General features: G+C 36.0%; 1 protein-coding gene across 1 annotated transcript; it reads left to right on the plus strand.

Annotated features, from left to right (window-relative positions):
• Nucleotides 1–13,876: 13,876 nt before the first annotated feature.
• On the plus strand, nt 13,877–49,786 carry EGLN3 (egl-9 family hypoxia inducible factor 3). Its single transcript, XM_051977272.1, has 5 exons — nt 13,877–14,586; nt 43,522–43,641; nt 44,780–44,916; nt 46,128–46,201; nt 47,247–49,786. Exons 1-5 carry the CDS (start codon nt 14,230–14,232, stop codon nt 47,276–47,278), a joined length of 720 nt encoding a protein of 239 aa, XP_051833232.1. The 5' UTR covers nt 13,877–14,229; the 3' UTR covers nt 47,279–49,786.
• Nucleotides 49,787–72,089: the final 22,303 nt, after the last annotated feature.

Genomic DNA, 72,089 nt, shown 5'->3' on the forward strand with positions numbered 1-72,089 from the left:
GGTTCTGGAAGAGATAGTGAGGCTGATGACTTTGTGCAATTCTGCCTCACTGAAATTCAAGTCATGAGCAAATCAAGACATCACCTGTGATGTCACTGGTCCTTTTCCAAAAGGAAGGAACAACAATAATCAACTAGGAAAATTCAAACTTCTCAGGTTGGCATTTAAGTCCTCCTAAAACTTAAAGCAATATACTAAAGCTATCATTATTATTAAATACATTTGCAAGTTTGTTACACATTTTTACCGTTTATACATTGTATGTTCCAAACAAACTACTCTGTCCAAGTTTCCTATGCGTTCTTCATATCTTAATGATGTATTACGGCTTCCAGGGGAGATAGCAATGATTTTGAGGTCCCCTGACCTTAGGGTACTAATAATAAGTCAGTGATTCTAAATCTTCTGGTTTTGCTATCTGCCTCAGGGAATTCCCACACCCAATCTAAGAATAATAATCTATCTGATTCTGACTAGACCATTCCTCAATTCTTTGCTAATTTTCAGAGAGATTCTGTGGAGAAACTCCTGATTCAATAGTGATAATCTGTTGGTCAGTGAGAACCAAATTGCAGAGATCACTCCTTGGTCCTAATTCTGGGCCATAAAATTAGCATATCTATAACATGAAGAATTAGATAAATGTGTCTCCTTGCTTCTGTTTCTTTGCTAAATTCTCTTGAAATTTAGTCTGCTTGTAATGTCATTTACAATTACAATAAACTTTGCCTCTTGACCAGGAAATGGGTTCAAGACTGCAAATTCTTTTGAGACACTTCACCATACCAGTCTATGAGCCCAAATTTTTGGGGTCCTTTTCCCAACCTCAACACTTGTCATTTGCATAAGTTTTTTTCTATGCCTGGAATCCACTCCCTCCTTTCATCTGCCTTGTGGAATGCCTAGCTTCTTTAAAATTCAACATGAAGATTTCCCTGACCTCTCCCCTATCATTGTTAATGCCTATTACTGGCCCTCTGAAATTACCTTGAAATTAATTTGTATAGATTTTGTATTTATTGATATATGTAAAATTTCCCTGGGAACTTTTACATGTATTAGGGGAAACAATACAAATACTTTTTAATGTGTACTGTTTCTCCAAGTCCTTTGAAAGCAGGGGCTGTTCTCTTTTTGCATTTGTATCCCTAGTACAATGCATGGGATATGATAGAATCTTAATGTGAGAAATGGATAGACATTTGTTTTTCACAGTTATAAAAATTAAATTTGAAAAAGAAACTTAAATTAGAAAACTGAAACCTCCAAGGACATCAAGGAAGAATCAAGGCTGGAAGTTATTTTCCCCCAAAAGAAATGTAAACTCCTTGGGGGCAGGGACTGACTTTTGTAATGAAGGGTAGTAGCTTGAGATTTGAAAAGAATCATTTGTTCTCTGCCCTTAACCCTCTTCTGTTAGCTTATCCCTTCTAGAAGGTAAGCTCCTTGGGAGCAGGGACTTGCTATGTAATGAGGGGTGGAGATTCATATGCTGTAACATCTGTAACATCCAATTAATGGGGAATTAGGGAAAGGTCTTATACTTCAGGATAGGAAATAAAATGCTGTCTTTGGAATCCCAAAGATATGTCTACTCACCTAAGGCACCCATTCTTGCAAGATGTAAAATAAATCTTTCCTGCATTCATCGGTGAGTCAATGGAGTGATTGCTAAGATATTGTGTTTATAAAAGTTAAGAATAAACATTTCTTGATTGCTTTATTGTTTTAGCAGATCTGAATTTTTGTCCTCATGTTATCACTAATTGTTGACTGTGGGAAAAATCTTTGGATTTCAGTTATCTAACTGATAAAAATAAAATTTGCTGGACAGGATACTATCTAAGATCTCTTTCAATTCTAAAATTTTAGTATTCCTGCATGACAGAATATGTGGGGAAAGAATTCAGGATCATTCTTTTTGTTAGTTAATTAAATTTTGGGAAATTATTATGTGTTCAAAGATATAGTCTTATCATGATTATTTTAAGAGGAGCTATGTTTCAGCTGTTATTAATTTGAGAAAATAGAGTCAGGAAACTTGGGGTGAATATTCCCAAGTGACAGTCAACAATTCTGTGAACTGTGAACCTCTTATATATAGAAGAGGCCTAGTGAATTCCTATTCCTTTTGTGACTGCTGTGAAGGAACCTCAAAACATTCCATAAATTGTCCTTATGAATATTATTATTATAAGTTGTCCTTATGAATATTATTATTGCAATAACTAAAATGAATGAATGATAACTAAAACAAATGCATTTTAAAAGTCAGTTTTTAGCTCTATTGCTCTGACAATTGGAACCACTCAGAACAAATACTAGGCTCCAGCTTGTCTGTGCTTTGTTGTAAACAGATTTTTTTTTTTTGCCAGCCATGGCATCTCTTGTCTCCTTTGCCAAATGCAGTACTGGCATTTCAGGCTTGGTTTACAATCACAAAATATCAGAATTGGAAGGGACCTCAGATTAACTTCAAAAAGTTTGCCCACGTCTCTATTTTTGTCCTTTGAACTGGAGTGAATGGTATTGGGTGAATAATCTTAATTGATCTTCAGTACCACAGACTAATAATTTGGGAGGGTGCATCTAACACAATTTTCAGATGTTTCAATGTTCATCTAATAACATCCAACACAGTGTTCAGATATAGCAGTTTTGTTTGTTGTATCCATGCATTTATATCTGTCATGTGCTATCAACGCCTACCCTTCACCCCTCACCCTACCCAAGCCCTTTATCCTGGAACATAATTTGAGTCTGGAACTCATAGGCTCATACCTCGGAAGCATCCTCTGGAAAAGAGAAGGCTACCAGAACTTCTGTTCATTTCCCATCAGGCTTCACTCCTTTGAACTTCTCAATCACACTCGGTACTTGGTATCTTCTACTTCTTTTCAGTTTCTTTTTAAATGCATAATCTACTCCATTAGAATGTAAGCTTCTTGAGGACAGAGACTATCTCTTTGCTTGGATTTGCATTCTAGGTGTTGTGCCCAGTGTTTTAGTACATTGCCTCTGAATATTTAATTAATGCTTGTTGACTGATTGACTCACTGTTAGTGGATAGATAGAAAGTCTTCCAGAAGCAGCATGGTACTAAGGGAAGAAAAAATATACTGGCTCTGAATTCAGAAGACCTGAGGTTCAAACTCTCCCTCTGACTTAGAGCATTTCATGTATCTCTCTGGCCTGTTTCCTCATCAATAAATTAAATAGGATAAATCACATAACCTCTATGTGGACGTGTGCTAGATCCCCTTTCCCAAATTAACTAATCAGAGACATCTTCAGGTACAAAGAGAAAGCATTTATTTAATTCTTGCAGGGAGAGACCCAGACACACACATGGGAACTATCCCAACTCCCGCCATGTGCTCAGCCAGAAGTAGAACAGCCAGTTAAACAGGAAAAGACTCAAGCCTTTTCAATGGATAGACTAAAAGGAAGTAACTATCCTTGACCAATGGTCACCAATGTTGTCTGCTTCCTGTGGGTCATGTCACTTTCTGCAGCTTCACTAACTTCCTGCATCCCAGGGTTCAAGACTGGGACTAGGGATCATGTGACCTCCTGAAACCTGAGCCCTAAGACCTCATCTTTCTGCTCTGGGTATAGGGATTATATGATTTAGGCCTATTCTCAATACTGAGAAAAATTCATCCAATTAGTCCTGTTCACTTCTAAGATTCTTTCAATTCCAAATTTCTGATTCTCTAAGAGTTTTTTATTTTACCCTTTTTTACCCTTTTTTTTAATCTGAATTTTACCCTTTAAAAAATAAAAACAAAACTCTTGCTTTGGGGGAGGGGAGAATGAATGAATAAATTAAAAAATAATGAAAAAGCATTAATTATGCATTTACTTTGTCCTACACATTTTGCTATAAGCTGGGTATATAAATAGAAAGCTCGAGATAGATTCTCCCCTCAAGAAGCTTATATTCTATTTTTTTCATTATAGCTTTTTATTTATAAAACATATGCATAGGTAATTTTTCAACAATGACCTTTGCAAAACTTTCTTTCTGTTCCAACTTTTCTCCTCCTTCCCCCCCCCACCCACTCCCCTAGATGGCAGGTAGTCCAATACATGTTAAATGTGTTAAAGTATATATCAAATACAATATAAGTATACATATTTCTACAGTTATCTTGCTGCACAAGAAAAATCAGATTTAAAAGAAAAAAAAATAACCTGAGAAGGAAAATAAAAATGCAGGCAGACAATAACAGAAAGAGTGGAAATGCTATGCCGTGATATAGCATATATAAGAAGCTTATATTCTAATAGGGAAAGAGTATACCTATATTGGAATGATAGCTGTGTCTATATCTACTTAAAGAAACACAAGTTCAGGACTCTTAGTTAAAAACTCCTAATTTAGTTCAACTCCTTTGTTTTATGGAAGAAGAAACCTAGATTTGGAGAGATCATATGACTTACTTACATCACACTATTAATTAATAGTTAAAACTAGGTCTTAGACCTATAGTCACAGAAGATCACAGTTGATAGGACCCTCAAAAGACATCAGAATCTACTCTTGTTGAAATAAGTTATAATGTATAATACCATCTTATCTCGCCCTCTCCACCTCTGACACATCCCAAAATTAGGATTTTAGGGCTCTTACATTGCTTTTTCCATTGTAGAGGGCTTAGATAAGTGAAGAATTGGTCCATGAAAATTGGTTCCTACCTTCATTCCCAGACCAGTTTTATAAATCATAAAAGGGGGAAGGTAACAGAGATGAGTCTATTTTTCTACCCTTTATAAAATTTGAAGGAGTCCTGATGGAATTGGAAGGTCATTTTTATATTGTCTTACATAAGATTAGCTATACCCCTGGTGACCTTCTAAAAAAAGGTAAACCTGCTAACCCTGAAAACAGGAAAGACACAACTAAGGCTAAAAGCAGTTTTGTAGAGTGTGCCTTTATCAGAGAACAGTGTTGAGCTGGGGAGACTTTACATCTTAATAAGCCAGAATGATGAAGTCTTTTATGATAGGTGTGGTTAGCAGAGGAATTAATAAAAATTAATCCCTAAGGCAAAAAGGGAGAAGGCACTGATAGGGATCAGTTTAGCTCCTTTGTCCCACCCTCTGGGGAGGTCACCCAGTCTGAGATCCAAGTAATGTCAAACCCCTGAGACCCACCCTTTGTAAAGATCTCTAGCAGTCTCCCTTTGCCATACCCTGTCAGGAATCCCAGTCATCTCCTTTTCCCTATAAAATCTTATGGGCCATTCCATGGCTGCTGCCTTCCTTTGGGTCAGTCTGCCAGGATACTCTGCCTCCTGGCATCTTTCTCCTTCCCCTTCTCCATGCCACGTGGTATCTCTCCTAACTGTACTATGCTTCCTGATCCCACTTCTCCTTATAGCTAGCTAACTCTTTTGGGGTGCTACATTCCTATCAGAAAAAACCCCTTCTATGTTCTCCCAACTCTATTTTATATTCATTCTTAGTGTCTATTGTATCCCTTCATTTTGTCTGTAGTTTTTTCCCTAAATAAACCTACCTTTTGCCAAAGAGAATGGCCAATGGGAATTCTTCACAAGACCGAGGCCCAACTTTTGGTACCTGTCATCTACTGGTAAACTATGTGTAAACTACATCAAGAAGTGCTAGAAGAAGGAAGAAAAAGAGAAGAAGGGGGAAGAAGAGGAGGGAAAGGAACAAGAGAAGGCAGCCATAGCTTTATGGCAGCAGGGAAAAAAGGCAAGTGGATTTAAGAGAGAACTATCTCATAACAATTGAGAGTTGAGCTTTAGGAAATGATCCACCCAACATAGACACTTCATCTAAGGAAAAGTAGCATGAGAACACCAAGACAAGAAAAAGGGCTTGAGGCATTCATTGTACTGGAAGCATACATTTCTTTGGTCACATGTATATTTGTATTTGTATATGCCCTATTACTTAGTGTACTCTAAACTGATGCCCATTTTCTCCATATGTGGGAATATGCACTTCAGATTCATAAGTGAGAGAGATGAATAGTTATTGTTACTATTGCCATCTCCTAAGATATCTTGGAGTTTACTGACAAGAGAGATGTTGAATAGTTATTGTTACTATTGCCATCTCCTAAGATATCTTGGAGTTTACTGACAAGAGAGATGTTGAATAGTTATTGTTACTATTGCCATCTCCTAAGATATCTTGGGGTTTACTGACAAGATTTCTTTCTTAAAGACTAGGCCTTACTAGGAAGGGGGGGTAAAGGGAAAAGAAGGGAGAAAAGCATAAACAGGGGTTAACAAGATGGCAAGTAATACAGAATTGGTCATTTTAACCATAAATGTGAACGGGGTAAACTCCCCCATAAAGAGGAAGCGGTTAGCAGAATGGATTAAAAGCCAGAATCCTACAATATGTTGTTTACAGGAAACACACCTGAAGCAGGAAGATACATGCAAGTTAAAGGTAAAAGGTTGGAGCAAAATCTACTATGCTTCAGGTGAAGTCAAAAAAGCAGGGGTAGCCATCCTGATCTCAGATCAAGCTAAAGCAAAAATTGATCTAATTAAAAGAGATACGGAAGGACACTATATCTTGCTAAAGGATAGCATGGATAATGAAGCAATATCAATATTAAACATATATGCACCAAGTGGTGTAGCATCTAAATTCTTAAAAGAGAAATTAAGAGAGCTGCAAGAAGAAATAGACAGCAAAACTATAATAGTGGGAGATCTCAACCTTGCACTCTCAGAATTAGATAAATCAAACCACAAAATAAATAAGAAAGAAGTCAAAGAGGTAAATAGAATACTAGAAAAATTAGATATGATAGATCTCTGGAGAAAATGTAATGGAGACAGAAAGGAGTACACTTTCTTTTCAGCAGTTCATGGAACCTATACAAAAATTGACCATATATTAGGACATAAAAACCTCAAACTCAAATGCAGTAAAGCAGAAATAGTAAATGCATCCTTTTCAGACCACGATACAATGAAAATTAGATTCAACAAAAAGCCAGGGGAAAGTAGACTAAAAAATAATTGGAAACTAAATAATCTCATACTAAAGAATGATTGGGTGAAACAGCAAATAGACATAATAACTTCACCCAAGAAAACAATAATAATAAGACATCATACCAATATGTATGGGATGCAGCCAAAGTGGTAATAAGGGGAAATTTCATATCTCTAGAGGCCTATTTGTATAAAATAGAGAAAGAGAAGGTCAATGAATTGGGCTTGCAACTAAAAATGCTCGAAAAGGAACAAATTTAAAACCCCCAGTCAAACACTAAACTTGAAATTCTAAAAATAAAAGGAGAGATCAATAAAATTGAAAGTAAAAAAACTATTGAATTAATTAATAAAACTAAGAATTGGTTCTATGAAAAAAACCAACAAAATAGACAAACCCTTAGTAAACCTGATTACAAAAAGGAAAGAGGAAAATCAAATTGTTAATCTTAAAAATGAAAAGGGAGAACTCACCACTAACAAAGAGGAAATTAGAGCAATAATTAGGAGTTACTTTGCCTAACTTTATGCCAATAAATTCGACAACTTAAATGAAATAGAAGAATACCTCCAAAAATATGGCTTGCCCAAACTAACAGAGGAAGAAGTATATATCCTAAACAGTCCCATCTCAGAAAAAGAAATAGAACCAACTATCAACCAACTCCCTAAGAAAAAATCCCCAGGACCAGATGGATTTACATGTGAATTCTACCAAACATTTAAAGAACAATTAACTCCAATGCTAAATAAACTAATTGAAAAAATAGGGATTGAAGGAGTCCTACCAAACTCCTTTTATGACACAGACAGGTAGGTTGAAAACAGAGAAAGAAAATTATAGACCAATCTCCCTAATGAATATTGATGCTAAAATCTTAAATAAAATATTAGCAAAAAGATTACAGAAAATCATCCCCAGGATAATACCCTATGACCAAGTAGGATTTACACCAGGAATGCAGGGCTGGTTCAATATTAGGAAAACTATTAGCATAATTGACTATATCAATAACCAACCAAACAAAAACCATATGATCATCTCAATAGATGCAGAAAAAGCATTTGATAAAATCCAACATCCATTCCGAATAAAAACACTTGAGAGCATAGGAATAAATGGACTTTTCCTTAAAATAATCAGGAGCATATATTTAAAACCATCAGTAAGCATCATATGCAATGGGGAAAAACTGGAACCTTTCCCAGTAAGATCTGGAGTGAAGCAAGGTTGCCCACTATCACCATTATTATTCAATATTGTATTAGAAACACTAGCCTCTGCAATAAGAGTTGAGAAAGATATTAAAGGAATCAGAGTAGGCAATGAGGAAACCAAACTATCACTCTTTGCAGATGATATGATGGTATACCTAGAGAACCCCAGAGATTCTACTAAAAAGCTATTAGAAATAATTCATAACTTTAGCAAAGTAGCAGGATGCAAAATAAATCCCCATAAATCCTCAGCATTTTTATACATCACCAACAAAATCCAACAGCAAGAGAAACAAAGAGAAATTCCATTCAAAATAACTGTTGATAGCATAAAATATTTGGGAATCTACCTACCAAAGGAAAATCAGGAATTATATGAGCAAAATTATAAAAAAAGTTTCCACACAAATAAAGTCAGACTTAAATAATTGGAAAAATATTTAGTGCTCTTGGATAGGCCAAGCAAATATAATAAAGATGACAATATTCCCTAAACTATTTGTTTAGTGCTATAATCAGACTTCCAAGAAAATATTTTAATGATCTAGAAAAAATAACAACAAAATTCATATGGAACAATAAAAAGTCGAGAATCTCAAGGGAATTAATGAAAAAAAAAATCAAATGAAGGTGGCCTAGCTGTACCTGATCTAAAATTATATTATAAAGCAGCAGTCACCAAAACCATTTGGTATTGTCTAAGAAATAGATTAGTTGATCAGTGGAAAAGGTTAGGTTCACAAGACAGAATAGTCAACTATAGCAATCTAGTGTTTGACAAACCCAAAGATCCTAACTTTTGGAATAAGAATTCATTATTTGATAAAAACTGCTCGGATAACTGGAAATTAGTATGGCAGAAATTAGGCATGGACCCACACTTAACACCATATACCAAGATAAGATCAAAATGGGTCCACGACTTAAGCATAAAGAACGAGATTATAAATAAATTAGAGGAACATAGGATAGTTTATCTCTCAGACTTGTGGAGGAGAAAGAAATTTGTGACCAAAGATGAACTAGAGACCATTACTGATCACAAAATAGAAAATTTTGATTATATCAAATTAAAAAGCCTTTGTACAAACAAAACTAATGCAAACAAGATTAGAAGGGAAGCAACAAACTGGGAAAACATCTTCATAGTTAAAGGTTCTGATAAAGTCCTCATTTCCAAAATATAAAGAGAATTGACTCTAATTTATTATAAATCAAGCCATTCTCCAATTGATAAATGGTCAAAGGATATGAACAGACAATTTTCAGATGATGAAATTGAAACTATTACCAGTCATATGAAAGAGTGTTCCAAATCATTATTGATCAGAGAAATGCAAATTAAGACAACTCTGAGATACCACTACACACCTGTCAGATTGTCTAAGATGATAGGAAAAAATAATGATGAATGTTGGAGGTGATGCATTGTTGGTGGAGTTGTGAATGAATCCAACCATTCTGGAGAGCAATCTGGGATTATGCCCAAAAAGTTATCAAACTGTGCATACCCTTTGATCCAGCAGTGTTACTTCTGGGCTTATATCCCAAAGAAATACTAAAGAAGGTAAAGGGACCTGTATGTGCCAAAATGTTTGTGGCAGCCCTGTTTGTAGTGGCTAGAAACTGGAAATTGAATGGATGCCCATCAATTAGAGAATGGCTGGGTAAATTGTGGTATATGAATGTTATGGAATATTATTGTTCTGTAAGAAATGACCAGCAGGATGAATACAGAGAGGCTTGGAGAGACTTACATGAACTGATGCTAAGTGAAATGAGCAGAACCAGGAGATCATTATACACTTCAACAACGATATTATATGAGAATGTATTCTGATGGAAGTGGATTTCTTTGACAAAGAGACCTAACTCAGTTTCAATTGATAAATGATGGACAGAAGCAGATACAAAGAAAGGACACTGGGAAATGAATGTGAACTATTTGCATTTTTGCTTTTCTTCATGGGTTATTTTTACCTTCTGAATCCAATTCTCCCTGTGCAACAAGAGAACTGTTCGGTTCTGCAAACATATATTGTATCTAGGATATACTGCAACATATCTAATATATATAAGACTGCTTGCCATCTAGGGGAGGGGGTGGAGAGAGGGAGGGGAAAAATCGGAACAGAAGCGAGTGCAAGGGATAATGTTGTAAAAAAAAATTACCCTGGCATGGATTCTGTCAATATAAAGTTATTATAAAATAAAATAAAATTAATTTAAAAAAAAAGATTAGGCCTTAAACCAAAACTAAAATTTAATGGCCAAATAAGGGATATAAGCAAAAGAGGAAGCTTTTCTTCTATTGGACATGATCTTGGTCTAGTTCCTAAAACTGATTGATGTCCTTTGGAATCTACCAAATTTATTATTTTAAGGAAATAGATTGAATAGGATCATGTGTCATAGATTTTAAAGTAGGAAGGTCAAGTCCAGCTATCTCATTTAACCGATGGGAAAACTGGGACATTAAGAGGTTAAATAATTTGCCCAAGGTCATATAGCTAACAGATGTTGGAGAAATGATTCAAAACCAGATCTTTATTCTAGTCCAGTACTCTATCTTGAAAGAAGTATGCTTTGGGATCGATCTTGGGCCTAAGAGGAATTAGGGAGGAGTCCATCTGTGCTAATACCTTACCTTTGTACTGCTATCTTCTCTTTGTTTCCTTTCAGAGCCAACCTTCTTGGGGCATTTTATCTTGCTTTTTAATCATTTATGAAACTAGTATCATTAACTAGTGCTGGGCAGGAAAAGTTAGGAAGACTACAGAGAGTTTGTCAGTTAACAAGTACAAAACTCCCACTCAGAATACTATCTAGGCAATTTAAAACCTTTTAAAGTTGCTCAATCATATGTTGGAAAGACTGGCTTGTACTTCTGATGAGAAAGAACTTTTGAGGTTAGTTCTGTTTTGTGTTGCAGCTTTTAGCTTGGAGCTCAAGTTTTTAAACTTAGTTTAGGCTCTGTGGAACTGAAGAAAGATTGGAGCTAAGAACTTGCTAAGAAACCATTGTTAGTGTTTTAATTAACTCATTTTAATAACTCAAGCATATAACATTCCCAAGTAAACTAGAAACATTAAAAAGTAAGTGGAAACTATTTAATAAAATAAATAAAAATAAAACATAGATAAGGTTACATTTTATAACTAATCCAATATGCAGCTTTCAGGGATTCTTATGTATGGAATAGTAGTCCTTTTTTTGTTTGTTTGACATGGGGACCTATGCCACTAAAGAATTCAGTAATTTGCTCAAAGTTACACAGCTGGTATATGACAGAAACAGCACTTGTACCCATGTCTTCCTGGCTCCTCACCCAGCTTTTTATTCAATAGGCCCCCATGTCCCCTTTCCATTTAAAGATTGTATCAGTGATCATCCCCTTCACACCCAACTTCTAGGTTTCTGTTGTATGTTTTCTTTTACTTCCACCAATGGATCCCCCCAACTCCCCCTTTCTCCACATTCCTTTTAAAGCAGGTACAGAGAATGTTATTATTATTATTTTTTTTTTTTGATTTTCAAATTTCAGTCTGTGACCTCATTCCATTTCTTCCATCATTTTTCAACAATAAAAAGAGAGCAAGGGTAAGGGAAGGAATAATAATATGATTAAAAATTATATATAATATGTTAAAATTTATATATGTGTATATATAACTGACATTTATATAATGCTTTATAATTTTAAAAGAACTATACTCTATATTATATCTTAGATATCATTTATGCATATAGAGTAGCACATGTGTGTATATATAGAAATTTTTTTTCTTACAACTTTGTGAAAGCTTTTATCAATCCCAAATTACAAATGAGGAAACAGATTTTGAGATTAAGTGTTATGCCAAAAGCCATATGCTAGCTAGCCAGATCTTCCTGACTCTTATTATCCTTGATAGCTAGCTAGCATTTATGGAATGCTTTAAAGTTTGCAGAGCACTTTATAAATATTATCTCATTTTTTATCTTCACAACAATCCTTGGATGTAGGTACTATTATTATCCCCCTTTTACAGATAAACAAACTGAGACAGATAGAAGTTAATTGTCTTGCCCAAGATCTGAGCTAGTGGCTGAGTCTGGATTTTAATTAAGGTCTTTCTAACTCCAGGTTCAGCCCTCTATCTTCTAAGTGTACCTTTAAAGTCTACATTTTTTGGTTAAATTCAAATGGAAAAGAAGACAACCGGTGCCTACTTTATAGAGATAATGTAGTAAAGTGATTATGTAAGTTATGATGTCTTCCTCTAATGTAGAGAAGGAAAGGAAATGTATAATCCATTAAATTGGATTGTTTAATCTATAGATAATGAAATTTTACTTGTTGGTTAAGCCCATACCTAGGGTATAGTTCACCTTGCTATTAAGATATAGCCATAATAACAACAAAGCAGGGGTTGGGACATAATTACAGTGACACATATCATGCCAAGGTAAACATTTTTCCTAACTCAAACCCTCTTGCCTCACAGCATATCTTACAAATAATGGGAAGTCAATAAATATTTTGTTGATTAATTAATTATTGAAGAGACTGATGAGTTTTCTTTCTTTTTCTCTCCTTCCTTTCTTTGCTTTCTTTAAAAAAACTGTTTTTTAAAAATTATCTAGCATTTATCTTGTCTTCTTTCCACCTCCCCCACCCAATGAAAGAAAAAAAAAGTAAAACCCTATAGCAAGTAAAGCAAAAACCCGAACTGTATGCCCCTCTTGTGTGTGTGTCTGTGTTTGTTTGTGTGTGTGTGTGTGTATGTGTGTGTGTGTGTGTGTGTGTGTGTGTGTGTGTGTGTGAGAGAGAGAGAGAGAGAGAGAGAGAGAAAAAGAGAGAGAATCTGTACCCTGAGTACTACATCTCTGTCAGGAGTTCAGTAACTTGCTTGGGGAATATTGGTTGATCAATGAATTCATGAATCTATTTTCTAATAAAAGATATGATTTAATAGTAGCTCACATTTATACAGTGCTTTAAAATTTGCAAAGCACTTTACAAATATCTCATTTGATCTTTACAACAGCTCTGGGATGTGGATGCTATTATAGTCCCTAATTTTACAGATGAGGAAACTGATAAATTTAAGTGACTAGCGGCTACTAAGTGTTTACAACTGGTTTCAGATCAGGTCAAACCACTCGGTCCACTGGGCTACCTACTTAATTAGTTTTTTTTTTTAATTCTCGAAGGCTTTACTAGGGAATTTAATACAGTCGCAGAATTTGGTATAAGAACAGCTTGGATTAAACTGCTCAAGTTTATGAAAAAAATTTATGGAAAAACAAAAAAAGATCAGTAGCATCCTGACACTTGGCTTCCCCTTGCCAAAGAGTACAGACATGCAATCGATCAGTTCTACTCCTAAACCTAAAAAAAAGAAAAGAAAGAAAGAGAGGGAAAATGAAAAATAAGGCAAACAATAAACTTGAGCTCTGCCTAAAGAAATCAATCCGTCCCGCTCTTTCATCAAACGACTAGAGAGACGGTGTGTTCAACCACGCTGCCCGCTGCGCATTCTTTAGCCAGGGGCGGGGCTTCCTGACGTCCCGGGGAGTGTTGCCCAGTTAGAGGCGGGGCCTGGTGACGTCCAGCGGAGTTTAGGTGGCCCGGTAAGGGGCGGGGCGGGGCGGGGTGGGATGGGAACGGATACTCAGCCCCCGAGTCTCGCTCTTGGCCACAGCCACTTACGCTCGAGCTCCAAAGCCGGGATTCTTCCAAATCTACGCTGGCCCACTCCGGTACGGAGTCCATGAGCCCCGCGCAAACTCTGCTGGAGTGCGGACTGTGCTTTTGTTAAGTGTACTCCACTCCAAGAGTTGTGGGCTATTTACTCAGGGTCCCAGCTGCAGCTGCTGGTGCAGTGCCGCCTCCCCGTCCTCCCCCAAGCTCTGACTTCTAGGAGCCCTGGCACCCCGGGGGCCTCCCACAGAGTGTCTGTCTCCCAAAGTCGTGCACACGCTGCCTCCAGCCACGCACACTGGGGCTCCCGCGACTCCTCTCCGCTCGGGAGTCGCGATGCCCTTGGGACACATCATGCACCTAGATCTGGAGAAGATCGCCCTCGAGTACATCGTCCCCTGCCTGCATGAAATCGGCTTCTGCTACCTGGACAATTTCCTGGGCGAGGTAGTAGGCGACTGCGTCCTGGAGCGCGTGAAGCAACTGCACTGTAATGGGAACCTGCAGGACGGACAGCTGGCTGGACCCCGCTCCGGAATCTCCAAGAGGCATTTGCGGGGAGATCAGATAACCTGGATCGGGGGCAACGAGGAAGGCTGCGAAGCCATCAACTTCCTCCTGTCCCTGATCGACCGGCTGGTTTTGTACTGCGGAAGCCGCCTGGGCAAATATTATGTCAAAGAAAGGTCCAAGGTAAGGGCGCTGTTACTTTCAATTGGGGATTGGGAAGAGCGGCGCCCTGACGGATCTCAAAGTTAAGCACCCCACATTCACTGTTTGCAAGAAACTTTCCTTCCCCTCCAAAAAAATTTGATACAAAGAAGACTAGTTTGGTTTAAAACCAAAAAAAAAAAAAAAAAAAAAAAAAAAGCGTTTGGGTTAAAACAAAAAATAATAATAATAAAATTGTTTGGGTTAAAACTTTGGAAGAATGCCCTTAACGTGGCACTTAATTTTAAATGAATTAACCCTACTAATAGTTCGGTCAATGGGAATAACGCTGGACTTGGGAACCTAATCCTGGCTTCTGCCACTTAACACTTACGTGATCTTGAGCAAGTCCTTTTCCCTTCTCCGAGTCTCAATTTCCTTACATGTAAAATGAAGGTGTTTTGCTAGGTGCACTGCCTTATAATGAATGCCTTTGGTTGCTGGTAAAAGACTAATCAATTTTTTTTATTTGTGTATGTTGGTGATAATTGGATAATGAGAACCAGGGGATGGGGTAGAAAAGATTGTTAGCCCCGGGAACGTCTTGATTTCGGAATGAGCATAACTTTTTGTTATTGTTGTTTAGTAGTCCCATAACCTCATACCTGTTGCTCAGGCGTTCCTCCAAATATTGTCTTTGAAGACCTACAATTATGATTTTTTTAAGGCTTTAGTTTGTTGAGTTGGACTCAATTCTAGTGCAATGTGTAGGCTCTTTTTCTCCCTCTGAGTCTGTGCATTTGGCCCATTGACCCAAAGGCACACGAGCTAATTTGTTGGTTGTCAAGATTCTATCCCACTACTCTTAGCCAGGCCCTTTTGTAGTAGTAAATAGATGGTGAAATCCACCCCAACAACTAACCTGATCATGAGAAAGTAGACAAGAACTTTTGGAAGGAAAAGAGGTTTTGGTTCACTTATTCCTCAAGAGATTCCCTTGAAGATAATTTCTTAGAAATGTTTACAGAATATATAGACAGCATCTCTGAAAAGGTGGGAAGTTGCCTTAACTCTTGTACCTACACTATTCATCGACAGACTCTAAGGTATTTGCATGCTGTCTTTCGATGTTTATTGGTCTAGCCAATGTTTCCGGAAGCAGCTCCAAGTGATTCTCCATTTTCTTTTATCCTAAATGAGGCTGAGGAGTAGATGAGCATAAGTAACATTTAAAAACCTGAATTGTACAGAGGAAAGCAAACTGGCTATCAGGTACAAGGAGAACAGTCACCTATGTACCATTTAAGGAGGTGTAATAGAGTATTTCATAATTTAAGATTGATCCTGTGATAAAACAAGCCTCTGCTGTTCCATTTGGCCCATGAGCACTGTTAAGACAAAGAATAAAAGACCAGTGCAAAGATATGGAATTGAATCCTTGGAGAAGTGAAGGGAGGTGGGAGAAAGAGACAAGTTAATTAAGCACCTACCATATGCCATTGTGCCAAGTGCTTTACAAATATTATCTCATTATGGGGGAGGGTCTGGATAGAGTATATACTTTCTGTATCTCTGAGAAAATTAAAGACATGTCTAGGAGTTCTTTAAAGACAAAAATAATCCCTAAACATTTGTTTTAACTTGGAGGAGAGTTCTTGAAGTCCACCAGTTTATGAAATATTTGGTAAGCCATTTTAATGAAGGTATTAGACTCTATATTTGAAGGAAGCTAAAGATACCTAAAGTTCTTTCAAACCAAGGTTGCACAGTTTGAAATGAATGTTTGTTTCCACTACCCCTCCCCCCCTAAAAACAAATTAGCTTTGAGATGGTAAGAATAAGTAATTATGAAGAGACCCTTCATCACAAAGAAATCTCACCAGGTTCTAGCTTCCTATGAGTAGCAGCCTGGGCCACTTATAAATTTAGATTTAGAAAGGAGTTGTAATTCATCTCTGACAAGCCCTTCAAGTTCTTATGGTTACAAGCATTTTTAAAGTATCTGCTATGGTACTAAACATTAAGCTAAGCACTGGGGGTATACCAAGAACTGTCCCTTCTACCCCTCAAAAGAGCCAAGCTCTGGTCATGATTCAAATCAAGTACACTTATTCCTGGACGGCTCTGTTTTCCAAGGCCTCTCTTTCAACCCTACAAATTTAAGGGTAAGATTTTATTGAAAAAAGTGTGAAATGTAACCAGAGCAAGAAAAAGCATATGGTTATAGCAAGATTTGATGGTTTTATCCCATTTGGGTGTGACATTTTTCCATTATTGGAATAACTTTATTAAGTATAACCCATCCAAAAAGTAAGGATTGTATAGTCTTTACTGGGTGGTTCACTAAAATACTGATTTTAACTATCTTTCACTATTGCCTAGGTTCCCCAACCCACTATGCTTTCATTCCCAGCTCCCTCACCTCATTGCTTTGCAACATAATACAAGCAGATGTTTATTGAATGAATACTTTTTGAAATTGAAGCAAGGAAATTTGATAGATGTTCGTTCTAATAAGTGGGATTTTGGAGGTGTCTCACAAGGAAACCTATCTTTATCTAGAGTCTCATCTATTTTCCTAATACATAGTTCTTCATTCTCTAATTGATAGAAAAACTAAGACAAAATATTCCCAAACCAATTAAAACATATTTTTGCCTCAAGTAAAATAAGCTCTATCAGGAGGTCTGACAGAGATGAGGTCATATAAAGAAACCTCTTTAGCTTTTGTGGGGAATGGAGGTGGCTGTCCAGCTTCTCATCAAAATTAGCAAATTTTGGTTGAAAGAAATCTATTTTCTTTCTAGGAATTTTCATTAATTTTGCCTATGAGTTTTCCTTTCCTGTCTTTTACTTATTTTCCTCAGCCTCCAACATAAAGACTAGTCTACCCTAAGTATGAAAACCTAATCAAACATAAGGCAGAATCTACTAAATCTGTTTTAGGTTTCTTGCTATTCTTAAAGTTCAGGTATATATTATTTGTATTATTAAGTGAGTATACTTTTAATGTGTCTTGTGAGGAAGTAAAAGCCATTAAATTGTAAGTTTGTCTCAGAAAACAAGTAAGTCTCCAGGCTGCAAAGTAGAAATGTTGGTCAGGCTCCAGTTGCTGAAGAAATAAGGGATTATTGAAATATTAAGAGAACGCTTCATTAAGTTACCTGAGCTGAATTGATCTTGGCAATTGAATTTGTTGGAAATGTATCTTTAGGGGCTTAATTAAGGTGCCCTTTGGGGAAAACTTCTAGTTGTAATTCCTTTGCAATGTGAAGCAGAATAGCGCCCCCTAACTTCAAGTGTGTTTGCTCTGAGACCCTCCCTGTATTTATTTAAAAGACTGCTCCCTCCTTTTTCAGGAATGTAGGAAATCTCCAAGACAAATATTGATCACCATTTTCTCCTTTTACTTTTCTGCACAAATCTCAGAGAACAGTGATTTATTTTCCACAGGGATTATAATTTATAGAAATAGAAGTTCTTTTGCTCAGTAATAGTCAACAACTAGTTATATTTCTCACTAACTCACTGAGTAAAAATGTCACTAATTCATAAAAATGGAGATATATGTATACATAAATTCACATAAATATTCACAAATATCACATAAATATACACACTTGTGTGTATATACATATGATATTTGTGAATATTTATATATGATTTATATTTATGAACTGTAGGTCCAATTCTGATTGACAAGTTTTTCCCTTAAACAACTGCAGAAGCTGATTCTTAGTTCTTGGAAAACTCAAAGGCAAGAGCTTTACTAGTGTTTCCCATTGCTATTTTTAGAAAATCCACTTATTAAGTGGGCTGCTCACAAATAGCCTTAACTGGACTAACTCCAGACAGTTGTGTACTTGAGGACGTGGAGGAAGTAGCTTCCCTACCCCAAAGGGATTCTTCTGTGACGGAGCCAAACCAGCCTTGGGCAAACTTCTCCATTTCACCTTGAATTGCTCTAAGAATAATTAAATAAAAAAGTTAGGTAAAGTTAAAATGTTTCCACCATTGTGAATACCACTATGGGTGTAGACCTTTGTGGGTTTTGTTTCTGTGCTAATTCGTGACCCTTCCTATCTGCCCTTGATCACTTCTTCTCTGGCCTTTGAGAAGGACTAAAGAAAGTTTTAATGGGGGGAGGAGGAGAGGAGAGAGAGAGATGTTTATTTTTGAGATCTGTGTATGCAGGCTGTCCTCAGTGTTAGACCGTCTTGTCATCCAAATCTCTGTTTCTTAACCTGGGTAACCAATCCAATTCTCACAACCAGGAATAATACCATTAATGTAGAGGCTTTAAAGTAAAGTTTTTTGGTTAAAAACTTTTGTATTTTCTGCAAATTTAATGTCTCATCCTTATGCAAATACATCCCAGTATGTTAAGATTTTCTCAAGAAAGTGCTTTGATCCATATGAACTCTGAAAAAGTCATTGGAGATGATTTTTTGGAGGGCAACTTTTGGCATGGGAAGACACTTGGAAAAGAAATTTACTGATTATTTGGGAACTCTCAGTAAATTATAATAAACTAAGACTAGCAGGGATGGAAGTGATTTTGTAAAAGCAGTTGAAAACATGGCTTTTTTTTTTTCCTTTTTGCTTCTGCAAACTTGATCAAGGCCCTATTTGTTTTTTGTGAATTAGGTTGAACTGTACTATGAACTGGGTGAATAATCTTAGATTATCTAAAATACTTGAAGATAAATGGCTTTTATAAAGTAATGTTCTGATATTAATGGCACATCTTGTGGCTAATTAATAGATATAAACCTTCCTTTAAAACCTTAAGTGTAGTTAGCACCTTATTAGTTTAAAACAAAACAAAACAAATTCTTGGCTTTGGGGTGGAACATACTCAATTTGGAAGTTTCCATCTAGGGAAGAAAAGCATCTTTAGAAACTGATTTAGTAGTCTTTGCTTTATCATTTGCAGTGTTGAATTATCTTTCTAGGCTAGAAATGTGCTGTATGCTGTTTATTTCACTTTCTTGCCTAGTTTATAGCCATTTCCCTACATTCTATGTTCAGTGAAGCTATACCAGCTGGCAGGAGTTTAATTTTCCCTTGATTTAAACTTAATTTTATTAATTTCTCATATATTCTTTAATCTTTTCTCTATGGACTCATTTAAGTTTTAGAAAGAGAAAGTCTTAGGCTTAGTAAAAAGGACCTTAAAAATTATCTATTCTGTCCATCTAGACTTAACTAAACTTTTATTTAGAGAAAATAGTGAATATTGAGTAAGGTATTTAAGTAGTTGGAGGATATGAGGTTGAAAAGTCATTCCTTTTGGTGGTAAGTTGTATTGAGAAATTTTAGAAATTGTCCAAATGGCTCATAAAGTACATAAATTAGTTAGGGTGAAGTAGTATGGAATATTTGAGCATTATTTTAAATGTCTATTTACTTTATTCACTTATAAACTCATTTATTTTGCGTAAATGAAGCTTTCATTAAGCACTTTTTATTAAGGAGTGTTGTCACAAATAGAAAAATAACAGTTCTTATTATAAGGTGTTCATATTCTAATAGAGGAGACAATATAAGTGGAAGGATAAATCCCTTAGGAAAAATTCCCACTGATTTTATGATACAGTGTCAAAACGGGTGCTAATTCCTATCTTTTAATATCATTTTTATTTGGAATACTAGAATTAAAATTCTAACCCCTTCGATCATATGCATTCAAAAAATGGTAATCTCTCATGGGATTTTAGAGTTAGGGCTTCAAGGCTCTTGAGTCCAACTCCCTCATTGTAGAGATGAAGAAATTAAGGCACACTAGTAGTGACTAAGGCAGAAAGGGCCATATAGGGCTTGTAAAGTGTCTAAGGCAGGATTTGAACCCAACTCTTTCTGCCTCCAATGCTAGTCTTTTTAGCCCTTTCATCATCTAGGTATTTCTTCTAGTCATCTGATCCTTCTAATCTCTTGTACATTGAACTTTTCCCCATGTTCCTTATCTTATTTTTTTACTTCTCTGATATTATTCACCTTTCCTCTGGTGAAACAAAAGCTTTTCAACTCTGACCCCTATTTTGAATCTTGCCATTAGCCATTTCAAAATCAGCTCTGCCCCTTCCTGTATTTTCCTTGTTTGAAAACCATATTTTATATTGATGAGAAATATAAATATGAATCATTAAGCACCTTTTAATAAATCAACAAGCCTTTATTTGGAACATCAGCAATGTGGCACTCTTTAATCTTTTAACTTTTAAAAGCTTGCTTAAGTCTCTGTCCCATGGAGCACTCATCTTAATCATCTTAAACTGATGTGTATGTGTGTGTGCACATGTATCCCCAAAGTTTTAAGTCATATGTGTATAATGTCCTCTATTATTAAAAAGTACATTCCTTGAATTCAGCAACAATTTCACATTTTTATTCCCAGTATTCAAAATCATGCCCTACATATTAGTGAAAACTTTGGGATTGTCCTGGACTTTGAAAATTGTTTTTCAGCATATTTGGTTTCCTTTGTATTCTGTATTTTGTTTTGTGTATTTAAAAATATTCTAAGAAGAGATCTGGTAGTAGCATCCAGACGGTCAAAAGGAGTCATGACTCCCAAAAAGGCAAAAATTCATCATGTTGTTTGAAGGTGGCACTTGCAGTGCAGGGGAAGAAATCTGGGGTTCAAAGAGACACCAGGCTCTGGAGGATTTAACCTTTTTCCTTTAGGAACTTTACTCTGAGCCCACAGTGCTGATTATGGAATTGCTTGCTTCCTTGGCTACTCCACCTAGGCTAGTTCCAAGCATTTTCTTCCCTGACCTTGTGTTCACAACCCTCTCCAGTTCCGGAGCTATAATCAAATTAATAGTCATTGCTTCTAAAAAGTTTGTCAATCTCCTCTCTAGGCTCCCATCCAGACCAAAAGATAACTGCCCTGCTACCCATTACCCTTAAGTAATGTATGTGTTGTCTTCCCTATGGGCACCTAAGTTCCTTGAGGAGAAAGGATTGTTTTGTTTTGTTTTTTCCTTTTTTGTTTGCTTGTTTCTGTGGGACTTGTTCACTTCTTGTTCAGTCACATCTGACTCTTCCTGATCTGCCCCTCCCCACCCCATCCCACAGCTTTCCCATAATAGGCCAGGCCCTGCCACTATGTCACTCTGGCCAAGTTCATGTTCTTTGTTCCCATGACACTATCCATCTATTTTCTCCAAGTGCTAAATAAATGCTTTTTCATTCATTCAAGATAAGAGTGAGGGGGATCACCTGTTAAATACGCAGTCATTGGGGAGAGAGGTGGAAGATCTCCTTAGTACCCACCTATAAATTAGGTGGCCTATAAATTAGGCCATATAAACAGATCTCAGAGAAAGGGAATAATTTGTAGGAAGAGGACAGTGTGGGAGATTTAAATACCTGAGCAGTTTATATCGATTCCAGTGGTGATAGAGAATCCCATTGAAGTTTACTGGGGGAGGAATATGTGATATCATCAGAAACTTACAGTGCAAACAATATGGCAATGTATTTTGTAAGTGAAGGGTTAGTTTGGAGGCCATAACTAGGCTGCCCAATATTACTTCTGCTACTAACTCACCTTTGTAGCAATAGGTACATCAATTGACTTTCTGATCTCAGCAATGAAAGATGAAAAAGTAGCTTACTTTCTGCAAAAAAGGGCTTTTGTTTCAGTAAACTTGTGAATTCTTCCACTGCACCATGCATCACAATTAGCTGATGATGAGCCCTATGACATATTTCTTCAGGAGTAGGACAGTAGTAATCATTTTTCTTTCTCTAGCTCTAATGTACATTCTGGCATAATCGAGGATTCAGATCTTTTCCCCTAGGCAACTGCCAGGGTGCCCAGTGTGGAGTTGAGCCTTAAACCACTGCAACTGTAAATATCGAAGACAAGTCATTTTTATGATATTCAGCTAAGGAATTCAGCTTGGCAAGGATCCAAAAAGCCAGTGATTTGGCATAGATTCAGAGTTGATATTTTATATCTGCATTATTCAAGCAAGATTAGTTAGCTTGGTTAATTATACATAGAATTTGTTAGATTTTTTTTTAACCAAGTCTTATCTTGTTATTTATATGGTTGAGAGTTTTTGGTTGTTCTTTCTGTAAATGTGTAGTCTCATATAAATATATACTCACACCCTTTTTCCTCTTCCCCTCAACTTTTTTTGCAAGGTACAGACTATATAATAAACTATGGTTTTCTTGAATAAATATTCAGCGAACATTTATTGTACATTAAGTGCAAAGCAATGTGAATATAGCTTTAATGTCTTGTCTTAAAATGGAATTTTTAGAAGCTGTGATGTTTTATTATTGTTTTGGTTATGACTTATGATTTTATATGTGGGGAGACCTTCCACTGTTTTAGTGATTTTCCTGAGTCTCTGAGAAATTAAGTGACTTAGTTATTATAGGACTTGAATCCTGGTGTTTCTAGACTTTATCTAAGGTTTTTTTATGGAAAGATGCTTTACAATAAATAGAACATTAAACCTTAGTAATTGATGTTTTTCAAGATGTAGGTAGGTATTTCATTTGCAAAATCTTTCACACTTAGAATGAGACTAAATAGGATGCTGAACATGATTTTAATATAGTAAATATTTACTATATTTATATATAAATTTCAATATAGGCAATTTTAAAAGGTCCCTAGAATTAAGAGACCTCATTTTTTACTTCCCATGAAACATTTATAGCTTGTTATATATATTAGAATGTTAAACTCCTTGAGGGAAAGAATTGTTTTTAATGCTTTTCTAAAGAGATAATATTTTCTTAGAGCAGTGTCAGGCAAACAGTAGGTGTTTAATAAATGTTTGTTCCTTTATCTTCTTTCTACACCCAAATGGGTTAAACATCCATCCTGGTAGTAACCCTCATGCTTCAGGTCCTCATCTGTAAAATGAGCTGGAGAAGGAAATGGCAAGTCACTTCAGTATCTTTTACTAAAATCCCCCAGATGAGACCACAAAGTTTCAACTAAAAAATACAAATGACAAAAGAAGTGAAGGCAATAATATTTATGGGTGTGCTAGACACATCCCAGGAACTTATTATATATATTAGGCCCAATACTAATCTTTGGGTATATAAATACCAATAGTACCTTTCCCCTTCAGGAGTTTATGTTCTAAAGTGGGGAGACATTATAAAGAGCTGAAAAAGGGGGAGAAAGGGCTTGTGGAAGAGGAGAGGGTATCTAGGGTGAAGATTCACTATGATGAGAAAATGAGTGGTGAAGAGTTGGAAAAGAAATCTGGGTAATATATTGATATTAGGTGCTATTTTGAATGAACCTTTTTCTAAATTACTGTGTAGAGAATTTTTGCATAACCTCATGAGCAGTTTACAGTAGAATCTAGTGTTTTAACTGAATAAACAAAGATTATGCTGCTGGAACTCAATTTCTTCTTCCCTGTAATATACTTGATATACCTAATCATACCTGGTGTGATCAATATCCAGAAAATTGAATATCCATATGATTACATTCCAGTTTATCTGTATTTTGAAAGCTTCCTTTCCATTTCTTTTTTTTAAGCAACTGTATTGAGAAATTCTTTCTTTGCAATTTCCTTGGAAAATGGGGACTCATTGTGGGAATAGGGATAGGGAAAGACTAAATTTCATCTGCTTGCCAAATTGTCAAATTTGTGCTTTGGCACAAATTTGGCTTAAAGCCAAATAGTGCTTTAAGGTTTGCCCTCTACTTTAAAAATATTATTTCATTTTGTCCTTACTACAACTTTGAGAGGTAAGTGCTATTATCATGCCTATTTTGCACATAAGAAAACTAAGGCAAACAGTTAAATAACACTTAAAACTTGCATTTAGTGATAATCAGCTTGGATGGTCAAGCAGTTAACTTGGTCCAGAAAATCAAATTAGCAACTCTTCGTAGCAGCTTATTTTTAATCATAAAATGATCCATTGGTTATGTCTTGAATGAAAGAAACCTTTTCACAAGCCTTTTCCATAGCAAATAATCCCAAGTAAAATTTTTTTACATGTAAGAGTATCAAAAAACCCTCTATTTGGTATGACAATGTCATATTTTTTTGGGATATAATTGACAATTCTTGATGAAGTTTTACAGGATTTGATTAGAATCCCTCAACAACCTTGTGGGTCTAAGTGTCTTAAGATTCCCCATTTTATAGATAAGGAAACTGAAACTCAGAGAAAGTGAAGTGACTTGCTTATGGTCTCAGAGCTAGTGTGAAGATTTAAACACCTCTCTTGTCTGCAGATTCAAAGGTCATTCTATTACTGGTACCCAAACAGAAGATTAGTAAAGAACTGTGATATTAGAGAGTCTTACAGACCCTTGGAGAGCCAGCAACGATATAGTGGAGATAATATGTCATTAATAAAGTATATATTTGCCTCGAAATCTAGAAGAGCTGAGTTCAAGTTCTACCTGTGAAACATACTGAATTTGTGATTAACCCATTCTGTGAGCTCAGAGCCACTCTAAAGACTCATAATTGTAGAGCAGCCTGCATTAAAAGTTTCCTCATATAAAATCACAGGTCTGGTTTAAAAAAAAATAAAGCAAAACAAAAATCAGTTGCTTTGGATTTCTATTTATAAAAAAAATTAAATATGCAAATTAAGTGACTAAAATGGCCATGCCTTTGAACCTAGAGATTTCTTTTACTAGGCTTCTACCTCAAGAGAATCCATTGATAAGAAGAAAGTCCCCATATAGATTACAATTTCATAGCAGCACTTTTTATGATAGTAAAGAATTGGAAACAAAAGATATTCATCAATTGGGGAATAGCTAACTGAATTGTGGTACATGAATGTAATGGAATATCACTATGCCATAAGAGATGATGAAATGATGTTTGATGAATAGAGAAGCATGGAAAGATCTATATGAACCGATGCAGAGTGAAGTTAAGCAGAACCAAGTACACTATATACAGTAACTCAACAATGTAAATGGAAGGGACAATCACACGCCAAAAATAAAAAGTGAAAAATAAAATTATAAAAACCAAGTAGGATTTGAATGAGGATATATGAGAAGACACCCCTAATCCACCTTGTTTTAAATATATAAATCAAGATATCATCAAAGCCAAAAGTCTAGGATTGATTTCTCACTATTATTCCACAGAGAACTATTTTACCATACAGCCTTTGCCACCCCTGACCAACAACCTTGATCATAATTGCAATTCTGACTACTGTTGCTTTCGTTCATTTCAATCTCACCTGACTTTTGCGACACCATTTTGGAGTTTTCTTGCCAAGTTACTGGAGTAGTTTGCCATTTCCTTTTCCAGGTCATTTTTAAAGATATGAAGAACTGAGGCAAGCAGGTTTAAGTGGCTCATCTAAGCTCACACACCTAGTGAGTGTTTGAAGCCAGATTTGAACAAGGGAAAATGAGTCTTTCCAGTTCCAAGCCCTGTGCACTGTTCAGTGTACCACCTAGCAGCCCTAAGATCCTGGCAAACAACCTTGCCAAATACATGTTGACAGTCACAAGGGAGAATGGTTAAAAGTGGAGGCTTCCGACTCATTTATGGTCAACAATCATTTATTTTGTGCCAATGTGTGCCGAGGACTGTACTGTGTACTGGGAACATAAATGTGGCAAAACAGCAGCAGTGACATTGCCCCAGTGTCCTAGACCATTTATGGTCTACAGGGTGGTACCTCTAGCACAAATAGGACAGTATAATTCCAGGCTAGACTATGATGGGACGAAAGAGAGATCCTGACATAAATGTTCTTGGAAAATTTCGGGGTATGAGAGAATCTTAAGTTAGAGCAGGGATGTCAAGTGGGAAAGAGATCAAGAAAAGCCTCATGGAGCAGGTGGTACATGAACTGACTCTAGACGGAAACCAAGTAGTTTATTAAGTGAAGAGAAATGAATGCATTCCAGGAACTCATTGAGAACAAATCCAAAACTTAAAAAAGGTTTTCAAAAGAATTTTTCATTAAGTTAGTTTGGCAGAGGAGAGCTGGAAAAAGTTATGGCTGGCTTTCCTGCCCCTCCTCCTTCCCCACGGCTGTAAGTTTTTCATTATATAGAGCTCAAACTAAGGGTACTAGGAATGACCTATATATGGGGGTATCAGCACATAAATTGCTACACATGGGAGGTAGTTTCCTTATAAGGCTCTGTTTGAGGGATATTAACATTCAGTAAAATTTGTTCTGCCTCAAAACTCAAGCTTTGAGTGGGGTCCTCACCACTGATTTCCCCTGAAGCGTTTCTAGGAGCAGTGGGGGGTTAAACAATATCTAGCCACATCAAGTTAGGATCAAGCAATATAATAAATAGTGTTTCCCAAACAATATTACATTTGGTTTTTGGAATGTTATGAAAGCCTTATTATAAAGTTTTATTATATAATAATAATAAAGTTTTATTTATTATAAATATTATACTATAAAGCTTTTCCCATAGGGTATACAGCCTTTGCAAATGTGGAGAAGTAGGAGATGGACATTTTGAATTCAAGGAACAATTAGAGTATACTTGGCTGCAATACAGAGTAGATGTGACGTAAAATAAAGCTTAGGTTAGAGCTATCTTATGGAATATGCTGAATGACAGCCTAAGGAGTACAGATCTTTTTAGGCTCTAGGATATAATATACTTAAAGTTCTTAAGCAGGAGAATATCATAGACAGATTTTTGTGATAGGAAGATTACTCTTGACAGGTGAAAACTAGACTGGAGACAGAAGGAATTGGATGCCGAGAGACCACTTAAGACGCTCTTAAAATGGTCTTACCTTAATAATAATAATAATAAGTAACTTAACTAACTTACTTAACTAATAATAGTATTCTTAGTTACAATTATACATAAAATACTCTCGGCAAAATAAGTAAATAAAGGATATTGGAATTCATAGGACTTGTCCTTGGAACATGTGTATACATAAGGGGGAGAGGGACTGGGAGGAAAGGTAAGAGAAAAGTTAAGCATATATCAAAAATAGATAATTCATTTGTATACTAAGGCCTTAGAAGAGTCTTTCCTGATATAAAGTAAAGTTAAACTAGCTGGATGACTTTAGAAATCTTTCTTTCACCATCAGCAAGTTGTCAGCCCTCCTTTGGCCTTATTTCCTTCTCAACTGTAAATAAGGTCAGTGATTTCTTATAATCTCTTTTCTTGAAACTTTGAACCCCTTTGTCCTCTATTCTTCCATCCTGCTTGAGTTGTAAAACGATGGTAAAGACAATTTAGCCACCAGATAGTTAATCTCATTCAGACTTTCATGAAAAACTTTGTATTCATTTCCTTTGAACTCTTATCAGATTCTCTGTTCCAAATGTTCTTTAATCCCTAAATCTCTTTTCCTCTGCATCCTGAAATATAATCTCTTCTACTTTATTGAGAGGGCAGCTAAGTGGCTCAGTGGGTCGCACTGAACTTGGAATAATAAGTTTAAATCCAGCCTCAGGCATTAATTGTGAGACTGGGCAAGTCATTTCACCCAGTTTGCCTCAGTTTCCTCATCTGTAGAATGAACTGGAGAAGAAAATAGCAAATTGCTTCAGCATTTCTGTCCAAAAAGATCCCAAGAAAAGAGTCAGATGTGACTGAAATAACTGAACAACCTACACTACATCTAATGAAACCTACACATTTTGCAGATAAGAAAAATTGAGGCGAAGGAAGAAATTTTGCCCCCAGGTTTATAGGGGGTGGTGGGAGGGGGAGAAGGTGTTTCTCTACATTTCTCTACAGCTAATGCTCTTTCCATATTCATGATGTTTCCTCATTCTTTTCCTATTCCTTAAATGGTTCCTGTCCTCCAACAGTTCTATCCTGGGGTCCTCTCTCTCCCTTTTTTGCTCCTCGATTCTGATAGCTTTAGGTGTGATTTCTATGCTGATTGATGACTCCCAAGCCAATAGTTCTACTGTGAATCTTTCCCTTGGAAATGTTTTTTGTTTTTGTTTTTTTTTCCTCAATTGCCTTTTCCACATTTGAAAACCAAATCCATTATCCTCTCCCCAAACCTGCTTAGTCCTCCACCTTCTCTATCCATGTTGATGTTATCACTTTCTCAGTTTCTAAACTCATAATTTCAACTTTGATCAGTTGGAATTCCCCCCCTAAACAAAGATATTTCATGAAATGCATATTGAGGGGAAACAGTTCTTTGGCTTTGGAATCTGTGTACCTAGATTAAAATTCCTTCTTTGACTTATTATTGCTTTTTTTGGACAAATTATCTCTTTGGGCCTCAGTTTCCCTATCTTTAAAATGGGGGAGTGGGTGAACTAGATGACCTCTTAAGATCCCTTTCTGCTCTGCTATGTAACAGCAATCCTTTTATTCAGACACTTTGTGCCCACTCTTTCAAATATACACAATGCACAATGGAGGGAGTCAGGACACACATATAGAAAGGTAGTTCACAATACTAGTGGTTGCTGCCCATCTCGTCTGCTTTTTTTTTTCTTTCTAATTTTGTTTCCTCTCCAACAACTTTTCAAGATCTGCCCATTGTAATGTGGCAATATTTCATCCACTGAGTTCCCTTCTACTTCAAATATTCTTATTTGGCTTTTCCTTTTTAGTTTCACTTAGGTTTTCACTTCAACTATTGTAATAAATAGCTGCCTAATCTATCTTTTCGCCTGATTTTTGTTTCCATTTCTGGATACTGCTTTCCAGCCACAGTTAAACTATATCCCTCCCCCCTTTCCCTCCTTTCTCTCCCATTCATCTCTTGTTATTTCCTATGCTTAGAATGTCTCCTTCCTGCCTTTCCCCCCTCTGTGAGATTTTTATCTGTTGAAATACTTCATTGCAAAACCCATTTCAGGTGTCATTTCCCCCAGGAATCCTCTGACATCAGTGCTTCAGTTTCAGTTGTCTTAATTCAGGTAATTTCAGGTATGTGTCCTGCTCCTTTGCCCCTTAACATAATACCTTATTTTTAATATCTAACAGGTAGTACTTGAGCTTTCTTCATATAAGACACAAGGGCCTTTCCTTGAAGTACTTCATTAGCTGAGCAAAACTTAAATTATAAGTAAGTTTTTTCCCAAGCTATTTTTGTGCCTGTATGAAGTTTCATTCTTAGAATGTCTAAAGCATCAGGTAAATCCTATGTCAAACATGTAGCATATTATGTGTCTAATTTCTAACCCTTTAATTCTTTAAGAAAAAAAAAAAAAACTAGCTTTTCTTTTTGAATGCATGAACTTGTTTATTAGCTTTTTCTATCAGTAGCCCCTTAATTTAAATTCCCAGAGTAATTTGTCTTTCAGCTAAGATTTTACTGACCTTGCATCAAAGTCAGAATCAGTCTTTTACCCAAGTCAACTGGAAGAGCCTCTGAAAGATTGAAAGTTATATATCTTTCCCACAGGACCAGGAATCCATTTTACTGAGGAAAGTCTGCAGAGGACCTGGATTTAAATCTTATTTCTTTCACTTTACCACTTGTATAACCTTAGGCAAATCTTAAATCCCTTAACTGCTCTAGCTTAAGTTTTGTCATCTGTTTTTGCTGTTCTTCCTTCATTATCAAAAGAAGACCAGTGACATTGATAAATGAGGATATGGACTAATTGACTTCTAAATATGTGAAACAACCAATTAGGCATTTTCATCTTATCTTTAGGACTTGGTCACTGTACATAAACAGGTACAATTTCATAATGGAGAGTTTAGGAAGTAGGTGGTAATAACAGTAATTCACACTTCAAGGAGAACTTTCCTCACCACAACATTGGGAAGTAGGTAGTACAACTATTATTTCCATTTTACAGATGAGGAAACCAGGCTCAAAGAATCACTTATCTGTGCTCACGTAGTTACTTTAGAAAAAGCTCCTTTCCCAACTGGGAAGTCATTGCTTATTCTAACATGCCAATTTACCTATTTTGAGAATTTAGGCAGATAACATTAATGAAAGTCTTAGATAAAGTTTTTTGTGCCATGTAACTAGAGTTAAACTTTTTAATATTAGGTCCTTTTGATCTAGTAAATAGCTTTAGAAACTCAGATATTGGATTTGATAAGACTTTTTAAAACTTCTTCATGGGACTAGAATTAGAGTTGCATTCCTTCTCCATTCTAGACTTGGCATATGCCATCATGAAACATCCTTTTTCATACCTGGTTTTTTAATCCATACAGTGAAGAGACTCTTGGAGAAGAAAAGGGACAGTTGGGAGAGGCATTTAACTTTGAGGACACAGTATAAACATAGCATTTTAAAAATAGAATTCTTAAAGTTATCTTATGGTGACAAATTTGGGTAATAGAAGAGTCATCAAATAATAGAGATAATTAACAACTGGCCTTATTTATTAGTCCATTTCTAAAAAATAAATAAATCATAGATTGGATGACTTTCAAAATCCAGTCCATTTAAAAATCTAAAAAGCTATGAAACTGATAAAGAAGCTATATTAGTTAGCAAGACTTGAGAATCACCAATTAATGGAGCTATCTATCCATTAATTGGTGATTCCCAAGTCCTGTTAATTACATTGCTATCATAGTTGCCTTCCTAAACTTAAAAGATTAATTTTAAAGGGAAATTCAGTATGCACTAAACTATTTTTTAAAATGTCTTTAGTTTTTGGGGGGGTTGTAAATGGCTTTTGGGGGGTTTGTTCCTTGCAGCTTAGATCAACAATACTATACATTATTTTTGTTTTTAAGATAGATTTGCTCTTTCAGTAACAAATTTGGTATTTGTTCAAGTTTCACTTATGAGACTCGTTAATAAATTGATGTGAAAAAAGGCAGAATGGCATAAAGAAAACCATCTTCAGAGTTACAAAGACTGGGTTGTTCAAGTTCATCTGTGACATACTAGTTTGGGGACAACTTGTAGGTGTCTTAACAAATTTCTCTGGAATTGCAAGTTTCTGAACAATTGTTGATCTACTTTTGGTCGAGGGAGTTTCCTCGCTGGGCATTAAGTCCAGGACTGTCTAGGTCGCCTGAGAGGAACTTCAGAAAAGAGCCTTGCGCTGAGTGAATTTTTTGATTCCTCTGATTTCTCTGTAACTAGGAGAGGAATCCACAAGGATGTGGTGAAATCCCTAATTTCATCGTAACTTAAAGCTGAGGAAACCCAGAATTGACAGGCTTTCAAGAATATAAAATGAGGTGAACGACAGCGTTAATGGGCTGTTGACTGTGAGGGGCAGGTGAAAACCGAAGGGAGGAGTGTGTGGAGACGTCGCAGCCCTCCCCACCCCCTCTACAGTTTCTCTCGGCTGTGTTCTCTGGAACGAAGTTGGGTGTTTGATTGCTGATACCCTCACGCACTGCACGTAGCCCTGTCATTAAGCCATCATCCAGCTGGCGGGAAGCCAGGCCTCTGTGGCGAAGGGGCCGACTTCCTAAACCAAAACAGCTTTTATTGATAAATCGATTTTGCAGCGGCTGTTTACAGTTGCTAATTGGAGGGCTGTAGCTGAAACTCCTCCTAGGAAAGTAATTAACCAGAATCTGAAAGTAATGACAATGGCCTCTTAAAATTCCTGCTCTCCGGGATTTCTTTGGAAGAGAAGGGGGGGCGGAGGCGGGGGCGGTACAGCGAGGGAGAGTTAAGGAGGGGGTAGGGCTTTGGAGCCATTTGGAAAGGAATCCCCCTGAGCCACATCTTAAACTTAAATTAAAAACTAAATGAAAAGTTCTGGAGTCCAGAAGCTTAGGATGCTCCTGAACCGAGGATTGAAAGTTCATGGTAAAGTCAAAGTCCTGAAAAAGGTCAACTCCTGGAGACAAGGCGTTAGAATAAATTGGAAGGAGGTCAAGAGACCAGTAGTGCTTTAGCCAAAACTTTCCTCGGACTTCCTAACACATTTAATTCAAATGCCAAGAAAAGTAGAACATTCAGAGCATTTAGGAATCCCGCTTGTCTGGGGTCTTGCTGATTTTCGTTTTTATTTTCTCACTTCCCTTTATCTTTATACTGAAACCCAGTTATTATGGTTGTTGCTATTAGTGGTGCTGCTAATGGTGATGATAATGGTATTGTTTTTGAAGGGAATATTGCAGATCTGGTTTCTGGAGGGAAGGGCTAGGGCCTCTTCCTCATTTTGCCCCCTTGACTACATTGGATGAAAATGAATGCACTTTTTTCAAGGAGTGTTTGGATGAGGATAAAAGGAGGAGGAAATAGAGCTGGGTTTGGTTCGATGTCTATTTATCAGAAATTTTCAGTAGAATTGCTGCCAGAAAGTTTTTCATTAGACATTTGAAAGGAAAAAAAAGTTAAATGGTGCTTACATACCTACAATTTAATTTAAATATCCAGAATTTGTTCAATTTGAGAGTGGAGGAAGAAGGGTGATGTGGGGGTATCACTGGAAGATTACAGTGAACATGACTCACTTGGAACATATTTGGACCAAATGGGGGTGGATCTACCCATATACTAGACTTGAATGATCATAAATTAAGCTTTTTTCTTTCGGTGTTCACAGAAAGAGCAATTTACTTTTAAAAATAAAAGAGGGTGATGGTGAAGTTCAATGTTTTATATACCTAGTCAAAAAATATTTTGTCTTTTTGGAGGTAGTTTTTTTTCCCCTTTTCATTTCATTCTTTGGTAGGAGCAATGATATTCTGAGCATATATTTTCTTGATGGGGTTGATGGTGTTGTCTGGGAAAGGAATGCTTTTCCCAGGGGAGAACCTGACATCCCAGTCACCCTTCTTTTACAGATTAAAGGGGACACAGTTTCAGGGTTCACCCCCATCATTCTCAAAGAAACAATAACATAGTCCTTTTGATTTTCCTAATCTAGATGGTGTCAGCAGGATGGAGTTAGGAAGTATCTGCAGATAGATTTGAACTTATAAAGATGAGTCTTCCTGATTCCAAGAGTGACACTCAATTCCCTCAACCAGCAAGCAGTCCTGACATTACTAACTACTGGTGCTTTTTTATAGGTACATCTAACCTCATTTAAATACCCAGAATTTGCTAATCCAGTAGTGGGTTTTTTAAAATAAGTTGTTTCTTCATTTTTCCTCTATTACCTTCCATCTAGCTTGTAATAATAGCAGTAGAGCTACAGAATCACCAAATCATTCAAAGATCTTAACCGTATCTGATCTTTAAGATCTCCAGTAACTTTTTTCCTGGGTAAGGGAGAGAGAAAAAGGAAAGGAGAGGTAGAGGAGGGAGAGTAGATGAATCTATTTACAGAAAGTAAATGCTAAGAGAGAACACTAAGTATGGCTGTATGTTGGAAAGGAAGGGAAAAGAGAATGAGAATCAGAGACAGTCACATACAGACAGAGAGAATAATCGTAGAAGGAAAGACAGACAGACAGAGACATGTACAGTAATAGAGAGAGTGCTGGGGAAGAGAATTCAAATTGAATCTTGAAGGAAAATTCAAAAGAAGCAGAAGCGAGGAGGGAGATCTCCAATTAGTTAAGCCTTTCTCTCTTAAAAAAAAAAAAAAAAACTTAAAATGAGCAGAATGCTTTTAGAAAAACCTAGAAAGCTCTCTATGACTCAAACAAAGTGAAATGTACTGGGTGCAAAGTAATAGCAATGTTGAGGAATCAGTTGTACATGACTTTGCTATTCTCAGTAGTACAATGATCCAAGACTTTTCTGAAGAACTTATGATAAAAAATGCTATTCATACCCAGAGAAAGATCTGATTATGTCTGAATATAGACTGAAGCATACTTTTGTTTAAGCTTTATTTTTCTTAAGGGTTTTTTTTTTGGGGGGGGGGGATGGGGGAGATCTATGTTTTCTTTCACAACATGACTTTTGTGGAAATGTTTGCCTAACTTCACATATGTCTTCTCAATTGTGAGGAGGAAGTGAGAGAATCTGGAACTCAAAGTTTTAAAAACAAATGTAAAAAATTGTTTTTCATGTAACTGGGAAAAATACAAATATTAAACAAAAATCTTTTTTTTAAAGTGAACATTAAAATATTTGAACTAAAGCAGCTGTTAAGTTATGAGTAGTTTTCATTAATTATCATATTTACATTTTGGTTTTTTACTTCATCATGTATTGATTATGTTTGGGAAATAATTATCAGATGTCAGACAATTCTTGTATCTGTTACCTGCTATGTGAAATCTCAGAAACGACACATACCTTCCCCATTAGCCCTCAAAAATCACTCCCATGCTTTACTAGCCTTAGTAGAACTATGTATCTGTTGTGAAGACAAGAGAAAATACTGAATTCAATGGGAACATAGAAGGAAGAGAAAGAAGGGTAAGAAGAAACTTACTATATATACATTTCCTTTCATTTTCCCTCTAGGTCTAAGTTTAAGTTGCTTGCCCTTGCAAAGAATTTCTTTTCATCCCTTTTTCCTCCCCTCTTGACATTAGTCAAATGGAAAATAACTGACATTAATATTGTGGTTTTATTTGCCATTAAAAGATCTTGCCTCTTTCAGGTCTTCTGTTACTCATGACAGTTTAGTTATTTAATTTAAAAATTTCTTTTAAAAGAGCCTTAGTACCTGAGCTTGATAAAATCCAAACTATATTCAAAAGGTGCATTGTAAACATTTAAAGTATGATGATGAAAAGAGACATAATTTGCTTTTCCTCCAAAATTGTCATACCTCATCTCTCCCTTTTTATTGTAGTCATTCCTTATATTTCCAAACATTTGGAATAATCACATTTCAAACAGAAAAGTTTTGTATTCATTTCTATCTCCTTGCCATTCATTATTGCACTTTGTTATCTCCATGCCTGAAATGTACTTTTTCCTCATTTCACTTTGGAAATCCTTGTTTCTCTTCTAGATTTACCAAGTGCTACCTTTTTCTAAGTCCTTTTCTGATCCTCTTCAGCACCAAATGCCCTTTCTCCCCAAGGTTATCTTGAATCTATTTTGTATGACCCTTTGAGTTAGGGATAGGGAAAGGAACTATCTGTTCCACAAACAACACATTCCATCTCTCAGTTGCAGGCATTCTCTCTGGCTGTCCCACATGCCTTGAATACTCCTCCTCCTCTTAGAATATTGACTGCGACTGACCTCCCTGGCTTACTTTAAGTCTCAACTAAAATCTCACCTTCCACAGAAAATTTTCTCCAAGCCCTCTTAATTCCAATGCTTTCCCTCTGTTAATTATTTTCTCTTTATCCTCTATATAGTTTGCTTTGTCTATATTTCTTTGCATCTGCATCTTGTTTCCTCCATTCAGTTAGTTGTACTCTCCGTTAGGGCTCCTTCTGCCCATTCCCTATCTCCTAGCCCAGTGCCACATAGTTTGCACTTAATAAGTGTTTGTTGGTTAATGAATTGATTGATTGAAGATGAGGGTACTAGTAGATAATGCTACAAGAGGTCCGATATCCCTTATAAACCAGGAGGTAGAAGAAATGTTGGCTTACAAGCTTGAGGGGAGTCCAACAGATGGGAGTTTCCAAAGGGCACAATTAAACGGGCTAAGTGTTTCATGAATTGGTTTGAACTGGGGGCTAGGAAGAAATAAGATGTTTGTGTTTTGGTAGTGTGCCTCAACTCCAATTTCTTCCTTTCTATTAAACCTGGAACTTGGTTTCCTGGTGGGAATACAGAGGGTAGCCTCCAAGCTATTTCTTCCTCAGCTTTCCTCAGGTTACATTTTCTTGTATACCTTCATCCCATAATGTCAGTTTGGGAATGTTCACCCTTTGTAGTGTTTGACATCCTGGATGGACACCTGAGGGGGGCTATGATTCAGCCTTGATACTGACTCTGAATTGGATAGCCTGTTTCCTTATCTGTAAAATAAAGCTGTTGGAGCAGATGGTCTCCGAAGCCTCTTCTGAGTGCACTCCTATGGTTCTATGCCCTATTTAGGGTTCCTGAACTCTGTGGTTGGTGTCCTGGTTCAGCCACAAAGAAGAGGAGGCCATGGCCATGGATTCAACTGTGTAGCTGTTTTCTAAGAGATTTGGTCAAAGGTCCTTACAGTTATAGACTGGAAGCATATTGTATCACAAGGAAGTTGTCCCAGATCTTATACTTCCTAATTAAAGTTATGGCTTAGTCATAGAAAGCTACTTTGAGAAGTGAAGAAAACCTGGGTTCAAATCTCATCTCTAACAAAGATGGAGAAAGCATTTATTAAGTACCTACTATATGCCAGGCACTATGCCAAAACATTGAAGATACAAATAAAAGATAAATCCTGCACTAAGGGATTTACCTTTTATTGGGAGAAGAAAATCCATAAAGGTGAGCTGAGGGGGGAGGTGAAGAGGGAGAAGCAAATGGAGTAAGAAATAGTATGGAAATAGCCAGGGAGATGATTCTGGGCAAGATAAGGCAAAAGCTTACCTCCCTGTACCAACTTTCCTATGGATGGTCTTTGGGGTTTCATAGGAAGGAGATGAGGATGATGGATACAATGTAGACAACATGATGTAGAGATAGCTAGGAAGTATAAGAGAGGAGTATTTGGAACATACTCATCATATTTCTAGAGGGAGAGTCCAGTGCCCCAATGAAGGGGTAGATAGCAGTGATAACTCAGAGCTGAGAAAGTATGGTAGGGAGATGGTTTAAGGGTCATTTTAACTGAATTCTGCACAAGTTCTTCACCTCACCGGATCCCAGGAAACTTGCTAAAACTAAAAGTTCCAGAGAGGAGTTTCCTAAAATCAAATGCTATAGTTAAAAATCAACATGAAAATTTCACTATTTAAGTCGATTTCAAGAGGTTTAGCCAGGGATTTGGGGAAACTAAAAATTCAATAGCATCCTTGAGTATTGCTTTGCACATTTGTCTCACAGAAATTCAGACACTTTGGCAAGACTTATTGTCCTGAAGCTGTCTTCTCCATAGCTTCCTATGCTTCCCCACTCCCACACCCAGCTCAGGGAGGCGAAGATAGCAACTTGGTTGACCTGTTCAGCTTCCGGGATTTGTAGTGGCCTCGTGCAGCAAGTTGGCACCTACCTTGGTCAGTTATAAAAATAATGTGGAGGCTGCTTGTTTGGACTTGTCAGGTCACTTTAGAACATATTGGGAATTCCAGGCAAATAGCTGGGAATTCAGACCTATATCTCTTATGGCACTGAGCCAGGCAACCCTGATAAAATTGGATATAGTTTCGACAGGCTCTAGGAGGCTCACAATGATTTCCTTTCTTTGTTAAGCTTTAGTTAAATAACATCAGGTGCTAGCCAGAAAGCATGAATATTTTACCTTTGTAATTACTGTTTCTAGGAACTTCCTCTCTCTTCCCATAAGACTCATGGAAATTTAGCCAAAATGTTATGTTCTGTAGCATGCTAGTTCTTTGTAGTCTGAAAAAGCCAAGAGTTACATAAAGAGCATCCCATTTGGAGTGCACATGTACAACCTGTATCAGATTGCTTGCCTTCTTGGTGAGAGGGGAGGAAAAAGGGGTGAATGTTAAAAACTATCTTTACATGTAATTGGGAAAAAAAATAAAATACTGTGTGTGTGTGTGTGTGTGTGTGTGTGTGTGTGTGTGTGTATGTGTGTGTGCTTGTATAACTTACATTTCTATTTCCCCATACACTGGCACTGGCAATTGCAAACTTTTCAGTGGTGATGGGGGATGTTCTGATTGCACATAAATTTCTTCAAAAGATTTGTAACTTTTCTCTTCCCATTAAAATTAGAGTGTAGGAGATGTTATGTTTCAGTTTTTCAGTCTAGATTAGATCCTATAATATAATTGTAATAATTATGGTGGGTGATTATGATTTCTGATCATTATTTAACCAAAGCAAGTCCTCAAATGATTTACCACGGCAAGGGTTTTTAACCTTTTTTTGTGTTGTGTTTTGTTTGGCAGAAGCCTATAGGTTCTTTCTCAGAATAATGTTTTTAACTGCATAAAATAAAATGCCTAGGATTACATGAGAAAATAATTATTCAATCATATTAAAATATAGTTATTAAAGAAAAAGGTCGCAGACCTTCAGCTTAAGAATCTCTGTAATTAAAGGGTCGAGGTATTGAAGAGGTAATATCTACATTAGTGAAATATAAGAGCCCTTAAATTGTTGAAATCTAGCACCAAGATTGTCAAAAGAAAAATTCTTAAAATAATAGCTGTCTTCCAGAGGTAAGAAGTAGCTGTTCTATTTTACCTATCACTTTCTTTTTCCTTTTATCTATCTATTTATTTTTCACTTGCTTGTCTATTTATTTATTTACTTTCCCGCCCAGCCATCCATTTATTTATTTATTTGCTCCTCATTTATTTAATTAATTTGTTTGTTTATTTTTTAGCATGCATTGCTTTATGAAATCATGATGAAAGAGAAAAAATCAGGGCAAAAGGGAAAAACCACAGGAGAGATTAAAAAAAAACAGAAAAAAAAGTGAATATACATTGCAGTCTTCTTATTTCTTTTTCTGGATGTAGATGACATTTTCTGTCCAGAGTCTATTGGGATTGCCTTGTATCATTAAACCATTATGAAGAACCAAGTCTTTCATTGATGATCACACATTCTTGCTGTTATTGTGTATTCCTGATTCTGCTTGTTTCACTCACATATCACTTTTCCTTTTTAGGTTTATTCAATAGGATTGTCTCCTCTCCACACCCAATTCAAAGAAAGTAGATCATTGAGGCATTTTTAAAGAAAGAAACACAGACAATACTGTATGACTTTTTACAAACCTCAAGCCATCTTACAAAACATTCATTTACATAGGTCCTAAATTCTTACCTATTGGAAAGAGGTATTAAATTCCCATGATACCCACTAGTCTACAGGTAACTCCATGTTCCATTGCCTTTTTGGGTTCAAAGATTTTGTTAGAAATTCCAAGAAAGCAGAGACACCCCTCCCCCCAAATTGGTTATAGAATGGTCCTAAGATTTAGAGCTGATTTTAGGAATCATCTGGTCCAATTGTTTCATTTTACAGGTGAGCACACTAAAGCCCAGAAGTCTTTACCCAGCTTTATTCCACAGCTAATAATTAGAATCTAGGATCTTTGCCTCAGTGGAGCTTGATAAGTGACTATTGTACACACGAATTGTGATTGTTAGCTGTGTGTATGTGACTCAAAACATATGTTTGTTCTATGTTGAGCGTGAATGAGAGATCAAAGAGTTCTGGCTCATGGGCCATTGCTGTGATTTATAGGGGATTGCTTTTGGACAGTAGTTTATTCTTCTAGCACTATTAACTAAGGCTGGGAGCCTTCATGGGAAATACGGACTTTATTCTTCACTGAGGGGGGTACTTTGAAATCTGCACAAGGATTTTCTGAAAGGGCTGGCAGTTTAAACTTCTTGTGTTACTAGGAATTTTGTTTTTGCTTTTCAAAGCCCACAGTCACATGCAATGCAAAGAACTTTGGATTTGGAGTCAGGGATCTGGATTCAAAGCCTGACAATGTCATTTTTAAAGTCTTATTTTTCATGACTTATTTGGATTTTTTCTCCCCAAAGATAGTGGAGTGGTTTACTATTTGCTACAAGGATCTGAAGCAAACAGGGTTAAGTGATTTGGCCAGGATCACATATCTAGGAAGTGGCTGAGGCCATATTTGAACAAGGGAAGATGAGTCTTCCTGACTCTAGACCCACTACTCTGTGTATTATGATGTCACCAAGCTGCCTATGTTACTTTACAACCTTGTACAAACTATCTTCATGATAGTTTAAAATTCATTTTAAAATGCTGAATATTACAAAGAGCAACTAAAGGTTTATTGGATTAACAAAATTAAAAGGACATTAAATAAAATGGTAATAAAGCCCTTATGGTGCATTGATAGAATACCTGACCTGGAATCAAGACCACCTGAGTTCAAAGCTAACCGCAGATCTTTACTAGCTCTGTTAAGCTGGGCAAGTCACTTAACCTCTGTCTGCCTCACTTTCCAAATCCTTAAAATGAAGATAATAATTAGCATTTACTTCCCCCACCTAGGGTTGTTATAAGAATCAAATGAAATAATAATTGTAAAGCTCTTATGTTAGCTATCATTAGATCCCCTTACTCTTTCTAAAATGAGATGGTATTGTGAAATAATACATTCAATTTCTTGTATTGTAGTTTGCATTCAAGCCAAAATTATCACCTACTTTTACTCCAGTTAGAACAAGAGTAGCGGAAGTCGGGCCAGCCCATGCTTTCCCTAGTACTTTCAATAGAAATGATTGGATAGACTGTGCTCATGTCCTTTCTGTACCTTGAGCATACTTTTGGCCATTGTCCCAGTGATGGTAAGATTTCATTTGTCAGGAAATGTAATCTGAAGATCCTGCTAAATGTATGTGCTCAGGTTTTGCAACTACTGATATCGCTGGATAGGAATTAAGGAAGAAAAGGACTTCAGCTCGTGTTACTAATCTACTTCCCCGATTCAGGATGTATAACCTGTGCATGAGATGATATGCACCTTGAACATTTTCAGAAACAGCTCATGTGGGGAAGTCTTCCTTGACTATGCCAATTGGTTACAAAGGTTTTTTTTATTCCTTTTCTTTTTCAATGAGAGTAAGGGCATTACTGTACTGATAGGTTTGCAGAAAAAAAAGGAAGAATGTAAGGAAGAAAAGAGAGAGGAAAAAAGGAAAGGAGGAAAGAAGAGAAAAAAGAAGGAAAAAAAGGAAGGAGAGAAGGAAAGGAAAAAAAGGAAAAAGGGAGAGAGAAAAAATAAAGAAAAAGAAAGGAAGGAAGAAAAGGGAAAGAAAAAGAAAGAAGAAAAGAAAAAGGAGGGAAGGAATAGAGGAAGAGAAAATGGAAAAGTCATAAAAAGTCTACATCTTTAAAAATGTACAAAAGAGAGCAGAAGAAAATGATCAAGAAGATTTGAAATTACAAGTTGAATGTATACTGCAATATACTAAAGGAAAAAGAAAGTTTATTAATCTGTATAGAGATTTACAGTTACATGTACAATTCTGCTCTATATTTGAAAATGTTCTTTTTGGCTGATGTATGTTATGTTCAGAGTAAGAAATTAATTTTAAAATACCATAAAGAACAAGTATGAATCTTAGCAAAATCTTTTTGCCCTCTTCCTCAACAAATGTTCTATCATTAAGCATATGTTGTCTAGCAATTCACCTTGGGTTTGGTACTTGGCTTCTGGTTCTCTTCCATGGCTCTGCCGGAAGAGAACCAGAAGCCTCTTAACTTTCTGAAAATGATTAGCAAGAAAAAAATAATGTGGTTTCAGATGTTTGATTTGTCATGTGGTTAGTCCTGTGACTTGGAGTGCTTGGGAGAAATTGTGGAAAGAATGAGGAAAAGACAACAATGGATGAGGTAATTCAGGGCAATTCCAATAGACTTATGAGAGCCATCCTCATTCAGAGAGAGAAATCTGAGGATTGAATGTAAATCACAGTATAGTATTTTTAACTTTTTGTTGTTGTTATTTGCTTGCTTGTTTATTTTTCTCTTTATCCCCTTTTTGTTCTGATTTTTTTTGTATAAGCAAGATAAATGTGGAAATATGCTTAGACCTTTAAAAAAAATGAGGAAAGTTTCAAATACACAATCATAAAATCTGAGCTGAGTCTCCTCTCTGCTCTCTGCTCTTCCTGGTCTGTTTCCCTTTAAACTAAGGGGAGAAGATGGCTAGATGACCTCTGAGATCCCTTCCAGGTCTGGATTTGTGAACCTGTCATATATTTGTATGTCTTTGCTGCCAACTGAATGCATTGCCCCTGGCTTTCTTATCTCACTTTTCCCCCATCTTGAGACCTATTCAGAATTTTGTTTTGTCATTATTTTAGTCACCTTTGACACTTCACAACTTTATTTGGGGTTTTCTTGGCAAAGGTATTAGAGTGTTTTCCCATTTTCTTCTCCAGCTCATTTAACAGATGAGGAAACTGAGGCAAACAGGGTAAAGTGACTTGCCCATGGTCACACAGCTAGTAAGTGTCTGAGGCCAGATTTGAATTCAGGAATTTGAGTCTTCCTGATTCAGGCTCAGTACTCCCTTCACTTTTGCTTCCCTAAAGACTTTTATCCATTTGTACAATGTTTTACCCAAAAAAAATAATTAATTAAAAAAGGACAACATTTAACAAGGATTTACTTTTCTTTCTCTATCCTATCTTTTCTCTAGTCACCCTTCAAGTGCTTATGTACATTTATTTTAGTTGATCTTCAATCCCAGGAGCCAGGATATAGTACCATTATTATCTTTCATTTTACAGATGAGGAAATTGAGGCTCAATTCTTATTGAAAGGTATAGCTATTAATAATGAACATGTGATTTGACACAAGTGTTCTGACTTTAAATCCTGTATTTTTTTCCCTAGCATATCAGACTGTTCTTGGTCAGTTTCTGTGCAGTGACTCTTCTTTAGAAGTTATTCTTAAAATTAGGAAACCCATAAAAAAAACATGAATGATATCAGAATTGCAATTTCCAGAAGCACCTTTGCCTGATGCATACCAGGTTCGCATGACTTCAGGATGATAGTTTCACCTTGTTTTGTCTCTCAAATGCAACATTCTTACCACCTGAACTTTCTAGAATGCCGAAGACCTTGACCTTTGTAGGCCTAATACAGTATTGCTTGCTCACCTGGGTGTATCAGTCCTTGACTTCCTTCCAAGATCATCAACTGAAAAGAAAATAGTGTTCTGCAAAATGGGCATAAAAATATTTGGATTTTTTTTTAATGCTGCAAACTCTCAAACAAAGGAGAATTTTGAAGAACAGTAAGTTATTGTGACCAAAAACTGCCGTATGTAACAGAAGTATAAATATAATATACAAGGTGTCCCCAGAGTCCAAACTGAGTCATCTTATATTAATAGAATTCTGTTTGGAGAACATTAGGTTGTATAACTGGGTTTTTCAGTGTTATTGTATATACTCTATTACCATCCTCCTTTCCCAGCTCTCCATCTCCCCTTTATATGTTGTCTTTCTCCATATGAATTTAAGTTCCTTGAAGGGAAAGACTGTCTTGTTCAATTTTTAACTGTATCTTTAGTGATTAGGTTAGCACTGAGTATACTGCAAGCTCTTAATAAATGCTCTTCTCTTTCTGATCTATTTATTAGGCTATGGTGGCTTGCTATCCTGGGAATGGGACTGGTTATGTTCGACACGTGGACAACCCCAATGGAGATGGACGCTGTATCACCTGTATCTATTATCTGAACAAGAACTGGGATTCCAAGGTATTTGGGGGACTCTTTGGATGATGTACATTGAGATTTGGGCACAGGAGAGGATTTTGCTAAGAATTTGGTTGGAGGGGGGAATTCCTATAATTTAGAAGTAGAAAAAACTTTGAAAATAATAAAATTATTATTATTATCTGCTGCTGAGGGTCTTCCCATAGTATTTTGGGATAGATTATCTCCTATTCTCCCTTCCTTAAAGGTAGATAGACTAAAGAAGTTAAGATGAAAATAACAGTTGTAAACCTGAATTAGAAACCCCAGCCCCCAAAGGTCCCACCCTCAATTACTTGTCTTTCAGAGCAGAGGAATCAAACTTTTCGCCTAGCCAGAGCTGACGTGTCTTAGACTGCCGAAACCCAATTAGTAGCAACAAAATACACTTTTTCTCCTAGCAGCAATATTGAGAGAATTGCACAAAACTGATGCTCTAAGATATAAAAGCATCCCCCAGAGAGAATTTTCCACACAGAATGAAATATCTCATCACCCAGTGACCATTTGCCATGATTTACTATGGGTATGAACTCCAGGGGAGTCTTGGTTCATTTTATATATTCTCCAATGTATGTATATGCTTATCCAGATTTAAAAATGGATGCATATGAATTGAGGTATTTTTAAAAATTCAAGAACGATTTAGTAGTTTGGGAAATGAGGGAATTATTCCAACTAACTTGGCTTCTGAATCTTCGGCATCTTTACTTCCTGTCAGTTGGGGGGATCAGACATAGACTGCTCAGAGAAGTTGTAAAGTGTTTGTTTAGGGGGCCAGAGAAGCTTTAAACCAGCAAGAAAAACAGACTGAATGAAAAGACCAGGGTCTTCAAACAGTTCTACATTTTGAGGTCAAGGAGTCTCAAAATATTTTATCTGTTAGCTCATGTCAATGAGTAATTTATAATATTGCCACTCAGTGTCTGATACGGTAAGACAAAAAGATATAGCCAAGATCACAAATAGGCAAACGCTGTGGCATTCTAGTGGAGAATGTGTATGTACGCATGTACTCTCATGTGGGCTCCAGTTTAGATTAGAATAGGAAGCTTTTCCTCATCAGTAATAAGCTAATATGTTCATCCCAGCTGGGGAATTATATCTGTACTCAGGAAATAATCTATATTGTGTTTTTCAGTTACATGGTGGTATTCTTCGGATATTCCCAGAAGGAAAGTCCTTTATAGCAGATGTGGAACCTATTTTTGACAGACTACTCTTCTTCTGGTCAGATCGTAGGAACCCACATGAAGTACAGCCTTCCTATGCTATGAGGTAAAACATGGAGAATGACAAATATCCTTAAGGAAAGTTTTTCTCGAATAACCAAATCATCATTTCTGAACAGGATTACATGATTTTTTTTTAAATAAAGCAGGAAAAGGACTTTAGATAAATAGTCCAACCTTCTTCCTCCTGACCCTCAACTCTCATTTTGCAAATGAAGAAAATTGAGCCCTGACTTGGCCTCCAGTGTAACCTTGAGTGGTTTATCACACTGTAGTTATTTTCTTTTACTGGATGTGTTTAAAGGGAAAATCTTGGATATATAGGTTTGAGGAAACTATAGCTTTCAATTTAAAGTTTTCATTAATTCTGCTATTTAAAATTAGCTAAAATTAGCTTCCCTCTAATTCCACTCCCAACCCCTGCCTCTTATTTGGGGAACAAAGACAAATCAGCCTAAAAGGAATACCAAATGTAAAGTTTTTTACAAAAACTTACTTTAGTTTACTTAACATTTTTATTTTATACATTTTATTGCATTTTTATTTATTTAACCATCACAACCCCCAAATCTTAGATTTATATCAAAGATAAACATTTAAGCAAAAGACATGCTATGTTAGCCCAACCTTCCCCTTTTTACATATGAAGAAATAGAGGCCCAAGAAAATTAAATGATAACAGTATTCTTGGGCTTCAACTTGGATTAGAGAGGAGAATCAGACTTCCTTCTCCTTTAGTGATAGGTTGATATGTTCATGTTTTACACAATATGTTATTGCAGAGCCAAGGATAAAAACCCAGCTCTCCTGACTCTTAGCAGTCTAATGTGCTTTCCACAAATAACTAGTAAATGCCTTGGACCACCACTAACCTGGAAACAAACCAATAAAAAATAATTTGTAAGTCCTTTTGGGAAAATGATGATGTAGAAATGATAGGAAAATGGTTCTTAAACTATACTCTCAGAAATTGAAAGCACTTTTGGTCATGATAGGCTATTCCATTATGGTTTGAGAGGGAAATTATAGAGCAAACTTGCCTTTTATCAGTACTAAATCAGAAGCAGGATTGAGAATTTTAAATCTGTGATAGTAAATAAATATAAGTAAACCTAAAAATGTCTTTTTAATGCATAATTAGAACAGTCCTTTTATATTGAAAGAAAACACTTTAATGTTTGTTTCAAAATATGTGAATATTGTTTCCTCATTTTCCCCCACTTTTCATCTAAACCTCATTTTCCTTGTTTTTCACAGATATGCTATGACTGTTTGGTACTTTGATGCAGAGGAAAGAGCAGAAGCCAAAAAGAAATTCAGGAATTTAATTGGTAGGTCTTGCAAATTTCTCCAAAGAAAAGGTGTCGTGGGCATTTTTATTTAAAAAAACAAACAAACATTACTTTTGCTTATATGATATCAAAAACAATTATAGCTCTCCTCTTACTCAGTATAGTTTATAATGACATTTTTATAATAGTGTTTCATATTCTTATTGTGTTTTATGAATTATAAAGCATAAACTTATTAGATCCTTACAGTACACCTGTAGAAAACAGTTCAAATAAGAAATGGTAGCAACACTTATCTGAGACTTTTCAACCATCAGTTAAAGCAAAGTTAAGCTTATGATTTTTCTCTCCTAGAAGTCTAATATTTTTTTCTAATTTCATCTTCTCTATGAGTATGGGTAGGAAAATGAGAGAGGATATTACTTAAATTATAAAAGGGACAGAGAACATGTCCCAGAGAAGGGTAAAGAATGGCCACAGTAGAGACTTAGGGTGAGGGAAAGTATCCCCTTGTACAGTCATAATATTTCATAATTAAAGCTGGGGGTAAATGTATGGCCTCTGTAACATGGACAACTGGAGAGAGACTGAGGTAGCAAGATCTAACTAAAAATGCTGGTTGTAGGAATAAAAGGGGAGATAAGGATAATTTACATTTATTATGCAGACCTCAGAGCTTGGCCTTTTCCTACAAACTCCTTTAAAATAGGGTTTGTTTTTAATTTCTATTTCCTCAGAACCTAGCACAGTACCAGGAATATAATAGGTGCTTAATAAATGTTTGTTGAGTTAAATACCACTTCAGGAAAAAAAAAATTAGAGTACCTTCATGTTTAAAAAAATTGACTGGAAGACACTTAACTTAATATTTGCTTTAGTGATCAGTTAGTTGTACAAATATCCTGTAAGAATGATCCTATCACAGGTACTTGTGTTTTTGTTTGGTTTGGTTTTGAAGCTTGAAACATCTTGTTAACACAGGTTACATAGGTTAATCTGTATACTTTTAGTCCTTTTCCTTCCATCTAACTGAGTTAGAATCCGGTTTCCTAATCCTCAATTCTTGTTTCTGTCACCAACACAGGGAAAACAGAAACCTCCCGAAGTGAGGACTGACCTGGAGATCAGCTGGCACTGTTCCTTTCACAAACACTGTCTCTGCAAGCGACAAGATCCAAAGATGTCCTCTTCGTTGACTTGTGGGAAAGATACCCTTTCCTACAAATGCACCATTCATGTCTCTTATCTTGCCTGTGGTACTCTGCATTCTTCTGCCGGGACTCTATTCATCTCCAGATACTCTCTGTGACTTTGGAAGAACTTGAAGACTTGCCGACTCCAGAAATACAGTTGAGCAGTGACCTGTTCAGCAAGTTTAGCAGATGACTTTTGGGCTCCACCCATTGTAAAGATGATGAACATGGAAACAAACATAGGGGAGGGAACAAATCTTATTTGCACTTTATGTAAACTTTTTGGATTGAAAGAAAGCTTTGCCAAGAAATGCTGCCTCTGGAAACAAATTGAGGGAAAGAGTCAAGTGTTCCTAGTGCACCATTCAGCTACACATCCTTGGACAGGCTTTCTGTGGCTTAGCTCAAATATATGTTTTCACTGTCTCTACAAAGGGCTGTCTTTGTCATTGTAATACCTTCATTTATGCCTTATTGGCATATATCCTTTCTTCCTGGTCTTGGAAGTAAGGCTTCCTGCCTCTGCACAAGTTGAGTGAAAATGTTAACTTTGGATGAGATAGCAGTATCATTTTACTTCCCCTTTAATTTTCTTCCCTTAAGAGATTGGTTCCCCAAAAGTCTAGTCAAGGCTGGAATTTTAACATTATTTTATTGTTTCTTTAATGGATAGAGTTGTGAATCCAAGATAAAAATCTATCTGGACCTTAGAACTGATTTATGATTTTGTTAAAAACAAACAAACTAGATCTCGGGTTAATTTTTTTTTAATTAACAAAAATTTTTTCTTCCCATTATCTCCCCCCTCCCCTACCCAATTTTAAAAAAGAAAAAAAAATTGTATAACGTGCTTTGTCAAACAAACAAATTGCTGTATTGGCTATATCCACAATTAAATTTCTCATTCTTGAGACATCATTTCTCTGTCAAGAGGTAGGTAAGTAGCATGGTTCCATTGGACCTCAGACTTTATATGTGGTCCCACTGGTTCTGGTGGGAAAGAGGACTCAGGAAAATTAATAATGATTTCCTCTTTAAAAAAAAATGAGGTCATCCTCCTTTGAGAAAGTGGAGTAAAAAACAATCTACATTTTTAAAAGAAAATAGAAATAAAAAATTTCTGGAAAAAAATTCTATGTTGAGTCACTTGACCCTGTCCATTCCCATAATCAGAATTTTGGTTAGACTTTGCTATTTCAGTCTCATTCCTATTGTCAGTGTTACAGAGGTTATATATTTACTGAATGTTATATACCGAAGGTTATATATTACTTACGTGAAATTGGGGGTGTTCTTTGGGACTTTTTCAGGGTACACTTTCCCTCTTCCTTAGCCTCCATTTCCCATACCATTGTGGACTTACTCATCTTTGTCTGCTATAGCTTTTTATGTTCCCTTTTCTATGTTATTTGGAATTGTCTCATTTCCCTATCCTTCACCTTGTGAAGAAGGAAAATGAGAAACACTTTCATTTTCACTAGATAGAGATGTTACATTTCTTGGAGAAAATAACAAATTTAGTTCCTCCATGGTTGAAAAGCCTCAGATAAGAAATGGCAACATTTCTACCTGGGTCCCACTTCAAGCTCTTCTCCACAGATATCTCTGGACACATACAGAGCATGTCCCTTCCTTTCTTCCCCATTTTGTCACCATGAAAAGACTCCCTGATTCTTTCTATATATGAACACAACTTTCTACCATCATATGTTTGTAAATCCAGGAGATACATTTTAGAACTCTTTAGTGTCATCATTAGTTTGGTGAATGAAACTGGGCTGATTATTTGCCAAATGGCAAAGTGTCGTAGAATATTCTGCGAACCACTATTAGTTGGAAGATTGGACGGGATTTCTCTTCTCTACCTTGAATCACTAAGAGTATAAATTTAGCCTTGATGAACGTAGCTGTAGCTGCACTAAGATAGGATCCCTAACAATAGACTGAAAGATAAAAGTGAGAGGAAAAACTAGCTATCCTAGTGCAATACTTGTGTATTTTGAAGTTGACTATTTTGCTTTGAGGGGTTTTCCCCTCCTTTTGGAGAGGAATTGACCTGTTATTTCATCAGCATTGGGAATTCCTGGTGAGGGATTTCCGTTACTAATGTATAAGCATTAACTCTTGCAGTTTATAATCTTGGTTGCTAGAGGTACCAACAGGTTAAGCAACTTTCCAGTGCTCACAAATCCCTCTATTGCCTATTCCAAAGTTTTTCACCTGTATTCCTCATATGTACTAATGGGGTATTTGATTGCTGGGAGTAAATGCAAATTGATTGAGTATCAGATTATTAAAAGAGGATAGTTCTAATATTGTTAATTGATCATTTTTTCCCAATTTTTTTTTTAACTTGTCCAAGGTCTGATTTTTCTTACCTAAACCCTTGGGGAAAAGGTACTATACAATAAATGCTTAAAATTAAATTAAATGTCTATTTTATCTTAGGGTGATATATGGCTGAATTATTCCCCTAGAAATCAGGTGCAGAACATGTTGAAGATGACACCATATGCCCAGAGACTTTTTAATATTCCCTTAGACCCCCTTGTTTGGGAAGGACTGAAAACTGACAAGGAAAATCATTTGGTGAATAATCAGATCAATTTCATTTGTATTCCTGGCAATGGAAATGTTAAGAGCCTTCTCGACCATTACATCATCTAAAAAGTGCAGGGTCCTTAGCAGTAGATTGAATTTTGATCCAAAGATCCAATTTCATGAGAGTAAAAAAATCTTACCTCAGTTCAGTAAATAGATCTACAGTAGAATAGTTAATATCAATTAAATGCAGAGCTGTCTAAATTATGGATCATCTGTTTGAACCTGATATCTTTTCCTTTTTAAATTACTCTGGCTTCTTAGTAGCAGAATTGTGCTTATTATGTTTGATCATGTAGTCTTAATATTTCCTTTAAAAGTAGTAGTGATGGGAAATGCCCACATAGGTTCAGCAGTCCTTATAAAATAGCTTGCAAAATATGGAGGTTTATATCATTTTCTTTTTGAAGATTTGGTTGGCCACTAGTCAGTTGTGGGAAGAAGACTCCCCCAAATGGTCTTGGTCTTTTTAATGTTAGAACTCCGGCTGATAGAGAGGATGATCAATTATGAGGCTCAAGAAAATCTTAAAATTAAAAATATTGAGTCTTAAGTAATCATTTTAAAGACAGAAATTGCCTAGCATTTCCCTCTATCATCTCCCTCAGTTTAAAAAGCAGCTGACACATTTAAAGAATTCATAAAAGAATTTTAAAACTCATTCTACCATCTCCAAATGTGCTATTTCTCAAGTGTGAAGGTCTGCAGTCAGTGTGAGTGGGGCAAATAATTCATTTTTTTCCCCCAGTATTCGGAATGGGTTAAGAATTGTCCATCCATCAATTCTTATCTGATAAATGACCAGGGTTAGGAGAGTACAGTATTTTGCCATAGGGCCAGCTCTAGTAAGAAAAGATGAAAAGTGTCTTCTGAGACCTTTAATCTTGAAGCTGGGAGAACCCTTGAAATAGCATAGCTCAGCACACTCATCTTCAAGTTGAGAAAAAGAATACCTACTGGAAGTTTAAAAGAATTCTTCTGATCCTTTGCTTTGTCTCTGACCAATTTTAGATTTTCAATTATGAAGAACAACAAACATGGTTGTATTTTAAAAGGTATCTGAGCTGCCTTTTCCTTTGAAATTAACTTTCTAAGATTGACTTGGAACAAGGTTCTTGACCTGAGGTTCACCAATCTTTAAAAAGTATTTTGGTAATTTTCAATAGAATTGGTTTCCTTGGTAATCCTATTTATTTTTTATTTTATGCATATAAAAAACATTCTGAGACATTCTAAGGTCATGTGCCTTAAATATTTCTACGTTTAGTATGAACACTAAAAAAAAAAAAAAATACAAAAATGTTTTGCTTTTTTGTTTCCTGAGAATCCCCAGTGCTGCTGTGGAGTCAGAAAAAACTTTGAATAAAAAAAAAAAAGTAATAATTTTAGAGGTTGAAAGGAATCTAGAAGATAACTGAGCTTCAGGGAGGTAATGACTTCCTCACAGTTACACAGGCAGGCTTGGTGGTCAAATTCAGGTCCAGTGACTCCAAACCCAGCTGTTCAGCACGTGCTTTCCTCATAGAAAGAAGTAGATGTAGGTGCATTCCACCTTGCTACAGAACTAAAAGGGGTTGTGATTCCTCCCCCCCTCTCCCTCCCAAGCTCACACAGCAAGTAAGCAGCCTCAATATTTAGCACAGTATGTGCCAGAGACAATCAATTGATTGATACCAATTCAGTGAGCTTTTAACTATACTCCATGTCAAAATCAAACTGTAAAGCTGTACGAGGCAGTGGATAGAGTGCTGGGCTTAGAGTCAGGAAGACTCATTTTCCTGAACTTCTTGAGTTCAAATCTGGTCTCAGACACTTGCTATGTGATCCTGGGCAAGTCACTTTACCCTCTTTGCCTCAATTTTCTCATCTGTAAAATGAGCTGGAGAAAGAAATGGCAAACTAGTATCTGCCAAGAAAACACAAAATAAGGTCACAAAACTGAAATACACTAACTAAACTACCAGTAAAGGAGGGATAAATGGACTGACATGAGACTGGGGGAGGTAGAGATGGGGATGGGAGGGGGTGAATATATTCGGTGGAGAGGAGATGATCCTCCAAGAGATGAAGTATCTCTTGGCTGGAGCTGAACATTATTAGCCCTACTCTCTGTTGGATTCTGGGTATTAACTGTAAGGTGTGAACATATACACTTCATAGCTAAGTAGCACTTACCATCTGGAGTGAAAACATTTGTGGTTTCCCAACTGTATTGAATTTAGAGTCCTCCCTTAGACACTGCAAAGAGTTTAAACATTGGTTCTGGCATATTGCTATTCTTTGTAAGTGTGCTCAATATGAGAAAAGGATATATTCCTTCCCACCTTTAAAAAAAAAAAAAAAACACTTTCCAGTTAGGATTTACCTTCACATAAGTTAAGTAGAGAGATCTATGAATTTTAGTTGCCCTGAGGCACTATTTCCCCTTCAGATGAATCCTATGTGGAGGCAGAGCCTGAGTCCTGACCCTTTGTTTTTTTCACTCCAGGGACTATTTTGGAATGACTGAGTTCAAGTGAGGATGGAGAGCTGCAAATACTTGTTTTTTTTCAAAGCCTTTCTTTTCCTTGCAATTTTGTAATGTGCATTTTGGAGCAAAGGTTAATTTGGGGTCCACGTATTCCCAAAGGGTCCCTGGACAGATTTCCCTGTGTCTGTGAACTTCTATGGGGGAAATGAACATCTTTATTTTCATTAACCACTAAAATTTAGCATTTTCTTCATTATGAGAATGGGTCCATAGCCTTCTTCACCAGACTATCATTAATGTCAATGACACAACAAAGGTTAAGAATCCCTGGATTAGAAGAATATGTAGGGTCCCAGTCAGTTATTTGAAGTTTTTTTTTTTTTTTTAAGACCATCAGTGCATTCTGAAAGTTGAAATATGGCCTCCAGTTGCTTTTTTTCCCTTTTAGCAATTTCCTGACCTTGCTGTAGTAGAATGCTTCAGAAAATAGCTGGGTTTTTTTGTATCACTCACAAGTAAAAATCTTCCATTCATTTCAGTGCTTGAGTATTTTCAAAAAATCTATAAAGACCACTTTGTGATTTCAAAAGGGACAAAGCCTGCCTGAGGCTGTGTGTGTGCTGGTCACCACCACCTTTGGATTGTGGCTGATTAAAGGTGTGTATGTTGTCCTTGTCAACCGTACAGGTTGACTTAAGTTGTGAAATGAAATCACCTCAGTACTGCAAGAATCAATAAACACTGGGTTATGTTCAAATCTATGTTTAAGCCCTTTATTTTCAATGTTTATTTCTTGAGGGAGAAATTGGACCTCTTTTAAAGAAAATATTATTTTTAGCTCTAACTTCTTTCCCTCTTTTTATCCCCTCCTCCACTCACTGAAAAGATCAAAAATATGATACCCATCATAAATATGAAGTCATCAAAACATTTCCACATGAGTCATCTTACAGAAAAAGAGAAAGATGGCTGGGGAGGGGGGGGGGAAGAAAGGAAGAGGAAGATAGGAAAATGGAGAAAGTGAAAAAATATGCATCAGTCTATACTTAGAGTTCATCAGTTCTCTCTCTGGCAATGAATAGAATTTTTCATCATGAGTCCTTTGGAATTGCTTTGAGTTATTGTCTTGATCAAAGTAACTAAGTCTATTACAATTGATCATTATTACAATATTGCTTTTGCATCAGTTCATATAAAACTTCCCAAGGTTTTTCTGAAAACCCCTGTTTGTCATTTCTTATGACACAATAGTATTCCATCACAATTACATATTACAACTTATTCAACTATTCCCCAATGATGGGAATGTTTCAGTTTTCAATTCTTTGCCACCACAAAAAGAATTGCTATAAATACTTTCATACATATGGGACCTTTTCCTTTTCCTTTGATCTCTTTGGGATATAGACCTAATAGAGATATTGCTGGGTCAAAAAGTTTGATGACTTTTTGTATCTAATCCATGTACTCATTCAGAGTTTATTTTGTTGAGCTTCCCTTTTAAAAGTGGACAGTAGATAGCAAAATCAGGTAGAGAAAAAAACAGCTATTAATAGAACTGATGGATTGTGGATTGTCAAATAATATTTAAGTGCTACGTGCCAAGCACTGTACTCAGCATTGGGAAGACAAATGGAAAGAATGCTTGCCTTAAAGGAGCTCCCTATCATAACTGGGGGAGGACCACCCAAGAAAGGAAGCTGAAAAGTAGTAGAGATGAGTAGAACACCCAGCTTGAGAGGATGGTAAAGTCCAGAGTGCAGCCTGAAGAATTTTTAGACAAAACTGGCTTGCAGAATTTCTTTAAATGGAGATTTTGGAAGGGGCCATTCAAGCTGAGGGAGAAGTTGCAGGGACCAGGGATGCTTCCAATGTGTGAAATCCAGGGATGAAGTGAAATTCCTGAAGGAAAAACTGAGTCATGGTGACATTTCAGGATAGTAGAGGAAGTCTAGAGTGCAGCCTGGAAAAAATAGACTATCTCCTTACAATGGAAAGGAAAAGATATATTGAATTGTTGAGCTCAGAGATTAAAAGTAGAGGTCATCTAGTTTGGAGATATCAAAGATGTAACCCAACATTCCAAAGCACTGCCCAAGCCTGATAAAAATGTAATTTGAAAACTTTTAACAAGATAAAAGTACAGTTTTTTTTTTAAAAAGTTAGTTTATACTCTTCTAAGTCTATGCATTATAGGGATCTGTTTCTATTTGAGTTTGACACTACTCATCGAACTCACTGCCACACCCTACTCCATTTTACAGATGAGGAAACTGAGGCCCACCAAAACTAGTTAAGTGACTTGTTTCCAAAGTCACAAATGTAAAAGTGGAAACACTGGGATTTGAGCCTGGATTATCTGACATCTTATGCGTATTTTCTTTTCTTTTTTCTTTCTTTCTTACTTTTGTTCTTTCTTTCTTTTTGCTGAGGCAATTTGGGGACATCTTATAAATATTTTCTTTTCTTTTCTTTTCTTCTTCTTCTTTTTTTTTGCTGAGGCAATTTGAGGCTGACTTGCCCAGGGTCCCACAGCTAAGAAGTATTAAGTGCCTGAGATCAGATTTGAACTCAGGTCCTCCTGACTTCAGAGCTGCTGCTCTATCTACTGCATCACCTAGCTGCCCCTAAATATTTTCTTTTTGAATTCTCCTGGGAAATATAAGTTGAATGAACAAGAATGTGATACTTGTACATTACTTGGCATATAGTAAGTACATTATAAATGTGTATTTGGTGAAAGAAGTCAATAGTATTATGAGGAGAGTTTACCTGGAAGCAGGAAGGCATGAAGCCTTGTCCAAGCTCTGCCACTAACAACCATGTGACTATGGGTCAGGTACTACTGGATGAAGTTTCATCATCTACAAATAGCTTATGCCTGTTCTAAATGAGATGATCTCTTAATCTTCCTTTTCCAGCTGTCTGGATCTGAGAAATCCTTGCCATATCTAGCACACTGAAGTGAGAATCTCAGAGGAATCTTTTCCACAACTCACATTTTAATTTCAATAAGTTAGTAAATAAATTAAGTTGTTTACAGAACTATCAAGATCAAAGAATCAGAGAGTTGAGTTCATTTGAGAATGAAAGATTTGAGAAAGGACCTTAGATTATCTTTTCTCTCTTTCCCTGTGGTTCACAGTTTTTCAGATGGGAAAAGAAGACCAAAGATTGCTCTATTTGCTCAAGACCCATCTGGACAAAGGTAGTTGTTCTTCAGTCATTTTTCAGTTGCATCTTTTGTTGACTTTTTGCATCAGTTGAATTTTTGTAAACCAGTCTGGGGTTTTCAAGGGCCAAGATATTGGAGTGGTTTGTCATTTCCTTTTCTAGTTCATTTTACAAGTGAGGAAATTGAGATGAACAGGCAGTGACTTGCCCAGAGTTACACAGTTACTAGGTGCTGAGGCTGAATTTGAGCTTATGAAGATGAGTCTTCCTGACTCTAGGCCTGGCATCTAATCCACTGGGCTACCTAGAAGTAGTAGAGTCAACATTTGAACCCAGATCTTCTGACTCTAAGGATTTCCAGGATCCTGGCTGGAACAATCCTGGAAAGTCATCTCCTTGAAAAAAGTAGTTGGTGACTCCACTTTGCAGGTTTGGCACCTACTTTTGGGTATTTCCGCCTATTTTTATGGTTATTCATCCTGTGGACTGGACTCTCCTTGAAGTGCCTATTTTTTTTCCACTCTCCTGTTGGGCGAGATAACATTTTCAGAATTTAATCCTCATCTGATAAGTTTATTTTTAACCAACTCTACATCCTTTCCTTCTAGATTTTTATTTTCTTTAACCTCCCCCCTCTCCCCCATCTTGTCCTTTACTGACTTTCTCAGGAGGTGTGAGTGCTAAAAGGCTTCTCTGTGGTTACAATAACATGGAACAAACTGAATGGGAGCCAGGGTTTTCCCATATACTAGCAGCTTGCTAAGAATGCTGGGAAAATCCACAGAAGGTTAACAGCAGCTTTCTCTTCTGCACGTGTTCCTGTTTTCAAGTGAGAGGCTATAGGCATCCTCTGCCTCTCCTCTGGGTGTGCATGTGGAGTCCATAGTTTGGCCATCAGAAAGTCTGTGTCATCCCCAGAGAGGAAGCTTGCATTTAAAAAAAAACAAAACAAAACTGTGTGAAACAAAGGTTTATTACCTGGAACAAAGTCACGCAGCTACTTAATGACTTTACAGGGTAAATGAACTTTGGCTACGGCTGCATGATTGGGAGATAACACATTTATTAAGCTCTTATAGTGTGCTGGAGCTCTGCAAAAAACTGGGCTGCTTCCTTAGGCTATAAATGTTTCTTGGTTTCAGGCTAATGAAACTGGCCACTTTCCATTTAAATGTAGGGAAGGTCTGTGTTTTTCATGTGACCTCTGACTGAAGTTTTCCCCAGATAAGTTTGTCAGGAGTAAATGATTATCTTGCAGCTTTGAGGTATAATTTTTTTCTTTCATATTTTTCCCCTTTTCCCTTACTTTCCTCTTCCCTAAAGGAATACAGATAAATAGGAGTATGAGAATTCCTATGACAGAGGAAATTTTCCTCAGTTCCCACTGTCAAGATTTAAAATTAAACTAAAAACTGGTGCAAAGAAATAATCTTTGGAGGGCAGCTAGATGGTACAGTGGATAGAACACCAGTCCTGCAGTGAGGCCTTGAGTTCAAATTTGGTCTCAGACACTTTATGTTCTGGGAAAACCACTTAACCCCAATTGCCTAGATTAAAAAAAAAGGAAAAAAAAAAGAAATGATTTTTGAATGAATAGATCAATTCCTCAAAGGTTACGTAGAGGAATACTTCTTTGAAACTTGTTTCTAACTGCATTTTAGACTAAATATACATTTTAATATTCTTTAAGGGGTCTTATAAGTGTCATTGAATTATCCCCTATTGTTCTAATTTTAGAACTAGAAGGAATTTTATTTTTTGAAGAAATAATATTTTATTTGAAGAAAGGAAATAAGAGAAACAGAAAATCAAAACAAAGCAAAATTAAACAAAAGAAAAGAGAACATTATTATGTGCCAGCAGAATATCAGGGAAGATTCAAAATATATAACAACAAATACCAATTTAAGAAAGTATATATATATATATATATATATATACATATATATATATATATATATATATATACATTAAGAAAGTATATATATATATATATATATTATATGAAAGTATATTCACGAATGTCTGTCTTTTCTTTACTTTCTTGTAAATTGCTCTTTTGTCCTCTGCTGCACACCTTTTTTACTTTATTTTTTTCCCTCCCTTTCATTCCCCTACCACCTCCAAGCAGACTATAGTTAAAAAAGGATATATTTATATATACATATGTAGATATATACATATACATATATATTTCCCTTTTATTTAACTATAGCCTCTATATATGTATATATGGATACATATGTAGCTATATACATACTTACACATATTCACACACACATACTTGATACACGCATGTTTTTCCCATCCCTGCTGATTCTTTCATTAAATTCTTCTCTATAACTTGGTTTACTCACTCAGGGATCTCTCCCTTGTTTTTTTTCCCTCATTTTTTTCTTTCCTATTCACCTATCTATCCCCCTTATTTATTTATAGATTTTGGAAGGTGCTAGATCCTTCATGGTGTGTATATATCAATCAGGAGGACCTCTGTTCTGTCCCAAGTCTTGATTTTTCACCTGATACAATTTAACAAGATCTAAAGAAAGATCCTGGGCCATGATTAACTTCTCTGAAGTGTAAACACTTCAGGCTAGTTCCACAGAAACATCAAGTGGGGATCCCTCAGGGCTAGCTGTCTATATTGGAGCCTCAGCAGGAACCCCAGAGATTTTCATCTCCATGGACTATTTGTCCAGTGAGGGTTTGAGACCAGGAAGACAGAATAAATCTCAGCTGATTGGGAATGTCAGGCTCAACTATGCTGCTGAGACATGGCCCTGGATAAAAAGGAAGCAGCACCCATGAGTGCAGAAACAGTGGAGCACTGCACTTCTGGAGCAGGGGCACTATTGGCTGTGGGCACTTGCAGGAGGGGAGAGCTAAAGGGAAGCTTGAGGCACCATCCCCCCACCCCACAACTATTTTAAAAAAATTCACCAGCAAAGAAAAAAGAACTCTACTATTGAAACATATTATGGAAACAAGGAAGAATGGGATTCATCTTTAAGGGAGGACACTTCAGTTGAAAACAAAACAAAACAAAACAAACTTCTACCCCAAAAAGTAATGTGAAATAACTTCCTGCCCAGAGAGAACTTATAGAAGAACTCAAAAAAGAATTCAAAAATCAAATGATAGACATTGAGGAAAACTAAAGAAAAAAATTAAAACCATCCAAGATAAACAAAAAGATTATGAAAAAAAGTCATCCAATTAAGAAAAGGAGGTACAGAGTCTCAAAGATGAAAATAACTCTTTGAAAATTAGAATTGGATAAGGGGAAGTCAGTGGAGCTATGATAGACCAAGAATTAACAAAAGAGATTTTAAAGAATGAGAAAATAGAATAGAATGTAAAACATCTCATAAGAAAAACAACGGATCTAGAGAACAGATCAAGAAGAGAAAATATGAGAATAATCAAATTGCCAGAAAGCTGTGAACAAAAAGACAACCTTAACTCAATTGCTCAGGAAAAAAATCCTAGAAAAATTGTCCTAGAATGATAGAACATGAGGAAAAAGTAGCAATAGAAAAAAATCCACCAATCACACCTCAAAGAGATCCTTTATGGAAAACACATAGGAGTATTATTGCCAATTTTGAACCCCCCAGTGAAAGAGAAAATTTTGTAAGAAAAAAGAAAAAAAAAAACAATTCAAATATGCTGAAGCTACAACTAGAATTGTACAAAACTTATCAGCAATTACAGTTAAAGACCACTGGTCCTGGAATCATATCTACAGTCACCAGTCAATATTTGCCTTGAATTTGTTCTATTTGTGGAGGAAACCAGGAGAGCTTGAAATTTACTGACCAACTCCGCCATCTTCCCAGAATCCTCCCCTCCTAGAAGGAATTTTAGAGCTCATCTAGTCCAAACCCCTTCTTTTATATATGGGCTAACAGACTTAAACAAGTTGTCACCTGTCCATGTCCCCAGGAAGTAGGTACTAAAGTTGGGATTAGAATCTAAATCCTCTGATACCACATCCATTATTCTTTTCCATGGCATTAAGTTAATTGGTCAAACAAAGTGCTATTAAGCACTTTGTAGAGATATTGTTTCATTTGAACTTTACAAAAACCCTGGGAGGGTTAAACTAAAATAGTCCCTGCTTTCAAGGAGCTCACTATCTTCTGGGAAAGAAGACGTATAAACAACTATGTACAAAAATGTACAGTATAAATTGGTGTGGTCTTAGAGAGAGAGCACTGAGATTAAAGATAACTGGGAAAGGTGGGACTTTCACTAAGATTTGAAGGCCATTAAGGAACCAAGGAGACACAAAGGAGGAGGGAAAAAGTTCTAGGTATAGAGTTCAGTTAATGAAAATGCCCAGAGTTGGGAGATGAGTGTCTTGTTTGAGGATAAGCAAAGATACTTGTGTCACTGGATCACAAAATATGAAGTGGTTGTGGGTCAGTCATTTCAGTCATGTTGGACTCATTATGGCCCCTTTTGGGGCTTTCTTGGCAAAAACACTGGACTGGTTTGCCATTTCCTTCTTCAGCTCATTTTACAGATGAGGAAACTGAAACAAGGAGGTAAAGTGACTTGCATAGGATCACACAGCTCATAAGTGTGTGAGACTGGATTTGAATCTCTGGACCAGGCCCTATGCTCTTGTCCACTGTGTCACTTAATTGCTCATGTAAATAGACAATGACTTTCCCTCAGACATATACTTGTACCTGCTAGGCCTATCCCATGCTTCCTTTTCTGGTCAAAAGACCTTCACTCTCACCTGCATAATCTCTTTATTCCTGTATTTCTTCCCCCTATAGCTTTCCTTGTCTACTTATAAGAAGTCAAGTAAAATGTTCTCCCTGTAAAATTTCATCACCTTCTGTGCAATTTTTAACAACCTATAACTGCTCTCAGAAGCCACTTGGGAATTTAAATCATAAAATCATGCTGACTTCATATTCTATAAATTTATAGTACATACCTTTACTTGGACTCTGCTAAACAATCCTTCTATTCTGTTATGACTAACTTACTATTTCATTCCCCGCAGTAACTGTTCCAAATAATTTTCTCTGTACTTTACACCCTAGCTTTTTTTCTGAAATCTAACACATATCCTTTCTCCATTATGCATCTTTAGTCTCCACTCCCTGCTTTCCCATTTGTAAAAAGCTTTTCTTTGATCTGCCTATCCCATCCAGATATCATTCCAACTCTCTTCCACCTTTACCTCTAAATTTCTATTTTTAATTATTTATTTTTTAACACTCTTTTAAAATACTCTTTAATATCTTTAACAATATTTAGATTGTCACACTCCCTACCATCCCTCTTTCACTCACTGAGAAGGCAAAAAAAAAAAAAAATGATATCAATTATACATGTGAAATCATGTAAAAATATTAAAGAAGAAAGAAAAAAGCAAGAAAAAGAAAGAAAGAAAGTGAGGGAGGGAGAGAAGGAGGGAAGGAGGGAGGGAGGGAGAGAAGGAGGAAGGGAAAGAAGAAGGGAAGGAGGGAAGGAGGGAAAAAGGGAAAGATGGAGGGAGGGAGGAAGAAAAGAAGAAAGGAAGAAAGGAAGAAAGAAAAAGAAAAAGAAAAAAGACAAAGGAGGAAGGGAAGCAAGCAAGCAAGAAAGAAAAGATGGAAGGAAGGAAAAAAGAAGAAAGAAAGTTATGTTTTAATTTGCACTCAGAATTCATCATTTGTCTCTCTGAAGATGGAGTATTTTTCTATCATCAGTCCTTTGGTATTGTTTTGTATCATTTATCTTTATCAGAATAGCCAAGTTTTTCACAGTTGACCATCAATCATTATGATATTGTGTTACTATGCAAAATGATCTCTTAGTTTTCATATCACTTTGCATCTGTTATATTGATCTTGTCATGTTTTTTCTGAAATTACTGCCTTTGCCATTTCTTATAGCATAGTTCTATTTCACTACAATCATATATCACAACTTAATAAGTTATTCTCCAATTGATGGACATTTCCTCAATTTCCAATTCTTTGTCATGACAAAAAAAAAGAGCTGCTTTAATTTGAAGTTTTTTTTTTTAATTTTTGAATTTATATGTTCTTTTATTGTTGAATAAAAAGGCATACACAGTTTTATAGTCCTTTAGGCATAGTTCCAGATTGTTCTCCAGAATGTTTAGACCAGTTCATTATCCTACCAACAATTGATTAATGTACCTATTTTCTCCATCTCCAAATATCTATTATTTCTGATATGTGTGAGTTGTTTTAATTTTCCTTTCTTTAACCCATAGCATTTTTTTCATATTGTAGATAGCTTTGAATTTCTTTTCTGAAAACTATATCTTTATATTGTTTAACCATTTTCAACTGGAAAATTGCTCTTATTTTTATAAAATTGACTTGGTTCTCCATGTATTTAAAAAATGAGGCCTTTAAAAACTTGTTACAAGTTTTTCTTTATATTACTTCATTTTTATATTGTTTAATTGCTTTTTCATAAATGTAATTTCTCCAATTGGCTCTTTCAATTCGGTCTAATTTTGCTTTTGCATAAAAGGTTATATAGTCACTGCTGCCCTCTTCACTTCTATTGAAGAATAATAGTTTCTGCTCCTTCCCTTCATTTCTTTTTTTGGAAGTGGTGTATCTTGTTGCATTTTAAAATTTTATTTATTTTTAATACACATTACTTTATTAATCATGTTGGGGAAAAAATCAGAACAAAAGGAAAAAAAAACCAAGAAAGAGAGAAAAAAATAGAAAAAAAGAAGTGAACATAGCATGTATTGATTTACATTCAATCTTCAAAGTTCTTTTTCTGGATGCAGATGCATTTTCTGTCCAGTCTATTGGGATTGTCTTGGGTCACTGAATCACTGAGAAGAATGAAGTCTTTCATAGTAGATTATCACACATTCTTGCTGTTATTGTATACAATGTATCTTGGTTCTGCTTGTTTTGCTCAGCATCAGTTCATATAAATTTTTCCAGGACTTTCTAAAATCAGCTTGTTCCTCATCTTTTTTATAGAACAATAATATTCCATTATCTTCATATGCCATAACTTGTTTAGCCATTATCCAACTAATTAATAGTGGTCCTACTGGGTCAAACAAATAGTTTTATAGCCCTTTGGGCATAGGTTCCAAATTGCTCTCCAGAATGATTGGATCATTTCACAACTCTACCAATAAGGCATTAGTGCCCAGTTTTCCCACTTCCTCACCAACATTTATCATTATCTTTTCCTGTCATTTTAGCCAATCTGAGAAGTATGTGTTGGTATCTCAAGAGTTGTTTTAATTTTCATTTCTCTAATCAATAATGATTTGGAGCATTTTTTCATATGACTTCAGATAGCTTTAATTTCATCATCTGAAAATTGTTCATCTCTTTTGATCATTTATCATTTGGGGAATGATTTGTATTCTTATAAATTTGACACAGTTCTTCAGTTTTTTATATATTTTAGAAATGAGACCTTTATCAGAAACATTGGCTGTAAATCCCCCCTCTCCCCCCCCCCCCCTTTGTATTTCTCTTTTAATCTTGTTTCTTTTAGTTTTGTTTATGCAAAATCTTTTTAATTTAATGTAATCAAAGTTATCCATTTTGTTTTTCATAATATACCATCCCTTCATTTCAACTTTGTGTGTCTTTTTGTCCAAAGTATGTCTCTTGTACACGATATACTTTCTTTTCATGATTTTTTACATCACTATCATTTATTTTCCCAGTTTTTCCTCTGCTATTCTTATCCCTTTCTTTAAATTTTCCAGGAATTCTTGTTGGCTTTTGCTAGCTTAGCATTTTTCTTTGAGACTTTGCCTATAGTTCTTCTAAGTCTTCTTCTAAGTATATGTCTTGGACTGGTACCTAGATCCTCTGACTCCAAATCCAGTGCTTTTCACCCCAGAGCTGAAGTCAGGAAGACAGGTTCAAATTCAGTCTCAGACACTTACTAGCAGTGTGAGTGTGGACAAGTCATTTAACTTCTCTGTGCTTCAGTTTCCTCATCTATGAAATCGAATTTCACTTAACTTCCATGGAGATTATAAAGATTAAAATAGTATTTGATTTATAAAATACTTTGCAAACTTTAGAGGGCTATATAAATGCTATTATTACTATCTCAAAGGCTATTTAATTCAACCAATATCTGTAAAAGTATCCCATTATGTCATAAAAATAACATTATATAACTTATAATGTTTATATAACATGTAAACAAGTGGTAATATAATCTTTGCTTGAAGATATTCAATGAGAGAAAATTCTCTGCTTCCCAAGACAGCCCTTCAACTTTTGGATAACTAATACTCAGGGTTTTACATTGATCACTGGTGAATTCCATCTTTTTAGACTCAGTCTAGTGCTTAGGTTGTCAAAATTTTTTTGGCTTCTGATTCTATCTTCTAATGTGTTAGCTATCTCTACATAACTGGTACTATCTATTAATTTGATTTAATTCAAGTTCCAAATTGTGCTCCTATCTTGCCCACATTATTTGATATTGTCCTTAAGAATAGCATAAGAAACAATCAATCACTGTCATTCATTCATTTCAATTGTGTCTGATTCTTTGTGACCCCACTTGGGGTTTTCTTGACAAAGATACTGAGTGGTTTACCATTTTTTCTCCAGATTATTTTACAGATGAGAAAACTGAGGTAAACAAGGTTAAGTGACTTGCCCAGGTTTGCATAGCTAGTAAATGCCTGAGGCTGGATTTGAACTAGGGATGATGAGTTTTCTTGGCTCCAGGCTCAACACTATCCATTAAACCATTTAACGATCTCAATCAAATGCTTTGCTAAGATCCAGAGAAATCATATCTATAATATAGAATTTCCCTGACCTACCAATTTGTTAACTAACTAACCTAGTAAGAGAAGGAAAAAAAAATAGCCTGGTGTGACCTATTAATTAATGAAGTTACACTGGCGTAGATGACAGAGAGGGGAAAGTTGCTTAATTTTTTTTTTTTTCTTTTTTTCCCCTCTGTCCAATGATAGTGACCTTGGAGCAGGAAAACACAGGCCAAAAATGATTCATGATATAAGGGCTCATGTTGGAATCTTTACAAACTGCTAACTCATTAGAGTTGATAGATTATTGATCTGATCTTACAAGGAGATGTTTTGGGCCAGAACCTGAAACAAGGTACTAAGTAGAACTAATTGATACAATGCTTATGTTCACACCTTTACTCATTGGAGTTCACACTTTTGGGAGATTTCAGGGTTTAGTATGAGATATCCGAATTCACACCTCCCTTGAAGCTCTTAGGGCCAGAGAGCATGCTGGGAGATGTCCCACAATCCCACTCTCTCATATATAAGAAACAGACAGAGACTCTAGGAGAGAGTTCAGCTGAATTAGATTGAGAGCCAGAAGCCCTCTCTGAGTGAGGCGTTTTACTTCAGAACATTGACTGGGAGAGGAGTGCTCTGGGAGGAAGCCCACAAGCCCTCTCTCAGAGGCAAGACGGATTCACCTTTGTGCTGGCTGGAGGCTGAAGGACACACCTTTGGATTTGGAGACATTCGGAGGGGACTCTTAGAACCAAGCAGAAAGATAGGCCTCTAAGCTAACCGGGCTATATTGGAGACAATAAAAGATCTGAACTTTTATCACCTGGCTGCATTTGGAGTAATTATTGATCTGAACTGATACTAAGGCTGCCTCCAGAAAACCTCCCCGAGAAACTTGCTCCCAGACAGAACCATTATATTATTTTAAAAGATGAAAATCACCACAGGTTCAACATAAAAACTCATCACTTGACTCTGAGTTTATGTATCCAAAGAAATTTATCCCAGAGCGCTAAAACAACTGGTGGATGGAATGCAGTGGGCAGCAGTCTTTGAAAGATAAGGTAGAATAAGAGAAGTAGAAATGGACCAGAGAAGAGCAAGTGTCCCAAGCTTCAAAAGAGGAAAGAGTTTGGAGTCTGGAACCCATTTGAGCTTGACTCTTGGTTCCAAATTCCAAAGGGAATTCCACATAATAAGGTTTATGTGTTATAGAAAGATGACTTCACTTTATCTATTAAATGGATATTTGACCTTTTAGTTATTGCACAGAAGTGGGAGCCAAGAAGGGAAATGTTGATTGGGTGGTGTCCCATTTAGGAAAGAAGCAAAGAAGAAAGAAACAAAGTACTGACTACTTTCACTCATCTCTAATTTAATTTAATTTTAATTTATTAATTTTTATTTTATTATTAATAAATTAAAATTTAATTTCCACAATTATTTATTAAATATCTGAATAACAATAAAGCAAGACACTAAGCAACATAATGTCTAGGACAATGGAAACAATTCAATAAATAAATATTTCTTAAATTTGTTGTAAGAGCTTTATGGGTAAAGACATTATTTTATAATTATTGGCATCTTTTAAATACTTAGTTCACAAACTTTAATGTTGAATGCTGAATGAATGAATCAATGGAGGGAAGGATGGATGAAAAGATAAGGAAGACCCTCAGGTCACATTTGATTTTCAATATCTTCTCTTTGGGTTAGGTTTGAAGACTGATTTTTCTGTACCAAGTTTTGTTCCTTCTTGATTGTGTGACCTTTGCCAACTCATTAAACCTCTTTGAAGAGCCTACCTTAATGATCTTCATGATTTTTCTCTATTTTTTGAGATGATATTATCAAACTCCCATAAGTTCGATGAAAAACTTTATATGATCCCCAAATCTATATAGAGAGTTCTAATCTCTCTTCTCAACTCTAGTTCCACCACACTAATTACTCATCTTTCTCCAAATCTTCTACTGATATTTCAAATTTAACATATTCAGAAGAGAATTCATGATCTTTTACCTCTAAACTTATCTCCCCTAATTTTCTTTTTTTCCCCAGGGTTCCCATCCTCATTTCAATAACTGACCTACATCTATGGAGTCATTCTCAATTCTTTTTCCAAGAAGATAAGGTAAGTTGTTTGGTGCAGAGCAGATGTGCAGTATCAGAAAATGGCCTCAAAACAAGGACGTCTGACTCCCCATCTTGGGATCTTTCCATTAATAAGAAAACATTGATAGAACACTTTAAATTTTATCATGTGCTTTCCTAATAATAATCCTTTGAAGTAGTAGTATATTAACCCCACTTAATGAATGAACAAACTAAGGCTCAGTAGAGATTCAATGACATGGGATCATAGATTTGAAGTCAGAATCATTTTATCCACCAATCTTTTACAAATGCAGAAACTGAGGCCCAGAGAGGTTGAGTCATTTGTTCAAGATCACAGAAGTAGTAAATAGGGCACCCAGCAGTTAAACCTAGTTGCACTGGCTTCCAGTTCAGTCTTTGTTCTACTGTTGCTGACTATTTTAGAGAGGAGTTGACTTGTATTGTTGGAGGGAGTTAGGTGAAAAAACTGGGACTCGAAAGTAGTTGGGTGACTCCCTTAGGATGCTACACCAAGTAGCAGAATTGAGCCTTGAAACATATGTCTTCAGGTTCTAATTAAAAAATTCTTTATCAGAGATCTTTACCCAAGGGTTTATAAACATTAAAAAAAAAAAAAACAACAACCAACCTAATTCCTATAATAATTGGATATTTGGTATACTTTACCATATTTTATTTTATTTACTTAAAATCTTACCCTGAGAAGGCATCACTAAGTCTTACCATGACACAGAAAAGGGTAAGATCTTCTGCTTTGCACTATACCATGTTTGTTATTTATGTTTCCTCATCTTTGGGATTTGGATTAACTGATGTCTGAGGTCTTTTGCAGTTTTGGGTCTGTGATCTTGTAACATCTTCCAGTCTATCAATGCTCTTCTTTAAATGGGGCACTGAGAAACTACCCAATATTGCAAATGGCTTTTGACCAAGGTACAATGGATAAAATAATCTCCTTCATTCTTTTTTTTAGTTCTTGAAATCAACACTTTTGGGGAGAGAAGAGAGTTTCACTGTTGTCTCAAATCAAGCTTGTAACACATTTTACAACTCCCAGATTGTTTTCAGATGAACTGCTATTTGGTCAAAGCTTTCCAATCTTTTATTTAGGAAATTGATATTTTTTAAAGCCCAACTGTAAGATTTTATATTTATCTCTATTGTGGTTCATCGTATATGATTCAGGCCAATAGTCCAGCTTATTATTATGTTCCTGGATCCTGACTTTTTTGAGCCAATGTGTTTCTCTCCCCCCATCCCCAACAATATAAACATTGGTATTTGGGCTGCTCATTGGGCTAAGGAAAAGTTTTGCATACTTTATAATATTTCCCACAATCCTCAGTTTACTAATTCACAAAATGAGAAAGAACAGGTGGCACAGTGGCTAAAACACTGCACTAGGAATCAAGTTCAAATCTGTCCTCAGACAATTAGTTGTGTGACTCTGGACAAGTCATATAATCCTATTTGCCTCAATTTCTTCATCTAAAATGAGCTTGAGAAGGAAATGATCAATCACTCCAGTATCTTTGCCAAGAAAAACCCAAATGGGGTCACAAAGAGTCGCTCATTACTGAAATAAGTGAACAACAACAAGATGAAAGAGTAGAGGAACAACATCTGACTTTGATTGACTTCTTAGAGCTTTGTGCATTAGATTAATATCTCTTAAAATCTTTACTCCCACTCCCCTAGGATCCTGGTTTGGGTAGTGATCTATATAAATGAAAGGTAATATTATTATGAAGTTATGTCCTCAAGTAAAGTAATTAAATCATGGCTATTTCTTCCCATATTAGATTATGGTTGGCTGCCTCTTTATAGTCTTTATAAAAAATTACTCTGCATTTACTGTAGTTCCTAGTTAATACTGCTGTAAAATTATAGCTACTTCACCTTCCTTCATTATTGTGTCATGGAGGTCATCATAAACCAAAGACCTTTACAGACTATACCATCAACTTCTGAAGATTGGGCATCTGGAGTGTTAATAATCTGTATTACTCAAACTACCTTGGTGGTAGCTGCTTCTTTTGCATTATGAAACCTGCATCAGTCCATCTGGACTTTTCCACAAGTTTAGAATTTATTATTCACACAAATTAGATTTCCTTGGAACCTGGATATATTTTTAAAATTCAATTTTACTTTACTATTAGTTTTAAATTCTCTCCTCACTTTTCCCTAATCCCCCAATTAGAAAACAAGAGAAGCAAAACCCTTTACAAACATGGGTAATCAAAATAAATTCATTCATTAGCAATGTCTCCCCAAAATGTCTTATTTTACAGTTTGAGCTTATCTCCTCCCTATTTGGGCATGGGTAGCAAGTTTCATCATGAATTCTCTGAAATTGTGAACCCAGATATACATATATACATACATAAATATATATATCCACATATACGTGTGTGAATAGATAGATAAATAATCTGGAATCAAATTTACTATACACTAAGTAAATCTGGAAGAGTAATCACACTGTTAAATAAAGTAACAATAATTCATATCAATTAAGATAAAAGAAATCACATTATGCATAAAGGAATCATAGAAAATGAGTCAATGTCCATATTAAACAAATATGTGCCAAATGGCACAATCTCTAAATTCATAAAGGAAAAATTAACTGAACTGCAAAAAAAAAAAAATAGAAATAATAATGCTAGGGAGCTTTAATGTTCTTTTAGAGGTAGCAAATGTAACAGAAAGATAAACAAAGGGAAAATATAGACCTGAATAAACTCTTGGAGAATTTAGAGTTAAAAGATTTATAACATCTTCTGAATGGGACTGCTAAATAATAATTTAATAAATAATTTTCAGTACCATATGGCATTAAAAAGTAGGTATTAGAGTGCATTGTTACAAATAAGTGTAAAAAGCTAGAAATCTTAAACTACTTTACAGACTATAATAAAATACAAATAATTATCAATGAAGGGAACAAAAGACATAGAACTAAAGAGATTATGGCATTGTGTAGAATGTGTGGGTCAAAGACTAAACCATAACATAAAAAATAAGTAATTGTATTACATAAACGACAATATAAAATATCTCTGAAATGAAGCTAAAGCAATCTTTAGAGGAAAAAGAGTTCCCTAAGCACACAGACATATGTATGTAGATGTGTGTACACACACATACACACACACACACATGTATAAAATATATTAACACAGAAAAAAAGACTATTTAATTGAATATGAAATTTTAAATTAGAAAGCCAACAACTAAACAAACCTAAAATAATCTCAGGTGGGAAAATCTTAGAAAATAGAAGAGAAACAATAATAATTGTGTGAACAGTTTTATAGGGCTTACTATGTGCCTGCATTGTGTGTGAGAAATGGATGGGCACTTTGGGTTTCCACAGTTATAAAAATTAAATTGGAGAAATGAAATTTAAATTATAAAACTGAAACCTACAAGGACATCAAGAAATAATTAAGGGAGGAGGTTATCTTCCCCAACTTTGGGGGCAGAGACTGACTTTTATAATGAAGAATGGTGTCCTGAGATTTGAAAGGAATCTTTTGTTCTTTGTCCTTAGCCCTCCTCTGTTAGCTTCCCCCTTCTAGAATGTAAGCTCCTTAGGAGAAGGGACTGGCTATGTAATGAGGAATGGAAATTCTTGCCTTGCATCTTCTGTAACATCTAATTAATGAAGAATCAGGGGGAGGGACTTGTGCTTCAGGATAGGAAATAAAATGCTGCCTTTGGTGTTTCAGAGGTATGTCTATCCACCTAGGCACTCATTCTTGCAAGAAATAAATCTTTCCTGCATTCATCAGTGAGTCAGTGGAATTCTTAGTAAGATATTTTGTTTCTTGCGTTGTGCTAAAAGCTTTACAAATATTATCTCTGGCTTTTCACAATAACTCTGGAAAGTAAGTGCTATTATTATCCCATAGATATTGTCTCCTTTGATCTTTACAAGAACTGCCAAGAGTAGGTGCTATTATTATACTCATTTTACAGTTAGGGAAACTGAGGCAGACAAGTTAAATGAGTTTTTCAGAGTTTCATGACTAGAATGTCTAAGATGATATTTGAACTCAGGTCTTCCTGATTCTAGGTTCAGCACTTTACTTACTGTGCTGAAATTCCAAACCACAATCTTTCAGGAAGATTGTTTCTAGTTGTTAAAGAATGATTATGCCTTACCCTTTGATCCAGCAGTGTTACTACTGGGCTTATATCCCAAAGAAATCATAAAGAAGGGAAAGGGATCTGTATGTGCATGAATGTTTGTGGCAGCCCTTTTTGTAGTGGCCAGAAACTGGAAACAGAGTAGATACCCATCAATTGGAGAATGGCTGGATAAATTGTGGCATATAAATATTATGGGATATTATTGTTTGGTAAGAAATGACTAACAGGATGATTTCAGAAAGGCCTGGAGAGACTTACACGAACTGATGCTGAGTGAAACGAGCAGGGCCAGGAGATCATTATATACTTCAACAACAATACTATATGATGATCAATTCTGATATACGTGGCCCTCTTCAGCAATGATATGAACCAAATCAGAGAAAGCCCAGTGAAAGAACTCCGGGAGATGACTAAGAACCATTACATAGAATTCCCAATCCCTATATTTTTGCCTGCCTGCATTTTGGATTTCCTTCACAGGCTAATTGTACAATATTTCATAGTCCAATTCTTTTTGTACAGCAAAATAACAGTTTGGTCATGTGTACTTATTGTGTATCTAATTTATACTTTAATATACTTAACATCTATTGGTCATCCTGCCATCTAGGGGAGGTGGTAGGGAGGGGGGGAAGGAGGGGAAAAATTGGAACAAAAGGTTTGGCAATTGTCAATGCTGTAAAATTACCCATACATATAACTTGTACTTAAAAAGCTATTTAAAAAAAGAATAATTATGCCTATACAACACAAATTATTCTGAAAAATTGGGACAGAAAATAATATACTAATTCTATTTTATGAGCCAAATATAGTCCCATTACTTACATGGGGAAAGAATAAAGCAAAGAGAATATCACAGTTGAAAGACATGACCAGTATCATTAGTGAATGTCAATTAAAATTATAAAATAAAATCTTTGCAAAAAAGACCAGTCATTTATCCAAGAAATTATTCATTGTGATTAGATTGGATTTAATCCAAGGATCAATGGATGGTTGGATTTAAGGAAAATAATTAATATCTATAAAAGAGGGAGTTTGCCTCCCCACCTCAACTGCTATACATATACACAATATGGTTTTACTATGTAAATAATATGCATCTATGTCAGTTGATCTCTTTAAGAGATATGAACTTCTATGATTAGACCTAAAAAAGAAGGGGATGATTAGCTGAGCAACCAAGCTAGTCATGCCTCTGGGGGCTTTAAATAGCTAAAAGAATTTGAGCAGTTTACCAATTCAAAAGTTAAAACTTAAAGTGGGAAAGAACCTAATCTTAGGAAGGAAAATATTCTTTGGGAAGAAGAGATAATTTCTTTCCCCCCCTCCTCCCAATCTTACTGGCTAAGGAGCAAAAGAACTAGAAGGAGACAGTAAATCCAATCAGGAGCAAAAATACTTACCTAAGGATAGACTTGGATACACAGA

The sequence above is a fragment of the Antechinus flavipes genome, chromosome 2 (assembly GCF_016432865.1).
Source record: "Antechinus flavipes isolate AdamAnt ecotype Samford, QLD, Australia chromosome 2, AdamAnt_v2, whole genome shotgun sequence".
NCBI classification, from domain to species: domain Eukaryota; kingdom Metazoa; phylum Chordata; class Mammalia; order Dasyuromorphia; family Dasyuridae; genus Antechinus; species Antechinus flavipes.

Bases quoted from the DNA above. Each gene is read 5' to 3' on its own strand.
- EGLN3 (XM_051977272.1), top strand. From the start codon at position 14,230: ATGCCCTTGGGACACATCATGCACCTAGATCTGGAGAAGATCGCCCTC. The intron at 14,587-43,521 runs GTAAGGGCGCTG...TCTATTTATTAG, and splicing joins ATGTCAAAGAAAGGTCCAAG to GCTATGGTGGCTTGCTATCC. The intron at 44,917-46,127 runs GTAAAACATGGA...TGTTTTTCACAG, and splicing joins CAGCCTTCCTATGCTATGAG to ATATGCTATGACTGTTTGGT.